The sequence below is a fragment of the Amblyraja radiata genome, chromosome 17, assembly GCF_010909765.2.
Source record: "Amblyraja radiata isolate CabotCenter1 chromosome 17, sAmbRad1.1.pri, whole genome shotgun sequence".
Taxonomy (NCBI): domain Eukaryota; kingdom Metazoa; phylum Chordata; class Chondrichthyes; order Rajiformes; family Rajidae; genus Amblyraja; species Amblyraja radiata.
In genome coordinates this window covers 25,948,909-26,020,997 of record NC_045972.1, presented here as the reverse complement: position 1 = coordinate 26,020,997, position 72,089 = coordinate 25,948,909, and the positions used below count along the sequence as shown (strand labels likewise).

Below are 72,089 nucleotides of genomic sequence, written 5' to 3'. Positions count from 1 at the left end.
AGTAGGATAACACAGGACGGATGTGAATGGGTGATTGATGGTTGTGCGAACTCGGTCGGCTGATGGGGCTTTTCCTATGCTGTAACTCTCAATTAAAAAATCATTGATATTTGACTTGAATCTGTGGCTTCCTGTCATTGAATGGATCCTTGTACTCAGTTTGAGTACATCATTGACAAAGCCAGCCTCTATTTACTAATCTCTAGGCTTCCAAAACTATTTCTGGCACCATTTTAAGAATCTTTCAAGGGCAGCACGTTGGCGCAGCGGTAGAGTTGCTGCCTTACAGCGCTTGCAGCACTGGCCACCCAGGTTCGATCCTGACTACGGGTTCTGTCTGTACGGAGTTTGTACCCCGTGACCGCGTGGGTTTTCTCCAATATCTTCAGTTTCCTCCCACACTCCAAAGACGTACAGGCATGTTGGTAAATTGGCTTGGTAAATGTAGAAGTGGCCCCTAGTTTATGTGTAGGATGATGTTAATGTGCGGGGATCGCTGTTCGGTGCAGACCCAGTGGGCTGGAGGACCTGTTTCCCCTCTGTATCTCTAAACTAAACTAAACTAAACTAAACTAAAGGTACACAAAAATGCTGGAGAAACTCAGCGGGTGCAGCAGCATCTATGGAGCGAAGGAAATAGGCAACGTTTCGGGCCGAAACCCTTCTTCAGACTGATGGGGGGGTGGCGGGGAGAAGAAAGGAAAAAGGAGGAGGAGGAGCCCGAGGGCTGAGGAAGGGGAGGAGACAGCAAGGCCTAACAAAATTGGGAGAATTCATGCCCGCAGGATGCAGACTCCCCAAACGGAATATGAGGTGCTGTTCCTCCAATTTCCGGTGTTGCTCGCTCTGGCCACGGAGGAGACCCAGGACAGAGAGGTCGGATGGGGAATGGGAGGGGGTGTTGAAGTGCTAAACCTCTTATCACCTATTCCTCAGTCAACAAAGGGCCATTATGGGCCCCACCCTTCCTTGGTTATCTATTGCTGCCCCGATTTGTTCTGGCCTTTTCCTAGATCCAGTTCCCCCCTTCCACCTGTACTTTCAGTCTGAAGAAGGGTACCCACCCGAAACATGATCCATCCTTTTCCCCCAGAGATGCAGCTTGACCCACTGAGTTACCCCAGCACTTTGCATCTACAGTATAAACCAGCATCTGCACTTCCTTCCTACTCATTTATGTGCATCCGAAGTCATGTGAAGTTTGGCGGGGTATTCCTTGCCATGGAGGTGCAGCAGATCATTACTGCTACTATTTTCTTCCCTCAAATACAAAAATTATTTAATGATTTGAATTTAAACTCCTTGTGACTGTGGGGAAGTCTCAAGCTTGTGTTGCCGGATCAATAGTGAAGGCTCTGGGTACTAGTTTGAGAAGTCAACCACCACACCACGATGGCACAGAGTGCTGAATTATTGATCTCCACTGGGCTCGGAGTAAGAAGGAGCACTTCTTAATTAGAGAAATAAAGGTGATCAGAGACTCCCGTTCCCGACTATTCTGTAGTAAGTGTTGTTGGAAGAAGGACACTAAGTAAGAATCGCACTGGAATTTGGCTATGACGACACCACAGCATCAGTGAATAAACTGACCAAATCCATTGTATTTGCTATTTTTATATTTTTGTTGTTGTTAAAATCATAGTCATACAGCACGAAAATAGGCCCCTCAGCCCAACTTGCCCATGCTGACCACCATGTTGGTTGACGCAAAATGCTGGAGTAACTCAGCGGGAGAGGCAGCATCTCTGGAGAGAAGGAATAAATGACGTTTCGGGTCGAGACATTTCTTCAGACTGGCTCGTAAGATAATCGTATGATAAATCTGTTACCTAAAACAGTTTAAATCTTAATCGTATGATAAAATTTTAATAGGGTTTTGAATAATTTTGGATGTCAGGGATGATGGTTTAGTTGCTCATCAAAGGAATTTCATGGGCAGGACATGCAGTTTATGATTCAAATCATCTTGCAGGTCCAAGTTAAGGACCAAGTTGTCATTGGAATATCTATCAGCTGGAGGACAACTGTACACTTGCAGAAAGATCAGGGCCAATTGCTCCTGGCAGCACTGGTTGAGCATGAAATATGAACTGATCATGGTATTAATCTCGACCCGAAATGTCACCCATTCCTTCTCTACAGAGATGCTGCCTGTCCCGCCGAGTTACTCCACCATTTTGTGTCTACCATGTTATTAATCTTGCGTTTTCTGGTTACAACTTTACATAATGTCTGAAGAAGGGTCTTGACCCAAAATATCACCCATTCCTTCTCTCTAGAGATGCTGCCTGTCCCGTTGACTTACTCCAGCATGTTGTGCTACCTTGGACACATTATTCCATTATGTGTCTACCTTCGATTTAACCCAGTATCTGCAGTTCTTTCCTACACATTCTGACCAACATGTCCATCTAAGCTAGTCCCATTTGTCAGCATTTGGCCCGTATCCATCTAAGCCTTTCCTATTCATGTACCTGTCCAAGTATCATTTAAAATGGTCTTGGCATCATGTTTGGCACAGACATTGTGGGTCGAAGGGCCTGCTCCTGTACTGCTCTATGTTCTACATTCGAAATGTTGTTATTGTACCTGCCTCAACTACCCCTTCTGGCAGCTCATTCCATATACTCACCAACTTCTGTGCGAATAGGTTACCCCTCAGGTTCCTATTAAATCTGTCCTCTGGTGCTTGGGTACTCTACTCTGGGTAAAAGGCTCTGTATTCACCTTATCTATTCCCCTCATTATTCGATAAATGATTTTATTTTACTTTTGTCATGTGTACTGAGATATAGTGAAAAGCTTTGTTTGCATGCTATCCATGCAGATCATACTGTACATGAGTATAATCAAGTTATACACGTACTACAGGTAGTGCAACATGAAAATGACCAGAGTGTTGTATAGTGTCACAGCTACAGCAAACGTGCAGATTTAAAATAATTGCAAAGATCCAATAAAGGATAAACTAATGTTAATGGGTAAGAAGGAACTGGAGATGCTGGTTTAAACCAAAGATAGACACAAAAAGCTGGAGTAACTCAGTGGGACAGGCAGCATCCCTGGAGAGGAGAGAAGGGAAGTGTGACGTTTCGGGTCGAACCCCTTCTTCAGACTGAAGCTCGCAGATTGAAGAAGGATCTCGAATGTTATCCTTCAAATCTATCAAATGTTAATGGGTGATTGATGGTCGGTGTGGACTCAATTGGTCGATGGGTAGAATGGCCTGTGTTCATGCTGTTCATCTGTATTAAACTAAATACTGAAAACTTTCGCTGAACACTTACACTCGGTCTGCTGGGACCTACTGGATATCCCCATTTTAAATGTCTTTTCCATTCCCAGGCTGACCTTTCTGTCCTGGGCCTCCTCCATTTCCAAAGTGGGGCCACACGCAAACTGGAGGAACAGCACCTCATATTCCACTTGGATAGTTTACAACCCAATAGTATGAACATTAAATTCTCCAGTTTTAAGTAACTGCTAGCTATCCCCCTTATTTCTTGCCCTACCTTCCCCTGTGTCCCACCTGGACTCCCACCTATTTATCCTCTCCACCTCCCATCCCCCTGCTACTTTCCTCCCTCCCCCTGGCCTCACTATCCGCAACTCTTCAAACCTGTCTCATACCTACATTTTTCACTCTGGCCTTTGGTCCAACTATCAGCCTGTTAAAATCCCCCTCGCCTGTTTCCTATCTGCCATGCCTTTTCCTGCCTCCTCACTCTGCAAGCTTCTCTCGCATTTTTCACCCCCCCCCACAATCAGTCTGAGGAAGGGTCCCGACATGAAACATCCCCTATCCATGTTCACCAGAGATGTCACCTGACCTGCAGAATAACTCCAGCACTTTGTGTCCTTTTGTGCATTAATCAGCATCCTCAGATCTTTGCGTCTAAATTCTATGCCAAGCCAGTGCTGGTGACTATGTCAAAACGTTGTCACTGACAAAGAAACACGGTGAAGCATGTTTTACTTTCTTCAAACATCTTTATCAGTCTTTACTGGACTTTATTTTGAACTATACTTTATTCCCATTATCCTGTATCTGTACACTACGGAAGGCTTGATTGTAATCATGCACAGTTTTTCCACTGACTGGATAGCACGCATCAAATAGCTTTATCTGTGTCTCGGTACACGTGACTATCATAAATTAAACTAAACTATATTAAACATTTCTAAAAACAGAATCAACATTTCATTTTTGCATTTGAATTTTTTGTTAATCAAGTTTTCCATCTCTTTTGGATCCAGTTCTAAAGAACATCCTGAAATTATGCGTTGCAGATGCCCTTTATTTAATCATCGGGCTGTGTTGACAAGCGCTATTAAAGTTTAAAATGCCATTCCAACACCAGATGTATTCTGAGAAGAAACAGGCAACTCACTGTGGAAGGTTAAAATTATTTTCATACGGCAGCCAATGAAATCAGATTACACCTGACATCTTTGGGTAAATATTAGCCAGTTTTGCAGATATTTGCAAGTAATCCTCCGGATCTGTAACTTCCACATAATGTCGATGGAAAGCCCCGTGCTTGTTGCAGTTGATGGCCATCTCTCTTCCATTCCTAAACCCTCTTCCTTCCTCACATTCACTTTAGGGGGCAGGGATAAGCTATTTAGTTACTTAGGCTGTACACTGTGGACAGCTCATGTTGAGTCGTTCCACTGACTAGATAGCGCGCATCAAAAGCTTCTCATTGTACCTCGGCATACACATAACAATAAACTAAACTAAACTTAGGCTTGGTCTGGTCTTCAGTGAGTTCATGGCTAGCCCGCAAAAATAACTCATTTTGCCATAATATTGTTTCATGCTTGCAGGTATCAAAATTGTACCAGTGGAGGATTTTAATTTTCAAAGTGCTGGAGCAACTCAATGGGTCAGTCAGCATCTGTGGGGGGAATGGACATACAAAGTTTTGGCCGAGAACTTTCGTGTGATTAAAGATTAGTCAGATTTGTGGCATAGCGGTAGAGTTGCCACCTTATGGCGCCCGAGACATAGGTTTGATCCTGACTACGGGTGCTGTCTGTATGGAGTTTGTAAGTTCTCCTTGTGACTGCGTGGGTTTTCTCCGGGTGCTCCGATTTCCTCCCACATTCCAAAGATGTGCAGGTTTGTCGGTTAATTAGGTTCGGTAAAATAGTAAAATTGTCCGTAGTGTATAAGACACTGCTGATGTATGGGTTGATCACTGCATGGCGTGGACACAGTGGGTGGAAGGGCCTATTTCCATGCTGATTCTCTGAAGATGCTACCTGACCAGCCGTTATCGGGATGCATTGCAGCATGGTTTGGGAACAGCTCTATCCACGACTGCAAGGAATTGCAGAGCATTGTGGACGTAGTCCAATCCTTCACACTAATCAACTTCCCTTCCATTGACTCCATCTACATCATGCAGCTTTGGAAAGTCCACCAGCATAGTCAAGGACCAGCGTCACCCCAATCATTCCCTATTCTCTCTGCCCCCACCAGGCAAGAGGTACACACAAAATGCTGGAGTAACTTAGTGGGTCAAGCAGCATCTCCGGAGAGAAGGGAAAGATGATGTTTAGGGTCGAGATCGTTCTTCAGACTGAAGAAGGCTCTCGACCCGAAACGTCAACCATTCTTTCTCTCCAGAGATGCTGCCTGTCCCGCTGAGTTACTCCAGTATTTTGTGTCTACCTTCGATTTAAACCAGCATCTGCAGTTCTTTCCTACACGAGGCAAGAGGTACAGATGTGTTCCTCCAGATTTTGGGACAGTTTCTTTCTAGCTGTTATCAGGCAACTGCACCATTCAATCACCAAAGGGAGAGCGGTCCTGACTTCCCATCTACTTGGTTCATTGGCCACCTTTGGACTATATTTAATCAGACTTTACTGGACTTTATCGTGCACTAAACATTATGTAGCGTTGTTACAAAACCTACCATCAGCGGCACTCCAGATCTGCCCACTGCCTGTGCGTGCGATTCCGGAGGCTGGGGGGGGGGGGGGGGGGCAGGATTAAAATGCAGGTTTGTATTGGTTGTCAGAGGTATTTGCTCAGACTACAAGTTGATGAAAAAAATTTGGTCTGCGCTTTTAAAAAAAAAATGTTGCTGGTCGATTGCCTGATGGATTGAAGTTAAACGCGACTTCTAACGCATTCAACATCACGGATCAAAATCCACATCAAGGACTTCCACATCAGGACAAAACAAAGTTATATCGTTTATTTAACATCTTACCTTGCTTTTTGGTGTGGTTTCATTTTAATCTGATTATGCGAAATACGTTATTTAGGCCCTGATATCAGCCTGCCAATATCGCGGGGCTTAAATCATGGCAGCGGCCACATTCCAATCTATCACAATCCACTATCAAGATAATCATATTCATTATTTTTTTGCACAATCATGTCATAAGAACATCTAATTCATCTATATTTTGTGTTATTGTCTATCCATGATCAATATTTTCATACTAAATATCTGATTGAAAACTTCCACAGTTAAATGTGTTTAGTTTTTAGTCAGGTTTGGTAATAAAATATTGATCATGGATAGACAATAACACAAAATATAGATAATTTAGATGTTCTTATGACATGATTATGCAAAAAAATAATGATTTTGATTATCTTAAGAGTGGATGTGTGGATTTTGAATAAATGTCTGTTTAAAATTACCCTTGCCTGCAGCAGTGTTATAAACCAACATCATGTAAAATTTATGGGAATTAAACATTCAATTCCTTCCATTGGCATAGAAATTCATGACAAAGTGAGATTTTGAAATCATGTTATATTATGAATTCTTGTGTGAATGGGGTCAGTTTGTTATTTAGATACTTTGTGTATTTAAAAAACATTTTTTAGCCTTTTCTTAAGAATGGGATAGATGTTTAGATCTAGTAATTGAATTTAGATGAATAGATTGATTTGATGACACTGATGAATATGATTTATTTTGTTGGGTATTTACTATTTGTTTTAACGTTGCAATAATATTAAAGTTCTGATCTTGAGAATATCACATTTTTGAATTTTCAAGGCAGTCTGGGTGTTTATTACTATTTCCGTCACAACGGTCAATTTGGTAATTATCTACAATTAGGTAAACTAATTATATGCTTTAATTTCAGGTCATCCAAGTAAGATGTATCATATTTGTTTCAGAATGCTATAATAAGTGAAAATTTCATTCAGTTCTCTTACTTTTTAAGAAAGTTATAGGCTTTTATGTCAATTGACTGTCCTCGATCGCAGCTTTTGTGTTAAGTTAATGGAAAATCAATAGGGAACTAGATGCTAATTTCCGAGTATGAAAATGACCATAATTTTTTTAATACTGAAGGTATGAAAGTGTATTAGGTATCAAATTAAAGTTATTTTTATGCTTTATCTGAGGGGATAAATTACAGGCTTGATTTTTAAAATCTCAAAATTTTGTAACGTTCCTACATTATGCTCTTCATCCTGTAGCTGTGCACTGTGGACATCTTGATTGTAATCATGTTTAGTCTGAATGGATAGCACACAACAAAAAAGCTTTTTGCTCTATCTCGGTACATGTGACTATAAAAACTAAACTAAAACTAAACCTTATTAGTCAGACAGACTGCCCAAACTTGCCAGGTATTATCACACTGCCAGGTAGGTGGGACTGAAGGAGCACCCCTACTGTTGGAGGGGCAATGCTGAGGAGATGCAGTAGTGCATAAGTTCATAAATTCATGTCTTAAAGGCAGAACTGGACCATTCATCCCATCGAGTCTACACCGTCTACACCATCTACATGGTTGATTTTTGTTTCCCTCTCAATCCCATTCACCTGCCTTCTCCCAGTAACCCCTGACACCCTTACTAATCACGAAAATGTCAATCTCCGCCTTAAAAATACCCAGTGCCTTGGCCGCCACAGCCCTCTGTGGCAATTAAATCCACGCTGTATTTCTAAAGTCAAAAGTAAAATCTAACTAGTGTATGCATGGCCGTCCGAAGGGTGGGCGCGTTGGGTGTGACCGCACCCCCCTTTTTTTCCCTTAAAAAGTCACCAAAAAAAAAAAAAAATCAACGTTTCCACTTTGGAAACGGCCAATTCTCTGTTCTCTCGTCCCCGGGCGGGAGTGGCTGAATCTGAACCCAACGGCTTTAACCCCAACACCAGTCCTCGCAGCGGCGGAGCCCGCTCCCCTCGCCTCCCCCCGCCGCCGGGGCCCAAGCCATCTTCCCCCCACACCACCCCCGCTGAACCCCGCTAGGCTCACGCCACCCCTGCTGGGCCCACGCCACCCCCGCTGGGCTCACGCCACCCCTGCTGGGCCCACGCCACCCCCGCTGGGCCCACGCCACCCCCGCTGGGCTCACGCCACCCCCGCTGGGCCCACACCACCCCCGCTGGGCTCATGCCTCCCCCGCCACCCCCGCTGGGCCCACGCCACCCCCGCTGGGCCCACATCACCCCCGCTGGGCTCATGCCTCCCCCGCCACCCCCGCTGGGCCCATGCCACCCCCGCTAGGCCCATGCCACCCCCGCTGGGCCCACGCCACCCTCGCTGAACCCCGCTGGGTCCACGCCACCGTCGCTGACCCCCGCTGGGCCCAAGCCACCCCCGCTGGGCCCAAGCCACCCCCACTGACACCCGCTGGGTCCCCGCCACCCCTACGGAGCCCACGCCACCTTCATCACCCCCGCCCGCTGGGCCCCCGCTGGGCCCGCGCCACCTTCATCTTCGCCCCCCCCGCAAGAAAGAGGGGGGATGTGAGTGGGGGGAGGGCGAGAGAGAGAGAGGGGAAGGGAGAGGAGAGAGAGATGGGGAGGGGAGAGGGAAAGGGGGGTTATCTTGAGTGAGATTGCAAAATTAATGTAGGTTTTGGAGCTATTAAATTTTCTCCTCCATATGAATAATATTAAACAATATCAAATAATATCAAACAATTGGAACTGCTTTCTTTTCTTCGATAACAATACTGAAAAATATGAATTCCATAGTTTGTGACATAAATACACATTTTAATGGGATCATTATATACAGATGTAACATTTCCATTTTGAGATCGGGGGGAGGGGGGGGGGGGGGGGGGCTGGGGGCAAATTTGCGTCAAGCCGATAGCCTAATCGCTAAAGTTAAAAGATAGCCTAATCGATAAAGCGCTGAGAAGAGGAATCAGAGCTGCCAAGGAAAGAGGAGCAAGTTCTCAGCTACACACAATACACAATACAATTTATTTGTCACTTGAACCTCATAGAGGCTCAAATGAAATGTTGTTTCTACAGTCATACACACAAGAAAAAAAGAACCAAGACACAACACAAATTACACAGACATCCATCACAGCGCATCTCCTCCTCGCTGTGATGGAAGGCAAAAAAACTTATCTCTCCGCTGCACTCCCCATTCCCCTTCCGATGTCAGAGTCAAAGTCCCCGGCGGGCGATGGCAATTGTCCCGCGGCCATTATCGCCGCGCCGGGTGATGCAAGGCCGCGCTCCAGGTCTTGTTGTTGGAGCCCCCGGTGGGCTCTAGCAAAGTCCCGCAGCCGTTGAAGCCGCGCCGGCGATAATAATAATAATAATGGATGGGATTTATATAGCGCCTTTCTAATACTCAAGGCGCTTTACATCGCATTATTCATTCACTCCTCAGTCACACTCGGTGGTGGTAAGCTACTTCTGTAGCCACAGCTGCCCTGGGGCAGACTGACGGAAGCGTGGCTGCCATTCTGCGCCTACGGCCCCTCCGACCACCACCAATCACTCACACACATTCACACACAGGCAAAGGTGGGTGAAGTGTCTTGCCCAAGGACACAACGACAGTATGCACTCCAAGCGGGATTCGAACCGGCCACCTTCAGGTTGCCAGCCGAACACTTAGCCCATTGTGCCATCTGTCGTCCCAATGATGTAAGGCCCCGCTCCAGGCACTCCTCGACCCCGCGGCTCGGGCAGGTGAAGTCGCCGTTGCTGAAGTCCCGAAAAGCGATCTCCCAGCAGGGACCCGCGGGCTCCAGGTGTCATTGTCCACCGGACCTGCGGTAAGCCTCCGAATCCCCGGGGTCGGGTCGCAGCCGAGCGCCACCACAGCTCCACCCGCTCCGAAGCCGGCCAGCTTCATGATGGTGAGTAGGTCCGCAGCTCCGCGACTGGAGCCCCAGGTCATTCCGGTTGAAGGCCGCTCCACGTTGCAGCCCCAATGACAATGGAGACCCGACAGGGAAAAGGTCGGATTCTCCGTGCAGGGGAAAGATTTTAAAAGTTCCCCGCCCCCCCCACCACACACACACACACACACACACACACACACACACACACACACACACACACACACACATACACACATACACACACCATCCAAAAAAAAAAAAAACTACATTAAAACGGGACAAAAAATAACAAAAAGACAGACGGACTGCAGAGGCCGCTGCGACGTGAGTCGCGCCGCCCACCATTCCTCTAGTGATTCTTCTTCAGTTTGGAAGGGCATGCAAGAAATCACCAACTATAAGAGGAAAGCCCCCCGCTCTTTGGGCAATTGTCAGCTGATGAACAACCTGAATGAGTATTACTGCAGGCTTGAAAATCAGAAACGTAACCCTGAAACCCCCTCCCCAACAAACACAGCCAGACCCCAGTCTGCAAAGAATGGACCCTACACCCTCTCCTTCCCATTCACCACTTCACACCTACTTAAGGCAAGACTCCAGTATGAAAAGAGTGGAACCTTTCCCACCCCACCCAACATTTCACACCCACTTGCAGCCTGACCTCAGTCTGCAAAGACTGGGCACTTCTACACCCACCCCACTCCAATCACCACTCCACTCAAATCACCACTTCACACCCAATGACTGCACCTCCACAGACACCTCTGTCAAGCTTCTCAAGTTTGTGGATGACAAAACCCTGATTGGACTGATCCAGGATGGGGATCTCTGTACTCTTTTCAGTTTGACATCTTTCCTATAACATGGTGCCCAGAACTGAACACAATATTCTAAATGCAGTCTCACCAACGTCTTATACAACTGCAACATGACCTCCCAACTTCTATACTCAATACTCTGACTGATGAGGGCCAAAGTGCCAAAATACTTTTTGACCATCTGATATACCTGCGACACAACCTTCAATGAACCATGCAACCATCAACCATTCCTCTGCCCACATGGCTAATTGATCCAGATCCTGCTTCAATCTTTCACAACCATCTTCACTCTCTGCAAAACCACTCACTTCTGTATCATCAGCAAACTTACTAACCTTGCCCTGTTCTGTGATGTTTCAGAGTGCTGGAGTAACCCAGCAGGTCAGGCTGAGTATAGAAGTTGGGAGGTCATGTTGCAGTTGCATAAGAAGTTGGTGAGGCCGCATTCAGAGTATTGTAGGTACACAAAAAAGCTGGAGAAACTCAGCGGGTGCAGCAGCATCTATGGAGCAAAGGAAACAGGCAACGTTTCGGGCCGAAACCCTTCTTCAGACTGATAGGGGTGGCGGGGAGAAGGAAGGAGAAAGGAGGAGGAGGAGCCCGAGGGCTGGGGGATGGGAGGAGACAGCCCGAGGGCTGAGGAAGGGGAGGAGACAGTAAGGGCTAACAAAATTGGGAGAATTCAATGTTCTAGCCCGCAGGCTGCAGACTCCCCAAGCGGAATATAAGGTGCTGTTCCTCCAATTTCCGGTGTTGCTCGCTCTGGCCATGGAGGAGACCCAGGACAGAGAGGTCGGATTCGGAGTGGGAGGGGGAGTTGAAGTGCTGAGGCACCGGGAGGTCAGGTAGGTTCTTGCGGACCGAGCGGAGGTGTTCGGCGAAATGATCGCCCAACCTCCGCTTGGTCTCACCGATGTAGATCAGCTGACATCTAGAGCAGCGGATGCAGTAGATGAGGTTGGAGGAGATACAGGTGATACAGGAGATACAGAGTATTGTGTTCAGTTCTGGGCACCATGTTATAGGAAAGATGTCATCAAACTGGAAAGGGTACAGTGAAGATTTATGAGGATGTTGCCAGGACTAGAGAGCCAGAGCTATAGGGAGAGGTTGAGTAGGCTGGGACTATTTCATGGAGCACAGGAGGATGAGGGATGATCTAATAGAGGTGTATAAAATCATGATTTGAATACATAGGGTTGAGTCTTTTGCCCAGAGTAAGTGAATCGAGGAGTAGAGGACATAAGTTTAAGGTGAAGGGCAAAAGACTTAATAGGTATCTGAGGGGTATGTTTTTCACACAAAGGGTGGTAGGTGTATGCCAGAGGAGGTAGTTGTGGCAGGGACTATCGCAACATTTAAGAAACAGTTAGACAGGTACATGGTTAGGACAGGTTAGGAGGGATATGGATCAAACGTGGGCAGGTGGGACTAGTGCAGATGGGACATGCTGGGCCGAAGGGCCTGCTTCCACACTGTATCACCCTATGACTATCTTTCCCTCTCAAACCCATTCTCCTGCCTTCTCCCCATTACCTCCGACACCCGTATCAATTAAGAATCTATCAATCTCCTCCTGAAAAATGTCCATTGACTTGATCTCCACAGCTGACTGTGGCAATTAATTCCACAGTTCACCACCCTCTGACTTAAGAAATTCCTGCTCATCTCCTTCCTAAAGGAATGTCTTTTAATTCTGAGGCTGTGGCCACTGGTCCTAGACTCTCCCACTAGTGGAAACATCCTCTCCAAATCCACTCCATCCAGGATTTTACCAGGCTGGGACAGACGGTAACAGCTTCACACCGTGTCCCAAAGCTTGTGTCCTGTCCTGTATCACCCAAGGCAGCAGAGATGTTATAGGAGAGGCCAAGCATTGTAACAAAGTAGCTCACGATGGTTTGGGTAACATTCAGGAATGACTATGCATGGTACATTATGAATATTACTGAAGAACGGTCTTGACCCGAACTATAATCTATACCTTTTCTACAGAGATGCTGCCTGATCCACTGAGTTACTCCAGCACTGTGATATGTCACCTATCCATGTTCTCAACAGATGCTGCCTGACCCGCTGAGTTACTCCAGCACTCTGTGAAATGTTGCCTATTCATATTATCCGCAGATGCTGCCGGACCGGCTGAGTTACTCCAGCACTTTGTGACTATTTTCCCTTTACCCATCTGCCCAAGCCCACTCTCCCCACTCCTTTCCTATGTTCCTTTCCACCCATAAACCTCTCTCTGCCTTTTCATTTCACTCCTCTTTCAAATCTGCTCTACTTATCTACATGCATTTTCTTCTTCACTTTTTAGTCATAGAATGATGCAGTGTGGAAACAGGCCTTTCAGCCCAACTTGCCCACACCGACCGACATGTCCCATCTACACTAGTCCCACTCACACGAGTTTGGCCCATATCCATCTAAATCTGTCCTATCCATGTACGTGCCCAAATGTCTCTTAAACATTAGGATAGTCCCAGTCTTAACTACCTCCTCTGGCAGCTTGTTACATACACCCAGTACCCTTTATGTGAAAAAGCTACCTCAGATTCCTGTTAATTTCTGAAATATTGGTCATAAATTTGGTGCACAAATGCTCCAAAACAAGGCTCAGAATGGATCAGAGAGCATCTAAAACCCCTGAGCTTCCAGGGCCCGCTTAAGGGCCCTGGACCCCGGCATCGAGGGACTTCACGCTTCGCGCTCGTGATGTGTGCAGCGCACATATTATTTCACATTAAGTTTTTTGTAATCCTGTCATGCCACCCCCCTTTATGAAAAGCTTTGTACGGGCCTGGTATGGGTGATCAATGGTCGGAGCGAACTCGGTGGGCCAAAGGGCTTATATCCACGCTGCATATTTAAACTAAACCAAACTAGACCTGAACTGTTATCCACAACCAATCCTTGTGGCATCATGATCATCTTTCCAACCATCCACTACCTAAAGAAGTTTCACTTCACTTCCTAGGTGATTAGAAAAAAAAATGTTGTCCTCATTAAATCTTATAAATGCGACTCTTGCCATGAGCTAACGGTCCAGAGACCCTGTATTGGAAAGTCTTTTCATTAACGCTATTCTCTGAGTAATATTCTCTGAATAAACCTTCAGTTTAAAGTCAGCCTTATCTCTGCAGTTTGGTGGTCAGTGTTCATAAATAATTTGTCCTTCTTCACGGAATAGCCAAAGATTTACATCCCAGCAGCACAAACATAAATCAGGGGGTGAATAATGCAAGTCTGACTGCTTAACTTATTTCCTTACAAGGACGGCTGGAGTATGTAGGAAGAGAAATAGACAGAAACCCTAATTTCTTTTGTTGCCTCCACTTACCTGCAGAGGAGGAATGATTTCAATGGTATTCAATGGTTCAAAAGTACATTCCTCACATGTACCGAGGTACAATGAAATTCATTCATGTGTGCAGTTCAGTACAAGTATCACTACACATAAGTACTTAGATGCATCCTAGGTAAGTATCTCAGATGCAGTACAAGTATATAGTAGTAGTACATTGAGATATTATACAGAGTCGCCAATTTTTGGCACCATTTTCAAGTCGCAATTTTTGTAAGTGAAGGGCTCTTGGCCTGACCATGAAACTTTCATAAGTTCATGTCATAGGACCAGAATTAGGTCATTCGGCCCATTGAGTCTAATCCACCATTCATTCATGTCTGACTATCTTTCCCCCTCAACCAAAGTCTCCCCATATTTCTTAACACCATTAATAATAAAAAAAACTGTCAATCTCCGCCTTAAAAATGTTGTTTAATAAGCTCAGAGCAGCTACCTCTGCACGGATCAGAGATCAAAACGAGGCGATCATTTAGACTTTACTTTAGACTTTAGAGATAGAGCAAGGAAACAGGCCCTTCACTGAGTCCGCACTGACCAGCGATCATCCTGTACACTAGCACTACCTTTCACACTCGGGACAATTTACAATTTTTGCCGAAGCCAATTAGCCAACAAACCTCTACATCTTTGCAGTTGGGAGGAACCGGAGCACCCGAAGAAGACCCACGCAGTCACGGGGAGAAAGTACAAACTCCGTACCAGCGGCACCTGTAGTTAGGTTCAAACCCAGGTCTCTGGTGCTATAAGGCAGTAATTCTATCGCTGTGCCACCGTGCCGCCCTGTGCTTGGAGCATTTCTGCAACAAGTTTCGATTTTCTTTGGCAGGCTAAACCCAATTGAAGTCCACCGGCTTGAATTGATGGGATTGTCATAATGTCTCATTCACTCAGGTAAAGAACTAGTGCCACTGAAGCAGGGTCATTCATTGCATTGTGTTCATGCTGGTATGAGCCTCCCGGATACATAATGAAATCCTATTACACCCAGCCTTCCCTTAATCCTTCAACATGCTTCCTTTATAATTGCTTATCCAAGGTACAAAATCACATAGCACAGAAGGGAAACATTCATTGTTAATCCTGGCCAAATTGGGGAGGCCAGGACCCTAGAAATTGAGTAAAGGCTTCAGGGCTGCTAGGCCATTTGGTCAATTTAAAAGTGCTTTCTATAGAAATAGGACAAGCTGCAGAATGGTGCCAGTTTGTCTTGAGCACAAGGCACCACTTCACATCCACTTACAGCCTGACTCCAGTCTGCAAAGTCTGGGCCCTTGTTGTCCAACATCAGCCTGGCCACTTCTCCATCACCAACAATAGCAATTGAGGAGGTGGAAAAGCTATTCAGGAGACAGGAAAGCCAGAAATCTCCAGGACAGGGCAATGTTTCCCCCTCAAGCTCTGTGCCGAACAACTGGCACCAGTCTACACAGACATTTTCAATCGGTCCCTGCAAACCTGCTTCAAAGTTTCCACTATTGTTCCCGTACCCAAAAAGCCAAGGATTACTACTGGTCTCATAATAATAATAATAATACATTTTATTTTTGGGCGCCTTTCAGAAATCTCAAGGACACCTTACAGAGATTAACAGGAATAAAAAACATATAATCAGAATAAAATAAATAATAAAGACATCACAGAAACACAAATTAAAAACAGAATTCAGTCCAAAAACAAAAAATCAAAAACACAATGTGAAGAGAGAGCAGCGGCAGCTAAAGCGCGTCAGCGTCCACTCTCCCTTCCGACAGCCATCTTGGACAAAGACTAACAGGATTACTTACAGACAAAAAAATCATCCCCCCACAATGGATACCACTGTGAGGGAAGGCACAATGTCCAGTCCCCAACCCCAAGTTCACCCAAAGTCAGGCCTATTGAGGCCACCACAATTGCCTCTACGGAGGCCCAATGTTCCTGGCCGTTCTCACCGGGTGGTCTTGCCCCAGCGTCGGGAGAGTCCTCTCAGCGGCTGGGCCACCTGGAACGGCCGCTTCCTAGCTGGAGACCGCGGCTTGAAATCGGCGCCACCCGCTCCGCTCCGCTCCGCTCCGCAGACCCGCAGCCCGGAGGTGTCTCATGACTACAGGCCTCATGAAGGCCCTTGAAAGTCTTGTGCTGGCCCACCTGAAAAATATCACAAACCCCCTGCTGGACACCCTGCAGATTGCATACTGGGCAAATAGATCAGTGGATGACACAGTCAACCAAGCCTGCACTTCATCCTCCAGCAACTATGGGACCTATGCCAGGGGACCTATGCAAAGATTTTTTGGGGGGGATTTTTACTCTGCATTCAACACCATTGTACCAGAGCTACTACAATCCAAACTCTCCCAGTTGACAGTGCCTGAACCCCTCTGTCAGTGGATCATCAACTTCCTGACAGACAGGAAGCAGCATGTGAGGCTGGGAAAGCACCTCGGACCTGCAGACCCTCAGCATAGGAGCACCGCAAGGCTGTGTACTCTTGCCTCTCCTTTATTCTCTCTACACCAACGACTGCACCTCCATAGACTCCTCTGTGAAGCTTCTCAAGTTTGCGGACAACCCTGATTGGACTGATCCAGGATGGGGAGGAATCTGCCTACAGACAGGAAGTGGCACAGCTGTTGTCCTGGTACCATTACAACAACCTGGAGCTCAATACTCTTAAGGCAGTGAAATTGATTGTAGACTTTAGGAGAGCTCCCCCTCCCCTCCCCCCACTCACCATCAACAACACCACAGTCACATCTGTGGAGTCATTTAAGTTCCTTGGATCCATCAACTCCAGGGACCTTAAATGGGAGGCCACCATTGACACTACAGTCAAAATGGCCCAACAGCAGATGTACTTCCTGCGACAGCAGAGAAAACACAATCTGCCACAGGCAATGATGGTCCAGTTTTATACTGCCATCACAGAGTCTGTCCTCACCTTCTCCATCATGGTCTGGTTTGGCTCAGCCACCAAGCATGACACCCGGAGCCTGCAGCGCATCTTTCGATCAGCCAAGAAGGTTGTTGGCTGCAATCATCCTCCCATCCAGCGGTTGAAATCGCTATCAAAATATGGGGGGGACACAATTTCTTGGTGGCCGCATGCATGTGCAAACCAACACACACACACACACACACACGCACGCACGCATGCACGCACGCACGCACGCACGCACGCACACACACACACACACACACACACACACACACACACACACACACACACACACACACACGCACACACACACACACACACACACACACACACACACGGCTTTGGAGGCTTCAGCCGTAGGCCCTGTGGACGGTAACATCGGGAGCTGACCTGGTTGGTGACCGACTCCGAACTCCAGTAATAGCAGCTTCGTCCGCCTGAAGGGCTTAAATCGGCCTTCGCAAAAAAGAATAGGGTGTCGGGTGAGATTATTTAAGGAAAAATCCAAATCAAGTGGCTGTTACTAAAGTCAAGATTTATATTTGGAAAGTCATCGGATGGTTAACATGCCCTCCTTACAGGGGCCACTACTCATGAGAGTCCCTACTTAAAATGCAGTCTAGAGTGCCAATCCTGCATGCCGTATGAAGAGGTGCAATTACCAACAACCCATTAGTTATTCTCAGTTCAATCAGCTGTTCGGATAAAATCTTGACTTTAATTTGTTTCCTGTTCAAAACCATATATTTGGATCTGAGATTTAGGAGGTCGATCGTTGAGGACGACAGCGGTCAAGGACGGGCCACGTGGGAGTCGAAGGATGTGCCGCCTGGAACAATGGAGGACCCGGCGTGGGGGGACCGACGTGAGATGGGGGTAGAATAAAGGTGGAGCCAGTGTGGGGGGACCGCCATGAGGAGGGGGGCGGAGAACAAAGGAGGACCTGGCGCGGGGATACTTTGTAGCTTTGTCAGCACCCTTTATGTGGTGACTATTGCATACCTTGGGTATGCAAGCAAATAATTTCACTGTGACTTGTCAAATGCGACAATAAAGTATTCAATTCAATTTAATTTGGGATTCTTGTTCTCCTGGTGCTGCTCACAGCTCTGCAGACAAGTCAAAGTGATCTTCTTGTGCTGCCAAAAATGAGAACAAATGCCTGAATAGATATTTCACAATTTGCTCTCTGCCTACAGATTACTTCTCTGGAGCCATCCGATGGTAATCAGAGCAAGTTCGCTTCTTCCAATCTGTTAAAAAAAACAATGGTTTGGCAATACCTACAACAGGGGCAGCACAGCGGCACAGTGGTAGAGTTGCTGCCTGCCAGTGCCAGAGACCCGACTTCCAACATGACGACGGGTGCTGAACCAGTGTACAGTTGAACCTGGGTCAGTGCAGACTCTGTGGGCTGAAGGGCCAGTTTCTGTGCCGTATCTCGAAAACTAAAATCTAAAAATAAACTAAACCTAGTGTGAAGGGGTGATCGATGGTCAGTGTGGATTCTGTAGGCCGAAGGGCCTGTTTGTATGCTATATCTTTCAATCAATCAATGACACCACATTGATCCCTTAACTGCCCTCTCTTATCAAGACGAAGTACAACATGCTCTTAACTTCCTTTCAGACTCTTTAAAGTACCTTTTGCCCTTGTAGTCATTCTTCCCCATTCAAATCAATGGGAATGCTCTACGCTAACCAGGTGTAACTTGTTGCACCTTTAATGAAGTAAATTCTGCAGTGTGAGTGCCTACAGCTCAGCTAGGAACTGTAGAAACAAGGAATTGCAAATGCTGGTTTACCAAAAAAAAGGCACATAGTACTAGAGTAAGTCACTTGTTGTAAATTGTCCCTAGTGTCTGGGAGGTAGTATAGTGTGCGGGGATCGCTGGTCGGCGTGGACGCGGTGTTCCGAAGGGCCTTTATCCGCGCTGTATCTCGAATAAACTAAACTAAAATACTGCCTGACCCAGTGAGTTACTCCAGCACTTTGTGTTTATCACTAGTGGAGAGCAGCCAGTAAGATCTGAGGAAGTCCAAAACACCCTAATGTTTGCAAGGTTAAATGTAGCCCGCCTGATGCAAAAAAACATCTGAAAAGGGGCGTCTTCCTGTCTGTTCAACCTTCCTGAGAAGAAACACTTTCAACTCTGGTTCTGCTCTCTGTGAGATCGACTGCCAACTGCGGTCAGCAGTGAGCAAGCCGCCGAGCCGGTCCCTGCTCGTCCCCTGACGACCAGAGACCGGGAGGATGAAACCATGACGACAGGCACCAGGAGCGAGGCTGGTAGGAGAAGGAACGGCGATCTGATCTACCATGCGCTCGTGGTCGGCCACGGGAAGTGACCTTGGGGGATCAAAAGCAGATGGGCGAGGAGAGGGATGTCGGTTTGCTGATCGATCTACACGTCCAAGGAAGGCGATGGCTGGAGGCCTTGCAGCAGCCTGAGACTCGCCTGGAATTGGGTACAGCTCATAAGACCAAGAGTGCGGACTGGACTTTGAAAATGGCCCCAAAACCTGGTGCTTCTTGCATCGGGCTCAGTAGACTATTTCTGTACACTTTGCTAATCGGGGATTGTGCTTAGGTATAGCAATATTTTACTGTAATGTACATAAGGGAAATAATTTCACTGTGCATTTGCACCGGTGACTATCAAAGTACCATTGAACCATCGACAGTAACAGGGCCAGGAAGTGTAGTCCGTGGCTGTGGAGAGTGACCAGCCACACATACGGCGCATCCGGCAACTCTCACATTGCCGGGAGGACCAAGCAGGTTGGTCGCCCTCCATCGTCCTCAACGCAAAGTGCCCTCCTTCACCTCAGTTATTCAGTCTCTCCAGGGTACAATTCTGCAATTCAAGCCTCCCTAACCCCCAAAGGTAATCAAGCAAAACTTCAGAAAAAGCTCTCCATTCTCATTTCTGTGCTCTTGAACTCAGACCCTCGCTTTACACGGTTGACATCCCCTTGGTCTACGCAACGCGGTCGCCATCGTGTTGTGTGTGCTACCTTCTCATCACGACCTACTTATCGCACTCACCTTTGCCTGTGTACCCAGCCAGGTGGTTATCTTATTTTAGAACAGGGTTTCTGTTAACTCATTGCGTGCGGGAAGGGAATTTCCATTCCTAGCATTGTGTGAGAAAGCTGCTCTAACATTTAGATTTAGAGTCACAGTCATACAGCATGGAAAGTGGTCCTTTGGCGCAACTCGTCCATGCCGCCAAGATGCTCCAGCTAAGCTCGTCACACTTGCTCATGTGTGGCCCATATCTCTCTAAGCCGTTCCTGTCCATGTACCTGCCCAAAGGTGTTTTAAATGCAGTTATAGTTTCTGCTTCACCTACATCCTCTGGCAGCTCACTCCATATACCCAGTGAAAGTGAAAGGTTGCCCCTTAGGTTTCTATTGGTTCTTTCACCTCTCAACTTAAACCTATGTCCTCTGGTTCTTAATTCCCCAAACCTGTTTAAAATTCTGTGTAGTTACCTTTTATATTCTCCTCATGATTTTATACACCTCTATTAGATCCCTCAGTCTCCTGCGCTCCAAGGAATAAAGTCCTAGCCTGCCCAACCTCTCCATACAGCTCAGGCCCTCGAAGTCCTGGTAACATGCATGTATATTATCTCCATTCTTTCCAGCTCAACGACTTCCTTCCTATAACAGGGTGACCAAAATCGAATGCAATGCTCTAAATGCGGCCTCACCAACATCTTACACATTAATCTTGGTAGATGGTGTGACCAATCAATCAAAACGCGAAGTGCTGGAAGTACTCAGCTGGTCAGGCAGCATCTGAGGAGGGAATGGACAGATGATGGTGGATCAGGACCTTTCTCCAGACTTTGACGTTCGGAATTTTGATTAGTACAGGTGTCAGAGGTTCTGGGGAGATAACAGGAGAATGGGGTTAGGAGGGAGAGCTAGATCAGCCATGATTGAATGGCGGCGTAGACCCGTTGGGCCGAATGGTCTAATTCTACTCCTATTCCTTATGACCTTATGAGTTACTGTCTGTCCATTCCCTCCACAGATGCTCCCTGACGTTTACTTTAGACTTTAGCGCTACAGTGTGGAACCAATGTGTCATTGTTCTGCAGTGATGCTACCTGACCCCACGAGTCACTCCAGCACCTTGTGTCCTTTTTAGCCAGATTGAAATGTTCAATCAAACCACCAATTTGCCCTCTAAATTCCAGGGGTGAATCCCTTGATTCCTTAATATCGCACTGCTATGTATTCTATGAAGTTCAGGAATCTTTCTTGATTGCCGGCTTTGTGCTTCTGATTGCTTTCTACCGAAGAGGTTGTATCGCCTTCACAGCCACTTTAATTTTTAAACATTAAATTCTTATTCTTTAATCGTTATCTCTCTGTGTTGGGATCGTGAGAGTGGGGGAGGAAATGCAGATGAAATCTTTGTACCCAGGATGAAGTCAGTAGGTTTGGTGTGAGTCCTACGGCTGTGATTTAAGAGACCGTGATCTCTTTTTCCCACCGTCAAATCCTCGGCCGATGAATATTCAGCAGCTCCGCAGTCTCCGGATGAATGAATCAATTGATTTGAGGAATTCCTGCCCGCACTTGTATCGGCCAAATGCGACGCGGATGCTGAAACTAATTGATTAAACGACCGCTTCATTTGACTGACTCCCCCGTATGCAGTTACAAATTGCAGGAATAAAAGCGTCTGTTTGAAAGCTCCCCTTATCCCGCTGTGCAGCGACAGGGTTACTGACGTCTTCCTGACATTTAAATGGCCGTAACTCACTCCAACTCCTGATAAACGTCATTCCGAGTCCTTAATTTCCTCCTTCATTTTACCTACCCCCACCACCCGCACGCATAAATGCATCGAGAGATGCCTAAAAGGATTAAATGGAGTGAGCGCGACGGTGAAACTACAATAAAAGATTAGCATTCAATTGTATCTCGGTTGCTTGGCAAAATGTGTCATTGTCTGATTTTTTTTTACTGCTCTGTTCTTTGCCAGGATAGCAATCTCAAGAAGCAAACTGCTTGTTTCACTGACAACAATATCTGCACTGACGCTTCTACAGCTCCGGAGAGCTTATTAACGGTATGACATTCAATTTGGAGTCTCAATTGATGGTGTTGACAATATCTTTGCTGGTGGCTCTAATGTTTAACTGTCTCTTTGACATTGTGTTGCTGACACTGTCACGTACGTTAAAAGGGAAAGGCACACGTCGACCTGGTTTTTAAGTGTAAAATCCCAAAGACAGGAGGTCGCCAAAGAAGGAGGAACAGGAGAGATGATAGGTGAAAGAAGAACTGCTAGTGTCCAAACGATGTCAACTGGCAAAATGTACTGGAGCTTGAAGTCTCACACCACCTGGGCTGTTGTACCTTTTCCAGGCACTCTAACAACATTTTTGGCACTATAACATTTTTAAAAAACAGTGGGACATTTGGATAGGAAAGGTGTAGGGGGATATGGGCCAAACATGGGCAGATGGGACTAGCATAGTTGGGGCATCTTATAAGTTCATAAGTTCTAGGAGCAGAGTTAGGCCATTCTGCCCATCAAGTCTACTCCACCATTGAATCATGGTGGATCTATCTTTCCCTCTCAACCCCATTCTCCTGCCTTCTCTCCACAACCGTGGTCAGTATCTCTGGAGAACATGGAAAAGTGATGTTTTGGGTCGGGACCCTGCTTCAGACTGATTGTAGTATGGGCAAGGAAGCTGGAAGAGAGGTGGGAGCAGGAGAAAGCCTGGCTAGTGTTAGGTGGATACGGGTGAGTGGGGTTTTGATTTACAGATTAGTTTAGGATAGTTTAGAGATACAGCGTGGAAACAGGCCCTTCAGCCCACCGAGGCCACGCTGACTTTGATCACCCATACACTAGTTCTATTCTACACATTAGGGACAATTTACAAAAGCCAATTAACCTACAAATCTGCACATCTTTGGGATGTGGGAGGAAAGCAAGTACCCAGAGAAAACCCATGCGGATCAAATCTGAGTCTCTGGCACCATTGTGCCACCATAGGCTTTGCCATTTCCACCCTGGGAAAAATGTTCTGAATGTCTACCCTATCTATGCCTCTCATAATTTTATATACTTCCATCAAGTCTCCCCTCAACCACCGACGTGCCAGAGAAAATAAAGCAAGTTTGTCCAACCTATCCTTCTAGCTAATACCCTCTATTCTAGGCACCATTCTATTTAGCCTCTTCTGCACTATCTCCAAAGCCTCCTTTCTGTAATGGGGCAACCAGACTGGAAGAAAGGGAAGCTCTTGGAATGATGTTCTCCAGATCGATCTGTAGGACCTTCAGGAAGTGTGGTGGAGTACATACCCCAATCAGCATCAATATGCTGAAGTAGAAATCGTTGAGAGCTACGATCCTTGACATTATTATATTACCACCGATTGGATCATGGATTGAGAGGCAAGAAGGCACACCATTGCCTCAACTTCCTCAGGAGACTGATGAAATTCATCATGCCCCCAATGCCTCTTACCAACCTATACACATGCGCCATAGAAAGCATACTATCGGGTTGAATCACAGCTTGGTTTGGGACCAGCTCTGCCCAAGACAGCTAGAAATTGCAGAGAGTTGTAGGTGTTGACCAGACCACCACGCAGACAAGACTCCCCACCATTAATTCCATCTACACATCACGCAGCCTTGGAAAAGCGACCAACATAACCAAAGACTTGTCATTCCTTCTTCTCCCTCATTGGCAGAAGATACAGAAGCTTGAAAGCGCGCACCACCTGACTCAGGAACAGTGTCTTCACCTCTAAAACAAAAACAACAACAAAAACTAAAACCTCTGTTATCAGGCTTCTGGACAGTCCTTCCATAAGCTATGGTATTGTCTGATTCACCTCTATCCTATTACAGACATTGGAATTTGTCGATGGAACTGGTGGGCTACAATGCTGAGAGCTATATTCTGCGCTCTGTTTCCCATTTGCTCTACCTATTATACTTGAGTTGGGCTTGATTGTATTTATGCATAGTATATCAGATCAAAATGGATAGCATGCAAAACAGTTTTTCTTTGTACCTTGGTACATATGACAAGAATAAACTGAAAAATCAGCCTAAACCTGACGTTAATGGGGGAAGTGCCAGGCCACAAGGGCCATGTCAAACGATTGAATATACATCTTGGCACCTGATGTTTCTCAGCTTTGAGGCTATTAACGTGAGAAACAGGGATTGTTCTCAGAGTAAAGAAGGTTTAAGGGGAGGTTTAAAAGAAGTATGTCAAAATACGAAGAGTTTTCATAGCATGAATATGGAGGAGCGAGTGTTTCACTGACAGAAGGAACGGTACCCAAATGACACAGGTTTAATGCCATTAACATAAGAAGAAGAGGGATGATAAAGAGAATTTATTTTGTGCAGCCACTTGCGATGTGGAACGCACTGCCTGAGAGTGTGGTGGAGGCAGATACAATTGTGGCTTTCAAAGGGAAAACTTGAAGAGGTAAAACCTTGCAGGCCTGTGGGGAAGAGGGCATGGGAATGGGAGGAGGACTGGCGGAAGGTGGTAGGAGATGCAGTGAAAGGTCCAGGAAGAGAGCCAGCAGGAGTTGGCAGCCCTCAATAAGAGCGGATCCTGCGATTGTGGGGAGACAAAGGGCAGTTTAATGCAGGGAGCTCACCCTTGACTTCCCCGCATTCTCCCTCGCTGGGCCAAATGCACGCAATGGGGTGAGTGGTGGAGAAGGAGGGGCAGAATTTACCCCACGGGATATTGAGATTCGTCTCCTCACTGCAAAAGAAAGCTGGAATGCACAGCGGATTACCACTTGCACAAACTTACTACGAAGCGTTGAACATTGCCAGCGCCCTATACGTGGCGACTCTTTGCATACTTTGTGTATGGTACGCAAGACAAAAAATGTCACTGTGACATGTCCCATGTGATAACGAAGTATCAATCAGTCAATAAATGAAATTTAGTTCCCATCAACTGAATGAAAATTTCTTTGTTGAAACCTCATCTCATGGAGCCTTTCTACCGCGCAAATGTTTTTGTCACGCGTGAACGATGACATGCTTTTGCCTCGCGCAATTGACTTTCAGGTGAAGAAGACCTTGATACCAGTCTCACAGTACAATACCAGTCAGAGCTATTAAAGTAATTAAGAGAAGCTAATTGTACAACAATTCAAAATCCCAGGGTGTTACTAATAGGACTGAGAGAAGCTCTGAATAAAATGTTTGTTTAGTAGCCACTCAAATTGGTTTGGCAGGAAGGAATAATGAGTTAAAGGTCAAAGTACCCTTTGAGTACCCCTATTCAAGTATACCTATGTATAGATATATATCATAAAATATATATGATAATGTCTGTGTTACAAGTTATGTCAACCTTTAATTCATAAAGGTAATTTGCTTTTGATTTTCATTTAGCTCCAATGTGTAACATAATAGAGATCACTCAACCTAGTCCATGACACTCAAAATGATCCAATGGAATTATTCTCACTCCACACCTCATGAACGGGGAATCAATTGAGGTGAAGATTGAACTTCAACAGCTGGAGGCAAGAGAACCGTGGGGAAGGGTCAAACATCCTCACACTACTTGATAGCCAAATGGAGTGGAGAGAAAATAAAAACAAGTTCAATTTGCAAGGAAAGTGTGTTTCACATCACGTCCTGAATTATTTACCGTCATTGAAGTGGCTTCATTTTCAAACTATTTTAATCATCAGCTTCATCAGTTGCGAGATTGCTTTTGGGAGCAGATATTCCGGCTATCATTCCTACTGCAGACCTGTGCACATCAGTAAAGCAACAGGTTTTTAATAACAATTACAGCAGAGACACAGTTCATTCCAGTGAACTGTCGGGGAGCTAAAATATGGTGTAGGAAGAAACTGCAGATGCTGGTTAATAAACCGAAGATAGACACAAAATGCTGAAGTAACTCAGCGGGGCAGACAGTATCTCTGGAGAAGGTACACAAAATTGCTGGAGAAACTCAGCGGGTGCAGCAGCATCTATGGAGCGAAGGAAATAGGCGACGTTTCGGGCCGAAACCCTTCTTCTTCTGGAGAGATGGAATGGGTGATGTTTCAGGTCGAGACCCTTCTTCAGATTGTGTCAGGGGAAAGGGAATATGGAACAGAAATAGGCCATTCAGCCCACAATATCTGTGCTGAACTTGATGTTTAGTTTAAGAAGATAGAAACAAAAAACTGGTGTATCTCAGCAGGTCAGGCAGCTTCTCTGGGGAAAAGGAATAGGCGACATTTCAGGTTGAGACCCTTCTTCAGACTGAGTGACAGGGGAAAGGGAAATGGGAGCTATAGAAGGTAAATATAACAAATGAATGAAAGATATGCAACCATGATCAAGGAAAGCCCACAATGGTCCACTTCAGTTTAGTTTATTATCACGTGTACTGAGGTACAGTGAAAAGCTTTAGTTTCTGTGCTATTCTAGTCTTTTATTTGCTTCCAGTCAAAGAAAAGACTCTACATAAATACAATCAAGTTGTGCTCAGTGCACAGATAAAGGAAAAAAGTATAATATTTAGTGCAAGATATAAGAATGAAGTCCAATTAAAGATACTGTACCATTCAGAAGACATTTGGAAGGTATATGCAGGTAAGGTTTAGTGGGATATGGGACAAACATGGGAAAATGGGATTAGCCTTATGGGCATTTGGACGGCATGGACTAGAGGGCCGGAGGGTCTGTTTCCATGCTGTATGACTCTATGACTCCAGGAGATTAGCAGTGATCTTGATGAATGACAGAGCGGTCACGAGAGGTGGGATGGGCTGTTCCTGCTCCTGATTGTCGGTACTTATGCTTCAGCAGTTATGATGGGTGGTGATTAAGGGCCAATAGTTACCCAGAACAACAACAACAACATGTGTATTTATATAGCACTTCTTGCATTTTCATGAGCTTTTGCTAATTGTGTTTTTGCAGTAATGTTTTGTTTTATTTTAAGCAGTCTTCTTGGTTTTCGAAGTCTTGTGTGTAATTTGTGTATAATTTGTTTTTGTGTGAGTTTGGTTGGGTCTATGTGCCTGTGATGCTGCTGCAAGCAAGATTTTGGTTGTAACTGTACCTCACCGTACTTGTGCATATGACAATAAACTTGATTTGACTGGAATATGAGTTCTCTTTCCTCCTTCACAGCTGTTGCCTGACCTTTTGAGCATCTCCAGCATGTGTTATTTTTGTATTCTAAGTCTTGAATGTTTCCCTTAACACATCAGCACTGGTGTAATACTGAGAAAAATCAACACATGTATCAATAATTGATTAAAAATTAATCGTGGTTCCGAGATACTAAATATGCTGGACAGCAGCAGCGGTGTGGGATAGCTAGGTGATGGTCCAAAGGTGCTTTGTTTGTCACAGTGAAATTATTTTGCATGTTTACACATGCAAGCACTGCCATGTTTTGGTTCCATTTCCAAAGTCCAAAGTCCGGTTCATACGCTCGATTTACTGCAGCGGCTCCCAAACCATGCAAGCCCCAGACTGCTGCAGGGGGCAATCCGTTGCCTTCAAGCAGCTTGGCCACAAACCGACGGCTCTCTCCATGCCCGGCCGTCTTTATGGAGATGAGACATCCATCCTTTTCCTCCACATACGCCGTCTGACCCGTTGAGTTACTCCAGCACTTTTTGTCTATCTTTTGTATAAACCAACATCTGCAGTTTTTTGTTCATTTAGAACTGGTGTGAATAGGTGATCGATGGTCGGCGTGGACTCGGTGAACCGTAGTGCCTGTTTCAATGCTGTATCTCTAATCTAAACAGCAAGCTCCACCAAACAGCAACATGATAGTGATCTGAGAATCTCTTTGAAATCTTCAAATTTATCATGCGTTATCTGCAGGGAAGGTGGTTCTGCTGGCTGAGGAGTTTAGAACCATGGGTCACAATCGAAGACTAATCATTAAGATTAAGATGTGGAGAAATCTCTTCCTTCAGAAGGTGATGAATCATGAATTCCTGACCCCTGTGGAGGCTTGGTGCATTGAGTTTATACAAACCAGATAGATGGATTTCTGCATATTAAAGGGGTTAAGAGGTACAGGGGTAGAGGTGGAAAATGAAGATGAGTTTGAGATGGAATAGATTAGGAATGCACCTAAGGGATCTGTTCCCCAGAGATGGGGAATCAAGAACTAGGTTTGGATTTATTATTTAGAAACAAATAACTGCAGATGCTGGTTTATACCAAAGATAAACATAATGTACTGAGTAACTCAAAGGGTCAGGCAGCCTCTCTGGAGAAAACTCATGCGGTCACGGGAAGAAAGTGAAAACTCTGTATAGACAGCACTGGTAATAGTCAAGTCAAGTCAAGTCAAGAGAGTTTAATGTCATGTATCCCAGATAAGACAATTACATTCTTGCTTGGAATGGAATTAAGAATGGAACCCGTGTGTCTGGTGCTGTAATGCAGCAACTCTACCACCACGCCTCCGAGCCACCCCAGCCCCGCCCCATGGGTAGGTAAGGTCTAGAGGGATATGGGCCAAACGCAGGCAAATGGGATTGGCATTGATGAACGCAGGCAAATGCGATTGGCATTGATGGGCACTTGAACGACATGGACTAGTTGGGCTGAAGAGCCTGTTTGCGTACTGTATGTCTCTATGACTCTAAAGATTAGCTGTGACCTCGATGAATGGCAGAGTGGTCTCGAGTAGAGGGATGGGGTGTTCCTGCTCCTGATTCGTACATTATGGTGGGTGGCGAATAAAGGACTGTAGTTACCCAGAACAATAACATGTGTATTTAAATAGCAGCCTCAGTGTAGCAGAAGTTCAAAGATCTTTACTGTCAGTGAACGCAGGACTGATAATTATCGAGTTTTAGATTTGATCGCCATGGAAACAGGGAATTCAGCCCACCAAATCCGCACCGATCATGATGGCCTTCTGTACAAATCATACTCCAATCTCTCTATATTCCAGTCAACTCCACCCATCCTCGTTCTACCACTTCCACACACTAAAAGCGGTTTACAGCGGTCCATTAAACCACCGACTAACCTTGGAAGAAACCGGTGCACCGGTGAGGAATCTCACGTGGTCACCAGCAAAGGATGAGAATCTCATACAAATAACAACCGGGTTCATGATCGAACAGGGGCCCCTGGAGCTGTGAAGTAGGGTCTCCACAAGTTATGGCACCCCCTCACTTCATGACGTCGTGAAATGGTGTAAAAACCTTTCTTTGTGTTCGCCCGAAGAAATATTTAACTTCACTGATTGCAATTCAGATAAAGAAGAAACAGTCATGCAGCTGCTAAAGCCTCTGCCTCAGAGCACCACAGACATGGGTTCGACCCTGACCTCGGGTGCGGTCTGTGTATGGAGTTTGCATGTTCTTCCCGTGACCGCGTGGGTTACCTCCGGATGCTCCGGTTTCATCCCACATCCCAAGGAAGTGCAGATTTATAGGTTAAATGGCCCTCTGTAAATTGCCTCTAGTGTTGTCGGGAATAGATGAGAAATTGGGATCGCATAGAACTAGTGTGAAAGGGTGATGGATGGTTGGTGTGGACTCGGTGGGCCGCTGGGCCTGTTTCCACGCTGTATCTCTAAAACGTCAAAAAACCCAATCAGACTCAGTATCATTCTTCTCTCTTCCCACACTAGCTGTCCCTCTGGCCTCAAGAGTAAGCACTTTCCATAGTTAATTGCACAAAGGCATAATATGTTAGCCGACAATGGAGCAAACACTAATTAGACTAATTATATAAGGGTGAATCGGAATAGAGAGAGCTAACCAGTCATACCACTGCCAGAAACTGATGCAGGCAAACATAATATATGTGCATTTCAAAGCTCAGTTGGAATTTTGCAGCCAGCCGCCAATGTAATAGGATTTTTTATCAACAGCAGCAGCCCTTTGCTCAGGATTTTTCTCGCTGTGAAGTCTGCTGCAGGTTTGATCTATGGTTGGTGCTGAAGTGACTTGTTCAGACCATTGGGACTAAGTAGTGCTCAAGTGTTGCAGTGATGGATGTTCTGTCTTGCAGCTGCAACACAGACTAAATCCTTCCCCTCCTCTCCCAGGGGTTCTGAAGCAATTATCTCCTGAGGTCCATCGGGGCGGCACCATTGGCGCAGCTGGTAGAGCCACCGATTACCTTAGGTGCTGTCTGTGTGGAGTTTGCACGTTCTCCTTATGACCGTGTCAGTTCCTTTGGGGTGATCGGGTTTCCTCCCATATCCCAAAGACATGCGGGTTTGAAAGTTAATTGGCCTCTGCAAATCACCTCGAGTGTGTAGGGAGTGGATGAGAAAGTGGGAAACATAGAACTAGTGTGAGCAAGTGATCAGTGGCCAGTGTGAACACATTGGACTGGGGGCCTGTTTCCATGCTGTATCTCTAAACTATCTCTATTCACTGTCACCTGAAGCAGATTATCCCACTCATTCACAGAATCAATGATGTACGCAACACAGATAGAGATCACTTGCCTCAATCTGCTTGAACGGACTTAAAGATCTTTCTAGTCTAATCCCTGCACCCCAGGTCTCAATAATGCATCTTCAAATACTCATCCAGATACCGGCAAAGGGCATAGATCTTGTGGGCCAAAGGGCCTGTTCCTGTGCTGGAAAAACAAGGAACTGCAGATGCTAGTTTACACAAAATTACACAAAGTGTTTGAGTAACTCAGTGGGTCAGGCAGCATCTCTGGAGAACATGGACTCCATCTACACTTCTGGCTGCTTCAGATAAGCGGTCAACAGAATCAAAGACGTGTCCCACTGCAGTCATCCCTTCTTCTTCCTGCTCCTGTCCAGCAGAAGGTACAGAAACCACCAGACACGGGAACAGCTTTTTCCCCTCTGACATCAGGCTTCTGAATCATCCATCCATTAGCTAGAGTACTCTCCGATTCACCTCTACCCTACGGTGGACATTGGACTTTGTCAATGGAAATGATGTGCTATAATGTTGAGAACTATATTCTGCACTCAGTATCTCCCACTTTGTTCTACCTTTGGTCCTTGAGTTTGAACTGACTGTATTTATGTATGGTAGACAAAAATCCTGGAGAAACTCAGCGGGTGAGGCAGCATCTATGGAGCGACGAAAATAGGCAACGTTTCGGGTCGAGACCCTTCTTCAGACTCAACTTTCGATATTCGATTTTCCAGCTTCTGCAGTTCCTTCTTAAATATTTATGTATGGTATATCTGATTTGTTTAGATAGCATGCAAAACAAAGCTTTTCACTGTACCTCAGTACATGTGAATATTAAATCTAAACCTTAGCCTAAGATCCCTTGATAGTGGGGCGGTCAGTACCCATGATACAGCGGGCAGTGTCTACTACTCTCTGTTGTACTTTACTTTACTTTAGACATACAGCGGGGAAATAGGCCCTTCAGCCCACTGAGTCCTCTCAGGCCAGCAATCACCCCATATCCATCAGGTAGCTCCATCGAGTGTGGCAGCCTTACCAGCAGCCGTTCGTCCTTTCACCCTTTTTTGTTATTTTTAGTATGTCTAAAAAGTATGTTCTAAAGGTTTCTTAGTCTTTTTTATGTGGAGGTAGTGGGGAAAGGAAAGGGGAAAACCGTGTCTCCGTCTTTTCTCCGAGTCGCATCTTTGCCCCCCCCCCCCCCCCTCGCGGCCTACCAACTGGATTGGCGCAGCCTTTCCTGCCAGAGACCGGCAGACCTTCAGGTGCGACGCAGTACTGCATTCCATCGCAGAGCGGGATGATGCCTTACCGGGGATCGCCTGTGTTGAAGCTCCGGAGTGTTGGGCCTGCTGATTAACACCATGGAGCTGTGGTTTGCGGAGCTTCCAGCCACGGGCGGCACTGACTTTAACATCGTGGAGTCCTGGGATATTTTGCCGAGGGTCGCCAGTGTTGAATCTCCATCCAGCTCGGCCTGTGGACTTCGGGAGCCGCGGTCTCCGGTAGGAAGCAGCCGATTCGGAAACTCCAAGCCGCTGAGTGTGTTCTTCCGTTCCGATGCCGGAGTTCTGATCATCCTGGCAAGAGGGCCTGAACATTGGGCCGCCATAGCGGTGACTGCGGAGGGCTCAAAGGCCCCGACCATGGGTGAACAAAGAGGAAGATGACTGAACTTTATTGCCTTCCCTCACAGTGGGAAACGTTGATTCCGCTATGTGGGGATGTTCATGTTAAATTCTATTGTGTATTGTGTTATTTTTATTCGTATGACTGTATGGTTACTCAAATCTCACTGTGCCAATTGGAGCATGTGACAATAAATGTAACTTGAACTTAAATTACACCAGCAATATCTTGCATCCGAGGGACAAGTTACAATTTTACCGAACCCAATTAACCTACAAACCTGTACATCTTTGGGATGTGGGAAGAAACCAGAGCACTCGGAGGAACGTGCAAACTCTGTACAGACAGTACCAGTGGTCAGGATCGAACCCGGGTCTCTGGTGCTGTAAGGCAGCAACTCTACCGCTGCGCCCATGTCTCTTTCATTCCTGGGAATTCAAGTTGGCCGTGATGCAGCCAGTCATTATACTCCCTGACGTACACCTGTAGAGGTTTGATAGAGTCCTGAAATTGCAAATGAACTCCTTTTGAAAAGAATAACGCCATCGGTTGTAAAATATTTTGGGCTCTACTGAGGTGGTGTCAAATGAATGCAGGATAACTCTTATGAATGATCAAGAGCTCTGGAATTTTAATGTGTTGGGAGAAAATTAGATGATGCATTTCCGCACTGACGTTTTCGGAAGCATGGGGCATGCACATTACCCTGCACGTTAGAAAAAAGATATTGCAGCTCATCTTGCAACAAGTTGGACAAATGTCGACCTGTATCTGATTAATGTGCACATTGTCCTTTTGTGGCTTATGAATAATATTGTGCAGTTTCCAAAGTGATGCATCATCGTTCTTTGCTGTTTGATCATAATTACTCAAAGTAATTGCAATGAATTGCATATCAAGTCACTGTAATGCATCACAATAACCAAACCAAATTTATTTAAAGAAAATTATAAACTCCCAATTTCTTAAATCCATTTTTCTAAAATATAGAAAATGAGGGCTTGAGCGGGTTTAGACCTATATTCCTTGTAGCGCAGGAGGATGAGGGGTGATCTTATAGATGTGTAAAAAATCAAGAGAGGAACAGATAAAGTGAATGCAGTCTTTTACCCAGAGTAGGGGAATCAAGAACCAAAGAGCATAGGTTTAATGGTGAGGGAAAATAATTAACAGGAATCTGGGGTGGCATAGTGGTGCTATGGTAGAGTTGCTGCCTTACAGCACTAGGGCCTTTGTTCGATCCTGACTACAGGTACTGTCTTTTACGAGTTTGTACGTTCTCCCTGTGACCGCGAGGGTATTCTCTAGGTGCTCCGGTTTCCTCCCACACTCCAAAGACGTACAGGTTAATTGGCTATGGTAAGTTAAAAAATTGTCCCTAGTGTGTGTAGGTTAGTGTAGGGGACGATTGCTCGCGGACTCAGTGGGCCGATGTGTCTGTTTCTGCGCTGCATCTCTAAAGATAAAGTCTAAAGGAACTTGAGGGACAATTTTTCACACAGAGGGTGAAACGAGCTGCCAGAGGAGGTGATTGAGGCAGCTGCAGTAAAACCATTAGAAGAACCTTTAGATAGAGACATGGATGGGAAAGGTTGAGAGAAATAAGGGCCAATTGGAGATAAATACAACTGGCTTAGATAAGGCATCTTGATCGACTTTGATGAGTTGGGGCAAAGGGCCTGTTTCCATGATGCTTGACTATGACTCTAAATCAAGCAACTCTTCACTAAGCAGAAAGGTACCGCACAGGTACAGACTCTTCGGATGTAATGTCTGTGCCAGGTTTCCTGGTTTCCAGGTATCCACCACCAAAGAATGGTCTAAGCACGAAACATCACCTATCCATATTCTCCAGAGATGCTGTCTGCCCGCTGAGTTACTCCAGCATTTTGTGTCCTTTCCTGCAATTTGTGTTTTGCTCAAGATTCCAGCATCTGGAATGTTTTGCCACAGAAGGCTGTAGAGGTAAAGGCAGTGAATATATTTAAGGCAGAGATAGATAGATTCTTGATTAGTGCAGCTGTCTGAGGTTATGGGGAGAAGGCAGGAGAATGGGGTGAGGAGGGAGAGATAGATCAGCCATGATTGAATGGCGGAGTAGACTTGATGGGCCGAATGGCCTAACTCTACTCCTATCACTTTTGATCTTATGATCTGCAGTTTGTTGCATCTCACTTCTAATAAATGCACATTCCTCCTTCTCACAGTTCCCTGAGTAACAGCATTTCTCGTGAACCCTGAAGAAGCACCTTACACCTTTGACTCCAGATTACAGATACAGTTTAAAATCACTACTTAAGCAAACAGAACGTGGCCACATTGATTCTTCAGCTTTGTTTTTATCCCTGAACACCAGAACAAACACTTGTATTGTGTTTTCTTTAAGAAACCGGTTCGTAAAATCGATTATAATTAATTGGGCAAAGTCTACCAGTCATCCGGTACACTTTCTCATGACATCTGATTTCTTTCAGCTTTGCACGGTCAATGTTTTGCTAATTAATTTAACCTTGGTTAAAATTTGGAGAGGAAATGATAATCAGAGAGCATAATTCTAACAAAGACAACAATTTCTGGAAGGCAGAAGAGACTGCATATGCTGGAACCTTGAACAAAAGAATAACATGCTGAAGGAACTCAGCAGGTCAGGCAGTATCTGTTGAGGGAATGGACAGATGACATTTCAGGTCGGGACCATTTTTCAGACGGATTGGAGTCAGGTGGGGGTGGGGGCAAATCCTGGCAAGTGATAGGTGGATACAGGTGAGGGAAGGGGGTTGATTTGTAGATGGGTGGAGTACGTGACAAAGGGTGGAGGTGAAAAGGAGACAAAAGGGAGTTAGATAATCATCTCTCCCATAATTGGGAGTGAGTCAAGATAAGGCACAGTGACACAGCGGTAGAGTTGCTGCCTTACAATGCCAGACACCCGGGTTCGATGCTGACTATGGGTGGTGTCTGTACATTATCCCTGTGACTTTGTGGATTTTCTCTAGGTACTCCAGTTTCCTCTCATACTCCAAAGACATAGAGGTTTGTAGGTTAATTGGCTTCTGTAAATTGTAAATTGTCCTGAGTGTGTAGGATAGTGCTGTACGGGGCGATTGCTTGTCGGCGCAGATTCGGTGGGCCGAAAGGCCTGCTTCCACACTGTATCTGGGGGTGCTATTAGTGAGGAGGCATTTGTCAGAACACTAAGTCCCATAGGAACTCAGCGGGTCAGGCAGCACCTGTGGAAGGAATAGACAGATGACATTTTAGGTCGGAACCCTTCTTCAGTTGCTAAAACATCATCTGTTCAATCCCTCCACATATTTTTACCTGAGCCGCTGAGCTCCTCCAGTACTGTGTTTTGCTCAAGATTCCAGAATCTGCAGTGGCTTGTGTCTCTGGACATTTGTCACAGCTGTGCAGAGGCTGAGAGTTAATCGGGGCAGGGATATCAAACTACGACAACAAAATAAACAGTGGGTCCCTTCCATTGTAAGGCAATTTGAAGGAGTGTTGTATCTTTTGACCAAGAGAAAAAAGGTGAGTTGGGAAAGGGTTGGATCATGGTGTTTTTATGTTTATGTCACTGAACTAGTATCCAAAGGACTAGCATTTGGGACGGCAGTGGTGCAGCGGTAGAGTTGCTGCCGTGCAGCGCCAGAGACCTGGATTTGGTCCTGACTATGGGTGCTGTCTGTACAGAGTTTGTACCTTCTCCCTGTGACGGCGTGAGTGCTGGGTGCTGTGGTTTCCTCCAACACTCCAAAGACCTGCAGATTTACAGGTTAATTGCCTTCGGCAAAATTGTAAATTGTTCCTGGTGTGTAGGATAATGGTAGTGTATGGGGTGATCGCTGATCGGCGCAGACTCTTTGGGCTAAAAGGCCTGTTTCTGCATTAAATCTCTGAAGTCTAAAGTAAAGACTTCATTTATCATTCAAGGACACAAGATTCAATGCCATCATGACAGCTTCAGAATTTAAATTTCATTTGTTAAATATATTGTTGTGTTAACCGTGAACCAAAGAGAAAGCTGGATGACTAATGTGAAGGTAAATCAGTCATTGGAACCATTCAGGCTTTTGTCCTAGAATTGTCATTGCCCCTGTCTGTTAATTGCCCTTTGAAAGTTCTGCATTAACTTCCAACATAGCAAGTGGACCATTCAGTCCAATGAGTCTATGCTAGCTCTCAAGGCAATGCAAGCCTCGCATTAATTTTACCCACAATCTACGCTCCCCGCATTCCCATTAACTACCCCAGACTCTATTACCAATATAGCTATAGTGAGAACATGCAAACTCCACAAAGTCAACACTGGAAGGGAGAGCCTGGAGCCAAATGGTTGAACAAGGACAGCGAGAATCGCCAATAATTGCCGGCCTTGTCACTTGCCGTATTCAATGAATGATTCGGGAAATCAGTCCTATTAAAATTAAATGTGTAGGAAGCAACTGCAGACGCTGGTCTACATGAAATGTTGCAGTAACTCAACGGGTCAGGCAGCATCACTGAAGAAAAGGAATAGGTGACGTTTTGGGTCGGGGCCCTTCTTCAGACTGTCCATGTTACCTATTCCTTTTTGCCAGAGATGCTGCCTGACTTGCTGAGTTACTCCAGCATTTTGTGTCTAGCCTTGGGTGATAGAATTGGTGTGCAGCATGGATAGAAGGAATGGGTGACGTTTCGGGTCGAGTCCCTTTCTTCAGACCTGTCTATCTTCTCTGTTAAAATTAAAGTCTGACGAAAGGTCCTTACCTGAAATGTCACTGATCCTTTTTCTCCAGAGATGCTGCCTGACCCGCTGAGTTACTCCAGCACTTTGTGTCTATCTTTGTCATAAACCAGCATGTGCAATTCCTTGTTTCTACCACCCTGCTTCCTCTGACTACATCGGAATATCCCTCCAATTTGTTACTTAAATCTGTAAATTATTCGAGTAGCTTTTGTCATCAAGGTATTACTCCTAAAGTGCTGCTTGACATTTCAAGCTCCTCACAAACATTTATATCCTGTTCAATCTGCTGTCGGTAGAGTTGTGAAAATGAGATCTATTAAGAATTAAAGATAAAACCCTTGCATTTTTACTGGCACCTACAAGTATCTTATTGGCAGGAATTGCTATCATTCACTCAGTCTGTGTGACCTTCTGTGACCTTGTCTTCTTCAATTTGTGTCAGCTGCAAGATACATTTACTTTCAGGCTTTCGTTTTTTGGATTTTGCCATAGAGTCTAGCAACCATGTGATAAGGTGAAGGAATCTGTCTTGGTAAAGAATAAGTGCAGGCCGACCACCAATTTTCTGGTACCCTTGGTTCCATTTCTGGTTTCATCCATTTTGCCGGGCCAACAGAAGTCACGGCCTCCGAGAGGAGTCCAACAATACTGGAACGGTCCGTCGAGGAGCCGAGATACTGGCCCGCAAAGTCAGCTATGGGAGTCAGCTATGGGAGCGGATCTGCCGGCTCCAGCTGGGAAGGAGGGAGCGAATTCGACCCGCTGATTGGCTGCAGAAGTCCCAATGACCGATGATCAGCCTGAGAAGTGCCTTCTCGACCGTCTCACCCTGACGAGGCACCACATTCTCGGGGGGACTTTGTCCGCTGTTCAAGTGATTTTGTCCGGATTAAAGGAGGTGCGGACAATCAGTTGCTGGAAAATCGGCAGTGGACCTGCATTGATAAAGATTGACGTGGATGCCAGGGAGATCGTGCTTATTTTACCTGAGAGAAGAATCGACACTTCAATAAGTAAGGCGTTGAAGAATATGGAAATTGAATTAATGTAGATGCTACCACATGGCTCCAGAGACCCAAGTTCGATCCTGACCTTGGAAGCTGTCTCTCTGGAGTTTGCACTTTCTCCCTGTGACGGTGTGGGTTTTCTCCGGGTGCTGCAGTTTCCTCCCACATTCCAAAGACACATGGGTTTGTAGATTAATTGGCATTAGTAAAAATTGTACATTGTCCCTGGTATGTAGGATAGAGCTAACGTACAGGGTGATCGCTGGTCAGCACGGACTCAGTGAGCCAAAGGGCCTGGTTACACGCTTTATCTCTGAAATCTAAACAAAACAAAAAACAAGTAAAAACTCTTTATCACTTTTGTGGTGTCACACTTGGTAGTGTTCGCACCTATCTTGACACATAACACCCTTACCACTCTTGGCCTCTATAATTTGTTCCTGGCGTGTAGATTAGAAATAGTATATGGATGATCGTTGGTTAGCGTGGACTTGATGAGCCGAAGTGTTTGTTTCCACGCTGCTAAACTAAACCTAAAACTAACCTGTTGATCTCTAAATTAGAACTTAACTTACTGCAATTTAGTTTAGTTTTATTTAGAGAAACAGTGTGGAAACAGGCCCTTCGAACCACTGAGTCCATTCCGACCTGCGATCACCTGTCCACTAGTTCTATGCCTACACATGAGGGACAATTTACAGAAGTCAATTAACCTGCAAACCTGCACATCTTTGGAGTGTGGGAGGAAACCTGAGCATCCGGAGGAAACCCACGTGGTAACAGGCAGAATGTACAATCTCTGTACAGACAACACCCAAGGTCAGGATAGAACCTGGGTCTCAGGCGCTATAAGGCTGCAACTCTACCGCTATGCCACCGTGCCACCTATTATCTGAGGCACCACATCTTGTCACAAGAATGGTTGGCCAGTGCTGAACACGACCTTTCCCACCAAGTGAAGCAACAACATACAACAATATTCGGATGTGCAATGATAATGCTTTACATCTCACACTCTGAAGATGACACTCAACATGCTCAGTATATAATAGATCAGCAGGATGTTTTTTTCTGCACGGCAAATTTTATTATTTATTTTTAGATCTTGCCATATGTACAGATGTTCAACAGCTCTTTCTATAATTATACCAATCAACACTTGCTAATTACATCCTTTTGAATTAAACTCCATTAGAACCATCGACTTACTGTACGAACTCTCAGTGGTACTGTATTAGATTCCAGTCGCCAATGAGGTGGCTTTGTGCAATGGACTGAGCCCTAATTAGAACACAGCATAAGGATATAATTCTCAGGTGGTATCTGGTACGGATCTGCTCATTACCGACATCTCAGCCACTCAAAGAATGCAAAGGCTCTGTAGCTTAAGCATTTATTTCCTCAATTGATTGCTCTTCAAAAGTGGCATTATTGCCTGCAAAACTCTCTGGCATATACTGAGATTGAAAGGTGTGTTCAAAATTAATTTATGTCTTTCATTTTCTTCCATGCGATTCTCACTGAAGTTTTGAATCAGGAGCAATCATGTCATATCTCTCTCTCTTCTCCTTTGATCATCAGAATCTGAACTGAGGGGCCGCACAGTTTTGCAGCAGTAGAGACCCAGAGACCCAGGTATGATCTTGACTACGGGTGCTGTCTGTAGATAGATTGTGTGTTCCCCCTGTAACTGCCTGGGTTTTCTCTGGGTGCTCCGGTTTCCTCCCACATTCTAAGGACGTGTGGGTTTGTAGGTTAATTGGCTTCTGTAAATTGTCCCTTGTGAGTAGGATAGAACTAGTGTATGGGTGATTACTGGTTGGCACGGAGGTGGGCCAAATGGCCTGTTCCCCACATTGTGTCTCTAAACTAAACTAAATTAAACTAAACTAAATTAAAATTAGAGTAAGAGTCTCCAACCTGGGTAAATTTCACCTACCCAGAGATATTTGTTGATTCTGGATCTGTTAATATATTTTTTGGCTGACTGACTGTGTTTGGTTCTGGTATACCTCTATCTGTTCATCATTAGTTGTTCATAAATATCTGACATAACATTGTTATGTGCCTTTAAAGTTGCCAGGGGTAAACAGGATGAAAAATGTTGGGAACACCTGAATTAGAGAATTATGGATGCAACCCAGATTATGGATAGGTGAAGTTTTAGGATGGGTCTGAAGAAGGGTCCTGACCCGAAACATTGCCTATCCACATTCTTCAGAGATGCTGCCTGACCCTTTGGGTTACTCCAGCACTGTGTGTCCATTTTTGGTATAAACCAGCATCTGCAGTTCCCTGTTTCTAGCATCACTGGAGTAAATGGATAGGTGATGCTTTGGGTGGGGACCAGACTAGTTATTAACCCTGGTCCACACCCATTTCTCCCACTATCCCACCCTTCTCACCTGCCCCAACAAACCTACAAACCTGCACATCTTTAGAGAGTGGGAGGAAACCGCAGCATGCGGTGAAAACACGCGCAGTCACAGGGAGAAGGCGCAAAGTCCATGCAGACAGCACCCGCAGTCAGGATTGAACCCGGGTCTCTGGGACTGTAAGGCAGCAACTCTACTGATATGCATTGTGCCACCCACTGTTCCCTGTGAATTCTTGCTTAGTTTTATCTCACTGGTACTTTGACAATGTCATTTTGCGCAGTAGTACAGAGACACGTAGCACATACTTACCAGGTTAACATCGTTAAAAGACTTTTAATTAATCCTCCAATTCACTGCAATCACTGCGGCTTTCAACGCCGTAAGCAGAGAGGATTAAGTAATTAATACAAATGATGTACAGAAGGCCGACAATATTGCTTGAAACTGCTGTCATGCTCACTGTGATGCTAGAGCAGCCTTTCTCAACGTTTTTTTTAAATTAAGGCAAACCAAGGCCCCCCTGCTCCTTTGTACCCCTTTGTTAGGGCATTGAATATGATAGTCAGGAAGATATGAAGCTGTTGTACAAAGTTTTGGTTTGGCCCCATTTGGAGTATAGCGTGCAGTTCTGGTCGCCCCATTCCAAGAAAGATGTGAATGCTTTGGAGAGGATGCAGCAAAGGCTTATCAGAATGATGCTGGCCCATCAAATCTGTGCCGACGAACCATCATTTTGTACGTTCTCCCCGTGACCACGTGAGTTTTCTCCGGGTGATCCGATTTTCTCCAGTATGCCAAAGACATACAGGTTTGTAGATTAATTGGCTCGGTAACTAATTGTAAACTATACCTAGTGTGTAGAATAGTGTTAATATATGGGATGAATGCTGGTTAGTGTGGACTTGGTGGGCCAAAGGGCCTGTTTCCATGCTGTATCTCTAAACTAAACTAAACATCTGTGGGATGAAATCTTAGTAGTTGGAGGAGTACATGCAAATCCACACAGATAGCACTGGAGGTCAAGATTCAACCGCACTCCCTGCTATTCTACTGTACTGCCCACTTGCACCTCCACACATTAATTACCTGTTTCCCTGTGGCCTTTTATAGATAGCAAAAGGATCTCAAAATTCCTACCACGTCTTCTACAAATTGGTAGGTTTCCAGATATAAAGGTTTGCAAAGGAGAACTGTAGGTTTCCCCTGGTGCGTTCAGAGTGTTGCCAAATCAAACATGCCAACAGGCTCATCCACAAAACTACAGAGCCCTCTTTCCTTCTCTCTCTGAAGGGTTGTTATTATTGAGCAGACTTGCAAGTCTCACTGCTGGACTTGGCTGCAGAATAAATAACTTGTGTGACATGTCTTTTAGATTGTGTTGTTCATATTCTTGGAGAAAAGGTTACCCCTCATGTAGCTTTAAATCTTTCCCCCCTCACCTTAAACCTATGTATTCTGGTTCTTGATTCCTTAAACCTATGTACTCTGGTTCTCAATTCCTTAAACCTATGTCATTTTGTTCTCGATTGTTTAAACCAATGTCCTCTGGTTCTTGATTCCTTAAAACTATGTCCCCTGGTTCCAGATTCCTCCTTCTTAAGATTTCTTTGTAATGATAAATACCATCTTAATCCAAAAATATTCATACACAATTCCCCCTCCCCCAATATTCATACCTCAACCTCATTGCATTGAACTCAAGATGAGTTATAACATGGATGATTAACTTCTGCAAAACAGGTCTCACCAGAATTCAACGATTCTGAATTATCTTTCCTGGACAATGAGAATAATTCTCCTCACTTATTCCTATTGCATCAATTCTACAGGCTGTTATCTTATGCATCAATGGTGCCCACCTTAGTATGAATTGCTTCTCCAGTGCACAACTCATTATACAATTAATCTTGAAGGTTATTTGCTTCCAAGGCGCGTAGCACTTGAAACAACATGTGCTCATCACTAATATTCCTCAATGGAAGCTGACATGGTGGAGATTGAATTCTGCTTAAAATTCAATTGCCTTTCTTTTCAACCCCAGCTACAATTTCTGCCAAATTTGTAAAGTTTAATGCGTTAGTCTTTCTTGAACAATGCCAGTTTCTATTGTTGACACCGTGAAGACAATTGTCCTGGCAGTAGAGTTGTTACCCTGTGAGGCGTTTCTATGGTGTGTCACAGACAACAGTAATCAGGCTCTGCATGTGTTTGTGCACTTGTGTGCTTGTTGCTGCCTGATTCTGTGTGTATCTCTGCCTTTCTTTCCCAGTTTGTGTGGGTGTATGTGTGTCACTGCCTGTTCCATCATATTGGCGTGTATGTGGTTGCGTTTGTGTGTATTTGTTTGTGTGTGTGTCTGTATGCGTGTGTTTATGTTTATGTGTGTGTGTGCGCCTGTGTGTACATGTGTGTATGTATGTGTGCCTGTGCATGCATGTATGTGTATGTGTGCATTTGTGTGTATATGCATTTGTGTGTGTGTGCCTAAGTGTTTGCGTGTGTGTGTGTGTGTGTGTGTGTGTGTGTGTGTGTGTGTGTGTGTGTGTGTGTGTGTGTGTGTGTGTGTTTGTGTATGTATGTGTGTGTGTGTGCCTATGTGTTTGTGTGTATGCCTATGTGTTTGTGTGTATGCACATGTGCGTGTGTGTGTTTGTGTGCCAATGTGTTCGTGTGTATGTACATGTGTGTGTGTGTGTGTGTGTGTGTGTGTGTGTGTGTGTGTGTGTGTGTGTCTGTGTGTGTGTCTGTCTGTGTGTGTGTCTGTGTGCGCGTGTGTGCCTGTGTGTTTGTGTGTATGTACATGTGTGTGTGTGTCTGTGTGTGTGTGCCTCTGTGTGTGTGCCTGTGTGTGTGTGTCTGTGTGCATGTGTGTGTGCGTGTGCGCGTGTGTGTGTGTGCGTGTGTGTGCGTGTGTGTGTGTATGTACATGTGCATGTGCGTGCATGTGTTGCTGGTTACCAACCTCCAGCGGCCCTAGAGTGGGCAGCTACAGTTTGAAACCGGGCTGTGAGGAGGTCCAACATTCTTTATTTCATGCTTTGTTTTGCTTTCAATTATTTGTTTTGTTTTGAAAACTCAAATCATTTTGATAGCCTGATAAATGAATGGATAATTCTATCTTAAAATATGGGCTGTATACGATTGATCATTTTTTGGCTATGATTGTGAGCCACTGGTGTATGTATTTGTACATGTTTGCACCTCTGTGTGAGTGCGTCTGTGTTATGTCTGTGCATGTATTTTTGCATGTGTAGCACACACATGTGTGTGTGTCTGTAAGAAGGAATTGCAGATGCTGGTTTACACCAAAGATAACTATCCTGATAACTTACACCGAATAACTATCCTGCTGTTCAAGTTGGTCATTATCTGGCACTTGTGCGACACAAATTCAGCCTGCCACACATCAGCCCAGCACGACGACCATCAGACATTCTTCGGTATCTGTCAAGTTGCTTTGGGACCTGCTGACATGCTGAAATTCGCGACACTGCAGCAGATTAGTTTAGTTTAATTTAGGGATACAGCCTGGAAACAGGCCCTTCGGCCCACCGGGTCCGTGCTGACCAGTGATCCCCATACACTAGTGCTTTTCTAGCTGCCAGTTTAGAAAGTGGTAAATTGAGCAATGGGAATGAATCAGTAATTGACCTGTCAACACATCAAAGATAGACACAAAATGCTGGAGTAACTCAGCGGGTCAGGCAGCATCTCTGTAGAAAAAGAATGGCCTGATGAAGGGCCCCAAAATGTCACCTATTTCTTTTCTCCAGAGAAGATGCCTGACCCGATGATTTACTCCTGCATTTTGTGTGTGTGTGTGTCCGTCACTCAGTGTTTTACACTCCTCAATGTGACAGTCGTACAGTGTCCTAAATGGGAAGTGGTGGATTCTGCTCCCACTGGTGGCTCAACCTGCCACTGCAGACAGGGACCTGAGCAAAACAGGTCAGGAAACCTTAGTGTTAATCCCCAGGCAATTTTAAATGGATTAACCCTGGTTGACAAATTTTAGGTATCAATCGATTCCAGGCTGCACTTGCTGGACTCCACCCCAACCAATAGTGGCCTACCAATGGGACTGGTGCGGCGTTTCCTGCTGGGACCGGCCAGGACTTCAGCTTCGGTGGCGGCACAGCGCTGAAGCACCATCGCGGAGCAGGCGATGCCTTACCCGGGTCGCCGTGCGGTGGGCCGCCGACTCCAACATCGCGGAACTGCGGTCTGTGGAGTGTCCAGCTGCAGGGCAGTGCTGAACTTTAAACAACGTGGAGCCTGGGATCTCTCTCCGAGATCGCTGAGAGTGTTCTGCCGACGCCGGAGTTCCATCATCGGCGAGAGGGCCTGAAGCATCGGGTTGCCGTAGCAGCGACTGCGGAGGCCTCAATAGGCCCGACCATGGGTGAACAGGGAATAGGACTGGACTTTGCTGCCTTCCCTCACAGTGGGAACCATTGTGGGGCAATGTTTTTATGTTTATTGTTAAATTTTGTCTGTTTTACGTTCTGACTGTTGGCTACTGAACATCTGAATTTCCCTGTAAAAGGGGATTAATAAAGTATCTAATCTATCTATCTATCTATCTATCTATCTATCTATCTATCTATCTATCTATCTATCTATCTATCTATCTATCTATCTATCTATCTATCTATCTATCTATCTATCTATCTATCTATCTATCCCACATCCCTCCATTCCCTGCTTATCCATGTGCCTATCTAAAAGCCTCTTAAATGCCACTATCATATCTGCCTCCACCGTTAACCCTGGCAGCTTGCTCCAGGCGCTCAACACTGTGCAAAAAAACCCCCCAGGGCCTCCATAACTTATATAACTGCATCATGACTTCCTAACTCTTATACTCAATGCCCTAACCAATGAAGGCAAGGATACCACATGCCTTCTTTACCACTCTATCTACTTTACAGTGGGTGGTTAACCTACCGACCTGCATGTTTAGTTTTAGTTTAGGGATACAGCATGGAAAGAGGCCCTTCAGCCCTCTGAGTCTACGCTCATTCACCCGTTCAATCACCCGTTCACATGCTATGTTATCCCACTTTCACATCCACTCCCTGCACACTAAGGGCAATTTACAGAGGGCCAATTAACCATCAAACATGCACGTCTTTGGAATGTGGGACGAAACCGGAGTACCTGGTGGAAACCCATGCGGCCAAAGGGAGCTCCATAGGACAGGCCCATCTTTGGGATGTGGGAGGAAACTGGAGTGATTTTCACCAAGGAAAACCATGTGGTCGCAGGGAAAACACCTAAACTGCATGCTCAAAGAACCTGAGGTCAGAATCCAAACCAGATCTCCAGTGCTGTGAGGCAGCAGGTCTAATGACTCTGCCACTTGTCATCATCCCTATCGCTTTATAGATATAATTTCTGATACCAGGAAGTTATCTTTATTCCCTGTTAATATAAAATGACTTCAATTAAATCTCCCATTAATCATGATGGTGTTTGAATTCACCATCACATGATTATTCCCACTTTATGGCTTTGATCGTCATAGAAAGTCAATAAATAAAGCAATCCCTGCAGAAGCTCATGCAGTGGAAACTATTCTGCAGTATAAGCAGGTCAATATCATAGAAAAACCTATTATAACACCATACCTTTAACCTCTAACATATCTGAAGCCAATCAAAAAAACCCCACAAAGTGCTGGAGTAACTCACCAGGTCATGCCACATCTCTGGAGAATATGGATAGATGACATTTCTGGTCTGGACCCTTCTTCAGACTGATTATAGGGGAGAATTCAGTGTTCATATCATTGGGTTGTAAGCTACCATCTCCAGCGCTCCAAGGAGTAGTCCTAACCTGCGCAACCTTTCCCTTTAGCTTAGCACCCTCAGGTCCTGGCGACATCCCTGCAAATCGTTTCTGCATTCTTTCCAGCTAGTTTATGCTTTCCTACTTTAGCTGCATTCATTTTAGCCAAAGTATCCCCCACTAGAAAAAAACTGAAGGTCATTCTATTCAATGTGGTACTTCCCTAATAGTGCCCAAGGGCCCAGTCTTATATTGTGGAAACAAGAAATTGCAAATGTTAGTTTACCAAAAATGACACAAAGTGCTGGAGTAACTCAGCGGGGCCGGCAGGCAGCATCTCTGGTGAATATGGATAGGTGACATTTCAGGTAGGGTCTGAAGAAGGGACTCGATCGAAACACCGCCAATCCACGTTCTCCAGAGACGCTCTGTCTGAAGAAGGGTCTCGACCTGAAACATCACCCATTCATTCTCTCTAGTGATGCTGCCTGTCCCACTGAGTTACACCAGCATTTTCTGCCATTCTCCAGAGACGTTGCCTGACCCGCTGAGTTACTCCAGTACTCTGTGTCCAGTTTTACATTGCTGTGTTTTTTCAACGATGGGGTAGTTAATGTCACAGCCTCCTAGCGTGTGGTTCAATTGTGAAAAACACTGAGCACTAGATTTCAGTCAATGCATAATACTCTGTTCAAAGGAAATTCTGATAGGAATTTCCCCCTTTGAAAAGTGTTCCTGTAATGAAGTTCTCTATTTTAATTTAAGAGATGGAGGTAGACCTATTTTAATTGAAAGAAAACTTGGAGACTGACATAAAAGTGGATAGTGAGAAATCTTGTGGATAAAGGGTGGCACAGAGGCGCAGTGGTAGAGATTATGCCTTGCAGAGCCAGAGACATGGGTTCGATCCTGACTACGGGTGCTTGGAGTTCCTATGTTCTCTCTGTGACTGCATGGGTTTTCTCCAGGTGTTCTGGTTAACTCCAACATCCCAAAGATGTACATGTTTGTAGGTTAATTGGTTTTGATTAAAAAATTGTAAATTGTCCCTGGTGTTTAGGATACTGCTAGCATATGGGGTGGGCAGGCAGGTGTGACAAATGTAAATGGGGCATGTTGGTCAGCGCGGACCTGGTGGACTGAAGGGCCTGTTTCCAACTGTATCTCTAAAGTCTAAAGGTTTGTCCACCTCGAGCTTCCTCACCCATGTTTGGTCCTTCCATCACACAGATTGGTACCCGTGGTGTGGAGTTAATTGAGTGCTGAGAGCTGGAAGTGCTGAAGTTATTAATCAGCAATCTGCTGATGAAGGACTCCTGTGGCTCGGAAGAATGACCAGGGCAAGACTCGAGAGGATTTCCACCAAACCTGACCCTCATTAGCTCAATGAGTATTTTCCACTTTGTTGAATTAAACATGAGGAGAATTCTACGATATCCGTCTCCAAACGCAGAGAGCTTTTTGCTAATCGTTTTCAGCTGTGTTCATTACTCAGTCATGCCTTCTTGTTGGGTGAGTCTTGTGGTCTTGAGGAAGACACAGATGGACACAAAAGCACCTATCCACATTTTCCAGGGATGCTGCCTGCCCTGCTGAGTTTAGTTTAGATTAGTTCAGAAATACAGCGTGGAAACAGGCCCTTTGCCCATCAATCAATGATCACCCATACACTAGTTCTGTCCTACAAATTAGAGATGATATACATAACCTCCAAAGCCACACATGTTTGGGACCTGGGCAGAAACCGGAGCACCCAAAGGAAACCCACGCAGGTCATAGGGAGAATTCACAAACTCCGCACATATTTGGGATCTGTGAGGAAAACGGGGCACCTGGAGCAGACCCACGCGGTCACAGGGAGAATGTGCCAACACCACACAGGCACCACCCATTGTCACGATCGAACCCGGGTTTCTGGCACTGTATGGCAGTAACTCTACTGCTGTGCCACCGTGTTACCCCAGGATTTTGTGTCTTTCCTTAGTAAACCAGCACCTGCACTTCATTGTTTCTAAGGAAGTCCAACCCTGTTCAGAAATAGTGGATGAACATTCAAACATGCAAGCATAGAGCACTCTACTCCCGGAGCACCATACTCATACTAATCTTTGCTCCGCATTCTCAACTCCTCATGCTAATAAGTTTATTATTGTCACGTGTACCAAGGTACAGTGAAAAGCTTTGCTTTGCGTGCATTCCAAACAGAGGCACAGTGGTAGAGCAGTAGAGCTGCTGCCTTACAGCACTAGAGATTAATCCTGACTACGGGTGCTGTTTGTACGGAGTTTGTACGTTCTCCCTGTGACCGCGTGGGATTTCACCGGTTGCTCAGGTTTCCTCCCACATTCCAAAGATTGTATTGTATTGTATTGTATTTTAATGACCACACAGCCAGGCTGGTGGAATTTGTTATGCATGTGATGTGCAGGTTGTGGATGTGCAGGTTTGTAGGTTAATTAGGTTCTTTAAAATTGTAAATTGTCCCTAGTGTGTAGGATAGTGCTAGTGTATGGGGTGATTGCTGGTTGGCACGAACTCAGTGGGCTGGAGGGCCTGCCTCTACAATATATCTCTAAAGTCTAGAGTCTATTGTAAAGAATACAATCAAACTCAAGTACAACAGGTAGTGCAAAGGGGAAGAGATAGAGAGCAGAATATACTTCTCAGCATTGTAGCGTATCAATTCCAGAGACAAAGTCCAATGTTCTCAATGGGGTAGAGGTGAATCACACAGTACCCTAACTTATGGAAGGACAGTTCAGAAGCCTGACAGAGAATAAGCTGTTCCTGAGTCGGGTGGCGCACATTTTCAAGCTTCTGTAAATTCTGCCAAGGTGACAGCAGTGGAAGATGAAGGGGAAAGTTGGCAGCTGAGAATGGTCTGCAAACTCACCTCCTGTACCCTCAATAGTACCCTAAAGTTCTGTGATCAAGGATAGGGTTGGACAAGCTTTGTTTGTTCATGGTTGGACAAACTTGGACTGTTTTCGCAGGAGTGTCAGAGGCTGAGAGGAGACTTGATAGATGTTTTTAAAATGTTGAAAACCATATGTAGGGTAGAGAGCCGGAATCTTTTTCCCAGGGTAGAAATGTCATAAACACGGGGGCACAGCTTTAAGGTGAGAGGGGCAAAGTTTAAAGGAGATATGCGGGACAAATATTTTATACAGAGGGTGGTAGGTGCCCAGGAAGAGCTGCCAGGAGTGGTGGTGGAAGCAGATGATAGTGGTGTTTAAGAGACTTTTAGATATGGACATGGATATGGAGGGAATAGAGGGATATGGATCAGGAAAAGCAGTGGCGATTAGTTTAATTTGGCATCATGTTCGGTATGCACCTTGTGGGCCAAAGGGTTTGCTCCCGTCCTGCAATGTTCTATGTTCTATTTTCAAGTATGTTGAGAGAGTTTAGAGGGACAACCATCTACAAATAGCCCAAGACACCCAGGCTCTGATAACAAATAAATAAACTTCATTAGACTGTGCAATTATCTAGGCATTCCAACATGTTCGAGTGATCAATAATAACATCATATTTCAGTATCAATGAGATTACACTTCACTGATTTTCAAGCACTGCTACCTTTAAAGTTCTGTTCTTTTTAAAAAATCGAGTACATTTTATTTCATAAATATTCAGTGTTGAACAGAAAATCCCTAATTACTGACATAGCTCTCTTCTTAGAGCACAGCCTGAGCGCACAATTTACATCAAATTTGGCAGAAAGTTTAGTTTGGCTTAGATATACAGTGCAGAAACATGCCCTTCAGCCCACCGAGTCCACGCCGACCAGCGATCACCCTGTACACCAACACTATCCTACACATTGGGGACAATTTACAATCAATTTGATATACCAAAACCAATTAACCTACAAACATATACTTCTTTGGAGTGTGGAAGGAAACCGGAGCACACACGGGGAAAATCCATGTGTTTACAGGGAGAACGTACAAACCCTGTAAAGACAGCACCCGTAGGCAGGATTGAATCCGTGCCTCAGGCGCTGTAAGACAGCAACTATGCTGCTGCTCAACCGTGCCACTCCTGGTTTTGAATGTAGCCCAGTCCATCACACAGATTAGACTCCTTCCCTCCATCGACTTCACGTGCCTTGCGAAAACAGCCAAGATAAACAAGGACCACATGCTACCACTTTCAAGGATAGTTTCTTCCCCATTGTTATCATACACTTGAACAAACCACTCATATGCTAAGAAAGAATTTCTTGATCTCTAATCTACCCCATTGCCGCTCATGTTTTTTTTATCATCACTTTCTCAGTACCTTTAATACCAAATTCTGAACTCTGTTTATTTTCGCTTTTGTACTGCCTGATGTACTCATGTATAGTATGCAAAACGAAAATGTTTCACTATATACCAGAACATGTAACTATAATAAGCCAACACTATATTAAAAAAAACACAGTGTGCTGGAGTAACTCAGCGAGTGAGGCAGTATCTCTGGAGAACACAAACCCACGCGTTCACAGGGAGAATGTGCAAGCTCCACACAGACAGCACCCATAGTCAGGATCGAACACGGGTCATTGGCGTTGTGAGGCATCATCTCCATCTGCTGCGTGGTAGAGAAAAGGGAATATAAAATAAGAAGAGAGGACAGAAAAAAAGAGAGAAAGTGAAAAAAAGAAATAGATGTTGAGATGGAAGGAAAGGAAAATCAAACGCATCAATCCTATTATCCAAGGCTCGACACAAAACGCTGGAGTAACTCAGCAGGCAGGCTGCATCGCTGGCAAAAATGGAATAGGTGACATAGACATTCTAAAAAAGGGTCCAGACCCGAAACATCACCTGTTCATTTTCTCCAGAGATGCTGCCTGACCTGCTGAGTTACTCCAGCATGTAGTGTTACTCCAGTATCTTTGGTGTAAACCAACATTTGCAGTTCCTGCCTACACATCAATCCTATTATCCGAGGTTACTAAGGTTGTTCGGCGGGTGGGATGTTTTGGGACAATTAATGACCATTGTCATCCCCATTTATCACCACAAGCAGCAGATATGGCTCGGCAAGTCTAGAACATCCACAGCTTGTGTCTATGAAGCTAGAGGTTTTAATGAATCTGAAACACGGTGACACACCTGATCTTCAGTCTGTCATTGATTCCTCCCAGCCTTTAATGTTGAGAAGTCCACCCACTGCTGTTCAACTCTCCTTGAGCTTTTCTCGCTCGGTCGCATATTCAACACCAATTTAAAAATTGCCCTGTTTTTAAATATAGCACTCTCAGCTCTCTTGCTTAGCAAAGAAACTGATTCCTCATCTAACTTGCAACTTTAATGATTATTTACAGAGAGGATCATTTGGAAAAAGGTTACCGATTTTATCGAGTGTTCTAGCGTGCAGCATTAATAGTCAGTGCTTTATTCGATCTGGTCAACCAATTAATCAATCAGCGCTACTTCTTCATGAATTGTGCAAGTTTGTTTCTGTGGTTTTATCGCCCATTGGAAAACAGCCAATTTATATGTTATTTTTAAAATAAGAAAGGTGAGTCTGTGTTATGCTGAACTAATAAGTGAAAAGAATTGTAGAGTTATGCAGCACGGAAGCAGGCCCTTTGGCCCAATTCATCTAAGGTGCACCAATGTTTAATGTTCAGATATATGTATAGGAAGGAACTGCAGATGCTGGTTTAAACTGAAGATAGACACAAAAAGCTGGAGTAACTCAGCAGGCCATGCAACATCTCTGGAGAGAAGCTGCCTGTCCCGCTGAGTTGCTCCAGCTTTTTGTGTTTAATAACAGCTACATGGATAGGATGGGTTTAAGGGATATAGGCCAATCGCAGGCAGGTGGGACCAGTGTAGATGGGGCATGTTGGTTGGTGTGGGCAAATTGGGCCGAAGGGCCTGTTTCGACACTGAATTACTATATGACTATCAGAATTAATTTCTCAGAATAAATTTACTAGCCAAGTATGTATACATACAAGGAATTTGACGGTGCATATTCCACCTCCTCTTGATTTCCCCGCTGCCTCCACTTCATGGTCTGCTTGGTGTAGTTGAAGGACATCCAGTTGCAGTGTGTTGTCTAGGGTCGACTCACACAGCCAGCTCTCAGTGAAGCACAGGGCAGCGGATCAAGGGAAGTCCTTGTTTGTTTGGCACAGGAGTTGAAGTTTGCTCACCACAGAGAGTGGCGAATCTCTGGAATTCTCTGCCACAGAAGGTAGCTGAGGCCAGTTCATTGGCTATATTTAAGAGGGAGTTAGATGTGGCCCTTGTGGCTAAAGGGATCAGGGGGTATGGAGAGAAGGCAGTTACAGGATACTGAGTTGGATGATCAGCCATGATCATATCGAATGGCGGTGCAGGCTCGAAGGGCCGAATGGCCTACTCCTGCACCTATTTTCTATGTTTCTATGTTTCACTTTGTTGTTGAAAAGATGTAGATTTGCAAGGAATATACTCGGGAGCGGTGTGCATAATCCTTGTTGCCGGAGTCGGACGAGTGCTCCAGAGTGCTTCTCCCAGGTCCTCTTAGATCTCACGGCCTTGGGCATAACTACAGCCCTGCCGACAAGTATATCCAAATAATCCAGCGAGTGAGAGAAATCCGGAACAATGTTTGGAGGAACCGCATGTCTGATGTTAATGAATTCCTCTCACATGAAAGTAATCTTTGTGGGATTTCCATAGACGACACAAATGAACAAACACAGACAAAACACCAAGGAGCAGTACACCATGGCAGCCGTCGTCAGCGCCATCTTAGTTCTTCACCATATGCCCCATCCAAGCTAGTCCTATTTTTCCACATTAGCCCGCATCTCTCCAAATCTTTCCTATTCATGCATCTGTCCAAGTGTCTTTTGAATGCTATTATGGTACCTGTCTCAACTACCTCTTCTAGCAGCTCTTATCCAGAATGGATAATATAAAAATTAATATAAAAATTAAGTGCAGGGTTGATCATTTGGCACTTTTCTACCTGAGTAAAATTTTGGTAAATCCAAACCTTATCAAATTCACTAACTTCTGGCAATTCACTTTCACTCACCGGTCTGTGATATTGGCTTAATTTTTTCTTACTATTACAAGGGAGAACATCTCATGGAGTTCTTTGATATATCAGAGGTTGAGTGGACACCTGATAGGATATAACATTATGAGAGGCAGAGAGAGGGTATATACTATGGAAATGTCAAATACTAGAGGACATAGGTTTAAGGTGAGAGGGGGAAAGTTTCAAGGAAATTTGCAAGGCAAGTCTTGTACATGGAAAGTAGTAAGTGCCAGGGAATTTGGTGAAAGCATTTAAACAGGCATATGATCCAGCAGGGAATAGAGGGATATGGGCCATGTGCAATCAGATAGGAGCTTGTTCCTGTGCTGTAGAATGTACATTTGTGGATTCACAGTGGCACAGCAGTACAGTTGCTGCCTGACAGTGCCAGAGACTTGGGTTTGATCCTAATTACGGGTGAGTATGAAGTGTGACCGCATGTGTTTTCCCCCGGTGCTCCAAAGACTTCCACGCTCCATAGACGTACAGGTGGTGTGGGACTTCAGGCTTCTGTACTTCCATGATATACATATCAATCTATACTATTCATTTTATGTTTTTTGAGAATTGCAAATTTTCAATACTCTTTGAATAAAGAGAGCTCCCATTGCTTTTGGGCATATTAGTGATTATCTTAATTTTCATAAAACTTTAATCCTTTTATCCCCAACTGTATGGCCAATTAAACCACCATATTGAGTTTGAGTTCAGTTTAATAACCATATAACCATATAACAATTACAGCACGGAAACAGGCCATCTCGACCCTTCTAGTCCGTGCCGAACACATAATCTCCCCTAGTCCCATATACCTGCGCTCAGACCATAACCCTCCATTCCTTTCCCATCCATATAACTATCCAATTTATTTTTAAATGATAAAAACGAACCTGCCTCCACCACCTTCACTGGAAGCTCATTCCACACAGCTACCACTCTCTGAGTAAAGAAGTTCCCCCTCATGTTACCCCTAAACTTCAGTCCCTTAATTCTCAAGTCATGTCCCCTTGTTTGAATCTTCCCTACTCTCAGTGGGAACAGCTTTTCCACGTCAACTCTGTCTATCCCTCTCATCATTTTAAAAACCTCTATCAAGTCCCCCCTTAACCTTCTGCGCTCCAAAGAATAAAGCCCTAACTTGTTCAGCCTTTCTCTGTAACTTAGTTGCTGAAACCCAGGCAACATTCTAGTAAATAGTAATGTCACGTGTTCTGAGGTATAGTGCTAACCAGGCAATGGAAAGACAATACATGAGTACAATCAAGCCATCCACAGTGCACAAATTGTAGTAGTAGTAGTAGTAGTAGGCCCCCTTCGGTCATGACTGACCATAGGTGATGCATCCTAGTTTGCAGGTGATGTGTGGTCGGATGCAAGCCTGGGCGATGTCATATGGAGGACAGGCTGTTGCCCATGCAGCACGTCCCTCCTCTCCACGTCGCTGATTGATCCAAAGGAACAGCAGGGCCGTTATAGTTTGGCACCAGCGCCTTTGTGGAGCTGCCAGAGCGAGGTTGTAGACAACAATGAACTGCCTTAGGGGCTCCGACTCCTGATTTTCTTGAGGTTTACTCTGGAGCTTTTTCCATGACTTGATATGGCCACAAGGCAGTGGAGGTTTTAAACCAGAGTTTTCCCTCAAATACATGATAAAGGGAATAACATGAATACCGTTTAGTGCAAGATTAATTCCAGTAAAGTCCAATCAAAGATTATCCGAGGTTCTCCAATGAGGTAAATAGTCATTCAGGACTGCTCTCTAGTTGTTGGTAGGATGGTACAGTTGCCCGATAACAGCTGGGAAGAAACTAACCCTGAATCCTGAGGTGTGCATTTTCACACTTCTGTACCTTTTGCCCGATGGGAGAGGGGAGAAGTGGGAGTGGTGGGGTGAGACTGTTCCTTGATTATGCTGGTGGCCTTGCCGAGGCATCGAGAGGTGTAATTGGAGTCAAAGGAAGGGAGGTTGGTTTGTGTGATGGTCTGGGCTGCGCATCTGTGACAAAGTTTGTCCTGTGAGGTATTTGCTGAATTGTTACCAGGCCCCAGGAGATGGGAAGTTGCAGATGGAGCAGGGTTCACTCACACTCCGTGATGTAGGTACCGCACCGAGTATAAAGTCAAATTTCATTTGCAGACCTCGATAACACAAAGTCCCAAACGTTTGGTGAATAGTTAGTATTATTGATTACAGTGCAATGTTCACTGCATCACAATTAAACTCTGAATATTAATGCTGTGATCAATAAGGGTCCTGACCCTATTTCAACAGATTTTACTTTTAAATAATTATTTGTGTTGTATGATAAATGAAGGATTAGATTTTAATTGTCTCTTGAAGGAACTTGAGCGGTTGAAACACTACTTTGTTAAATAGACCTTTTCATTCATTAAAACTTCTAAGTCATTCTGACCCAGAAACTGGGAAGTCTAAAGTCTAAGGTCCAAAGTCTGGGGATTGATAGGTTCTTGATTAGTAAGAGCGCCAAAGGTTATGGGGAGAAGGCAGGAGATTATGGTTGAGAAGGAAACTTATATCAGCCTATATATCCACCATATATCAGTATGGTGGAGCAGACTCGATGGACAGATAGGCCTATTTCTGTTCCAATGTTTAGTTTAGTTTAGTTTAGAGATAGAGTGCGGAAACAGGCTCTTTGGCACACCGAGACCGCACCGACAAGCAATCCACACACACGAGCACTACCCGACACACACTGGGGACAATTTACAATTTTACCAAGTCAATTAGCCTACAAGTCTGTCATTCTTTGGAGTGGTGGGAGGAAACCGGAGCGCCCAGAGAAACCCCACGCAGGTCACAGGGAGAACGTACCAACTCAGTATAGGCATCACCCGTAGTCAGAATCGAACCCAGGTCTCCGATGCTGTAAGGCAGCATCTCTACCGCTGCCCCACTGTGCTGCCCAAAATATCATATGACCTTATGACCTTTTGACCTTTTGACCTAATGTCCCATAAAACGGAAAGTCTAAAGTTCCAGAAAATGGGGAGTCTAAAATCTAAGTCTGAAGAAGGGACTCTGAAATTCTATTTTTTGTATACAGTTCTGTGAATTACATATCCCTGTCCAAGTGCCTTTCAACTGGTGTTATAATATGATGTCCTGATCATAATCATTCTCTTTGTAAAGAGGAATGTTTTCTCTCATGCCCAGTTTGTGGAGTCCCTATTGTAATGTTACATGACAGGCAATTTGAACTCTGTCAGCAATAAGATAAATGACCAGATAATCTATTTCAGAATTATTGATTGGATAAGTGGCTGGTCAAACTCCCTTGAAATAATGCCATGAGCCAGTAGCATCGACCTCAACGAACAGAGGGCCTTGGTTCAAAATGTCCTCCAACAGTGTGGTTCAGTTTAGTTTAGTTTAGTTTAATTTAGAGATACAGTGTGGAAATAGGCAGATAGACAGCACCCATAGTCTGGACTGAACCCAGGTCTCCGGTGCTGCAAGCGCTGTAAGGCAGCCACTCTACCACTGCGCCACCATGCCATTTTAAAGACACAGTGTGGAAATAGGCCCTTTGGCCCACTGCCGATCAGCGATTCCCCCACACACTAACACTACCCTACACACACGAGCGACAATTTACAAGTTTACCAAACTAATTAGCCTACAAACGCTTTGGAGTATGGAAGGAAATCGGAGCACCCGGTGAAAACCTACGCTCTTCACGGGGAGAATGTACAAACTCCATTGTTCCCCACCTCACTCTCTCCCTTCTGTACCAACCATATGGTTGCCATGGATCTTTGACTTGTGTTTCTGGAGCAGGAACCTGTTGCATGGATTCAGAAGCAAGAATTTCAACAACAAAATGTAATCCTGACTGGAAGCAACATAGAACCTACATTCACTCCCTCAAGATTTGTGGAGTCATGGAGCACGGAAACAGGCCCTTTGGCCCAATTCATCCACTCCGACCAAGATACCCCATCCACACTAGTCCCAACTGTCTGCATTTGGCCCATATCCCTCCAAACCTATCCTATCCATGCACCTGTCTAAATGTTTCTTGAACGTTGCAATAGTATCTGCCTCAACCTACCTAAACCTTTTCTGTCCATGAACCTTTTCGTAATGTCTTTTAAATGTTGTTATAGTACCGGCCTCAACTACCTCCTCTGGCAGCTCATTCTAATTACCCACCATGCCTTATGCATGGCAGGATTCAGATTCATACTGTTCCTGCCTCAATCAGAATTTATTAAGCATTGAACCTTCCTTAGTTATTATTTATCTTTCGTTAGAACATAGAACATTGAATATATAACAGAACAGCACAAGAACAGACTCTTCATAATCATACAGTGCAGAAACAGGCCCTTCAGCCCAACTTGCCCACGCCGACCAACCTCTAAATCTATCCTATCCATATACCTGTCTAAATGTTTCTTAAACGTTGCAATTGAATCTGCCTCAACTACCTCCCCCGTTAACTCATTCCATATACCCACCACCTTTGTGTAAAAAAGTTACCCCACAGATTCATATTAAATCTTTCCCCCCTCACAGTAAACCTATGTTCTCCTCCTTCAGCCCACCATGTCTGTGCCGAACATGATGCCAAGATCAACTCTTTTTCTGCCTGCATATAATCCATATCCCTGCATATCGATGCCATCATCGTTGAAAACATTAGCGACGCAGTGGTGCTGGTTTCCGATGGAAAACGTGATGGATACACCACACATCTCTGTCCCCCAGTTCCTGTGGACTTCCGCCACTGGAAGTATAGTATTTTGGTCTGCGTGCTTTATCATCATTCCTTACAATGCTATGTACGACAGTGATCGCAACTTCTACTGAAGTGTGGATGGACGTTGGCTTGCTAGAACCTCATCCGCCCTATGACAGGTCTGGTTTTTGGTCCTGCTGGGGGTCCACAGCCTCCTCCTCACCTGGCAAACCAGGTGGGGGAGACGGTTTAGTCGCCGACTATCTGACCATGGAGCAGGCAGCACGAGATTACATGGTACCCCTGGCGAGGGGAACTCCCCCCGGCCTGACCTGAATATCAATGTGCCTGTCAAAAATATCTTACATGCCACTATCATATCTGCCTAAACCACCAACCTTGGTTGTGCGTTCCAGGCACTCACCGCCCTCTATGTAAAAACAATCTCCGCACATGTCATTTAAACTTTGCCTATCTCATCTTAAAACTATGCCCTCCCATACCGATTTTTCCATCCTGGGAAAAATCTCAATTCAAAGAACATTGAACCATTGGAAGACTTACGACCCGAATCCAGAAGTTCTGAAAATGTAACATTGTTTGTTTGTTTGGTCATTTGTTCCGGTGAAGGCACTGTGCACATGGCATCCAGCCAACAGTCGCTTGTCTTTTTCTTTTTGTTCTCACTTTTAATTTCACGTTTTTGTGTACCTTGTGTGTTGTGACTGTCGGGAGACCAATTTCCTTCCGGGGATGAATAAAGTTTTATCGCATCGTATCGTATCCTATTGTTATTAATGCATCCAAAAAATAACTAACCCAAATGGGCCCTGTTACTTTTTATCCTCCTCACAAGCATTCTTCCAGTCTGCCCACTCTAAAAGCCCATTGTGCCAGAGGAGAAGAAGGCAGTAAACTAAGAATAGTAGACACAAGGAACTGCAGATGCTGGAATCTTGGAAAAAAACTACTGTGCTGGAGTAACTCAGCGGGTCAAGAAGCATCTCTGGAGATCACGGATAGGTGACGTTTCGGGTCGGGACCCTTCTTCAGCTCGATTGTACTTGGGAGAGGGTGGAAAGTAAGTTCAGAATTTATTTTCCGAATGAGCAAAGCTAATAGGCATTAGTAGCTGTCAAACGGTCTCCATTTAGAACAACTGACGTGTAATAATATGCGTAGATGTGAATTTTTAACCACAGCTGAGACTTCATAAAACACATAATTAGTTTGTCAAGAGATGTTCTGTTGGATTCAGAATTCCGACAAAATGAAGAGCAAAAATAGCTAATTTGAAAATCATTGTCTCATGGTTGATTTAATCATTCAGTAGCATTTCAAATCAGCAAACCATTTGCATTTAGGATGACTGGAAGATTTTTGACAACGTCAGTAGAGAGGGTTATTTCCTCTGTTGGGTGGAGTCTACGAAAAGGAAGCACTGGGTTAAAACTACACCTCAATGTCCAGGGTTGATGTTACATGGAGTGGAAATGTTGAACTCACGACCAGGAAATGATTTTCAGGCTGTGGAGGTTGTAGTGAAGATGGATAATGTTAGATGTTTTTTGTATTCATTGAACAGGACAGCACAGGAACAGGCCCTTCGGCCCACAATGTTCGTCCTGAACATGATGTCAGGTTAAACTAATCTCCTTTGCCTGCACATGATTCATATCCCGACATTCTCTGCATATCCATGTGCCAATATCCCTCCATTCCCTGTACATCCATGTGTCCATATCCTTCCATTCGCTACTTATCCATGTGCCCATATCCCTCCATTCCCTGCATATCCAAGTGCTGACCTAAAAGCCTCTTAAACATCACTATTGTATCTGCCTCCACCACCACCCTTGAACTCTAAGTCAAGACAAATACATGTTCTGATTCATTAACTTGCATTATCCATGAGCTAAGCACGATTAATAAAGATACGTGCCACATCTGGGGTGCCGAAAAGCTGTTCCTTCACAAAGAAAAAAGCCACTGGCATATTATATATATAGAGCAGTCTGGCAGATACGGCACAAGCGAGTGTTGAAAATGGAATTGAATAGCAGGTTGGGATGGTTAGGACAGCAGGGGCATGAAAGGATTGATGGCTTTGAACGACCTTGTCATCCCCTCAAGCTAGCAATTTTCCACAGCATCATGGACCCCCAGGAGATGGGGAGAGTAAATTAGAAGTCGAGGAACAGAAACCAAGACCTAATGTCAATGGAGAAGAGGATTCCATCTCCACATCTCCTTGATGTCATGCAATGGGATTGCACTGTGGCCCTCAGGCCCCTTGAACAGAGATTCAGCTGTCAAAATCACTGTGCATTGCGAAGGAGAGGCAATCTCACTGTTGGCAGGTTATGTGGGCTGTGTGTCCACAGGAACCAGCGAGGATATAAATGTTTTTGGGCTAGACCGCAGTAACAGGAGACAGTTGGCAAATTTAATTAACCATGTCATTTTTTTTTTCGTACGTGAAGTCTGACATTATGATACATTATTTGTGCTGCAGAATTCAATTAGTGCTTTCCACTGAAAATTACCAGGGGTTTGATCTGATTAACACTTCAGTGAAACATTGCTTTTCTTCTTGCTTAAAGGGCATCTATCAGTGTGAGGAGTGTTCAGTAACACTGAAAAAATGGAGGAAAAGGAAAAAATGTAAGATTTGCCTATTTTTAATCAGTTGAACCCAAGCATGTAAGAATAGCTTCAAGTTTGTGTCTATCAAGTCACCAGCTGGTGTGCTTCCTGTAAGATGCCACGTCTTTTATTTTTACAATGGCACCAAGGAACGAGAGGTGAAGTGATTCAGATGTTATAGTCATAAAGCTGTACAGCACGGAGACGGGCTCTTTGTCTCACCTCGTCCATGCCGACCAAATGGCATTCAGGGCTAGTCCCATTTGCCTGCATTTGACCTTTTACACAGAGGGTGGTGGGAACTTGCTGCCAGGAGTGGTGGTGGAGGCAGATATGGTAGTGGTGTTTAAGAGGCTTTTAGATAGGGACATGGATGTGTAGGGAATGGAAGGGCATGGATCACGTGCAGACAGAAGAGATTAGTTTTACTTGGCATCATGTGTATTATGGGCCAAAGGGCTTATTCCTGGGCTATTCAATGCTCTAAGTATGGCCTTTTGGATGGGAAGATTGAGCAGATATTTGAGCAGTGCTGAAGACATTATTTTGTCTGAACTGTGGTGTAGCACAATGGTGCAGCAGTAGGGTTGCTTCCTTGCAGCAGCAGAGACCCAGGTTCGATCCTGACTACGGATGCTTTCTGTATGGCGTTTGAACGTTCTCCCTGTGACCGCATGGGTTTTATCCGTGTTCTAGTTTCCTCCCAAAGACGTACAGATTTAGAGGTTAATTGCTTTCGGTAAAAATTGTAAATTGTCCCTTGTGTGTAGGGTAGTGCTTGTTTACGGGGTGACCGCTAGTTGGCGTGGACTCGGTGAGCTGAAGGGCGTGTTTCCGTGCTGTATATCTAAACTCAACTAAACTAAACTAAAACAAAGTTAGTTACCAGCAGGTGATAACTACCAGCGGAAAGTATAGGCCAGCAAGCCTGACCGGTGGTTCGTAAGATTTTAGAGTCAATTATAAAGGATGAGGTTACGCAGTACTTTGAAGTTCCCGATAAAATAGGCTGAAGTCAGCATGGTTTTGTGAAAGGAAGATTGTGTCTGACGAATCTGCACAGTTCTTTAAGGAAGTTAATAGCAGGATAGACAGAGGGGAGGCTGTAGATTTTGTTTACCTAGATTTTCAGAAGGCCTTCGATAAGGTGCTGCATGTCAGGCTGTTAGGGAACATGATATTAAAGGGAAGATACTAGCATGGATAGCGGGTTGGCTGGATGGCAGAAGACAAAGAGTTGCAATGAAAGGTGCTTTCTCAGGTTGGCTGCCAGTGACTAGTGGAGTTCTGCAAAGGTCGGTGCTGGGCCCACTTCTCTTCACGTTGTATCTTAATGAATTGGATAAGGGGATAGAAGGCTTTGTGGCCAAGTTTGCAGATGATGCTAAGATAGGTGGAGGGGCAGGCAGTGGTGAGGAACCAAGGACTCTGCAGAAGGACTTGGTCAGGTTAGGAGAGTGGGCAGAGAAGTGGCAGATGAAATTCAGTATAGTAAAGTGCGGAGTCAAGCATTTTGGTGATAAGAATAAAGGCATAGATTATTTTCTAAATGGAGAGAGAATACAGAAATCGGAGGTGCAAAGGGACTTGGATTTGTAAGTTGAATCTGTAGTATGGAAGGCAAATTCAGTGCTGGCATTTATATCAAGAGGACTGGAATACAAATACAGAGATGTATTGCTGAGGTTCTCTAAGCCGCCGGTCAGGCCGCATGTGGTGTACTGTGAGAAAATTGGGCCCATATCTGAGGATGGAAATGCTGGCTCTGGGGAGATCCAGAGGGCGTTTACAAGAATGATTCCTGGAACTAGTGAGTTAGCATATGATGAGCATTTGACAGCACTGGGCCTCTATTCGCTGGAGTTTAGAAGGTTGAGAGGGGACCTCATTTAAACTTACAGAATAATGAAAGGCATAGATAGGGTGGATGTAGAAAGGATGTTTCCACTGGTGGGAGAGTCTAGGACCAGAGGTCATAGCCTCAGAATTAAAGGGAGCTCTTTTAGAAAGGAGGTGAGGAGGAACTTCTTTAGTCAGAGGGTAGTTAATCTGTGGGACTCATTGCCCCAGAGGGCTGTGGAGGCCGTCAGTGGATATTTCTAAGGCTGAGATAGACAAATTGTTGATTAGAATCAGTGTCAAGGTTTATGGGGAGAAAGCAGGAAAATGGGATTAGAAGGCAGGGATCAACCATGATTGAATGGCGGTGTAGACTCGATGGTCCGAATGGCCTAATTCTACTCCTACAACTTGTGAATTTGTGGACTAACATCACTCACAGATAAGATAACTTCACAGATGCTGAGCAGCTTCAGACAGTGGGGACTAAAATGAAGAACCAAAAGCTAGAGGCACTGTTACAGTGTAAAGTGGAGATCATTTAGGACTGAGGATCAGAGGAATTTTTGCCACTGTGATCCTTTGAAATTGTTTACACTGGAGGTCTGTGGATACTCAATCATAAAGTATTCAAGGGTGAGATGAATACATTATTGTGATGCCGGGTGCAGGGATTAAGTGGCAAGGTGCCCTGAAGTCAGAGAGGCACCCATGAGATCAAACGATACAGCAGATTCAAAGTATAGCCTTGCTAACTTATCATCCTATCTATTATGATCTAATCTTTAACACGTTGCTGTTTATGGCAACTTGCTGAGGGCTAATTAACTGCTGTGTTTCCTACATTACAACAACAGCTACATCTCAGAAAAAAAACCTCACGCTGTGGAGTGGTTTAGAGCATCCTCTGAATTTTGAGCGTATTTTTTCCTGTGGTGCCTGATTACTTTTACTGTGAGAGTGCCCTCATGATCTGCTGTGTTAAAGCTAGACGGACAATTGTCAAGAACCATTAACGTGTCCATCCAAACTTCTTGCTGAGGGATAAATGAAAGGCGAACTTGAAGCTGCTGTTTCTGTCTCGGGTATATCGGGACTTTAGTCTCTGATCACTGGTTTGGGAACACCACCATCTAAAACCGCAAGAAATTGCAGAGAATTGTGGATGCAGCCCAGACCATCACGCAAACCAACCTCCCTTCCTTTGACTCCATCTACACTTCATGCTGCCTCGGCAAGGCCACCAGCATATTCAAGGACCAGTCTCACCCTGGTCACACCCATTTCTCCACACTCCCATCAGGCAAGAGGTACAGAAGTGTGAAAATGCACACCTCCAGATTCAGGGGCAGTTTACTGGACTTTATCTTCCACTAAACATTATTCACAATATTCCCTTTATCATGTATCTGTACACTGCGGATGGCTCAATTGTAATCATGTATTGTATTTCCGCTGACTGGTTATCGTGCAACAAAAGCTTTTCACTGTACCTTGGTACACGTGACAATAAACATAACTATACTAAATTAAATTCAAATTATACAATCAACTCCCATCACCCACTCCCCACTGCAACATCATCCCCCATGCACCTAAGTAGAAATGATGGTGCTCATTTATAGATAGTGGCCATAGATAAACATCAGACCAAGAAGGTTTTTTTCACTCATAGATTTATTGGTGATAGCAAATATTAGAGGACATAGCTTTAAGGTGAGAGGGGCAAAGTTTAAAGGTGATGTGTGCGACATGCTTTTTACCCACAGGGTGGTGGGTGCCTACAGGGGACAATGGTGGAAGCAGATGTGTTAGAGGTATTTACGAGACTTTTGGATTGGCACATGAATATGGAGGGAATGGAGGGATATGGATTATGGATTAAGAGGAAGATGACTGAACTTTATTGCCTTCCCGCACAGTGAGAAACATTGATTCCGCTGTGGTGGATGTTTATATTAAATCCTATTGTGTATTGTGTTCTTTTATTTGTATGGCTGTAAGGTGACTCAAATCTCATGGTACCAATTGGTGCATGTGACAATAAATGTAACTTGGACTTGTTCAGGTAAATGAGAGTTGGTCTTGGCATCATGTTCGGTATAGACATTGTGCGCTGTAGGGCCTGTTCTTGTGTTGACCACCAACATCTGTAAAAAAATTGGCCCTCAGGTTCCCATTAAATCTTACCACTCTCATCTTAAACATATGTCCTCTTGTTTTTGATTTCCCTATCCTGGGTAAAAGTGTGCATTCACCTTATCTATTCTCCTCATGATTTTATTTACCTTTATGACACCAACCTCTCCCTATTGCACAGCCTCTCAAGTCCTGGCAACATCCTCGTAAATCTTCTCTGCACTCTTTCCAGCTTAAATTGCAGTGAACTAATCTTTCCGACTCCGGATTGGAATAATTTTCATAATGCTGGAAGGCTTCAGAAAAAAACAACTTGAAGTGGGTTCTGAAGAAGGGTATAGACCTGAAAACATCACATATCCACATTCTCCAGAGATGCTGCCTGACCTGCTGAGTTACTCCAGCACCTTGTGTCCTTTTGCCACTTGAGACCGATTGTTCCAATATGAGGTTCATCAATTCTGACATGATGGCAATGATCTCAGCAGTTATGAACAACGTCAGATCATTCCAGGGTCACAAAGGACACCATATAATTTCTTCCTCTTTTGGGATAATTAGCTAAAAGCTAGGTTGCAGAGATACAGCTGTAACTGATTTGCTGATTATCAATTTGCAAGAGATTGGTGTCTGAGAAGGATATAAATTGACGAGATTGAATTAGAATTACAGTGCACAGATAGATTACACCATAACCTTCCACCACCAATTCATTGCTCAGGCTATTTTCCGTATGTTCACAGTCAGTAACCTTTCCAGAATTGGTACACAGGGCATTCAATGGTACAATCGTGCTTCATTGTCACGTGCAAAACTCAGTTAAATTATTTTTTGAGTCAACAGATTTGGCACCATTTCTAAAGCCCAGACCATCACCTTTATTTGATTATCCTGTTCCTCACCCGGCCACCTTCATGACCCGGGGTGCCTCCTGCAGCCGCCTTTGAGGGAGCAGAAGGTAAGACCACAGTTTACATTCCTACCAGCCCTGCTCCTCATGACCATTGTCACTGGCTCCCTCCTCTTTGGTTCTCTGGTCATTGGGGGATGAGCAAGGGCTGTGCTTGGTGGCTTCCTCTCTACAGTCTGCCGGGTCTTTCTGCATCCAGCCGTGTGGCCCACTGAGTCTTTCCCATTCCGTGGGTTCACAGTTCCACAGCGAGTGAGCAAGACCTGGCCGCAGCTCACCAGTATAGCACAGGAACAGTCCCTTTGGCCCACAAAGTCTGTGATGCCAAGATAAACTAAATTCCTCTGTCTGCACCCGATCCATATTCCTCCATTACTTACATACAGTATCTATGTGCTTATCCAAAAGTCTCTTAAATGAAGCCTTCGCTATTGTACCTGCCTCTACCATAAGCCATGGCAGCTATTTCCTGGCACCCACCACTCTCTGGGTAAAAAACTTGACTCGCACATCTCCTTTAAACCCGTGCCCTCTGGTCTTAGACATTTCCACCCTGGGGAAAGGTCTCCACATCCTTCACATAATGAAGCGACCAAAACTCCACACAATATTCCAACTACAGCCTAACCAAAGTCCTCTAAAGCTGCATCAAAAAACTGATATGCAGGAAACGGTGGGAAGAACATGATTGAAATTGTTAAAACTGGGTAGGGAGTGGACCGGAACTAAAAATACAGAAAATACTGGAAAAAGTCAACAGGTTGGTCAGCATATGGGGAGGGAGAAAGAGGCATAATGGTTCAGGTCAACAAATTTTCATCGGACCACTTGGTATTGAATCAAACCCAAAGTGCTGGAGGTGGAGACAAATGAACAGATGACATTTCGGGTCAGGAACATTCTTCCAAAAATGGTCATCTTCCCAGTGTGAAGAAGGGTTCCAACACTGAACATCGCCTGCCAATTCCCTCCAGAGATGCGTTCCAGGAGAGATTTGCAGTAAGCAAGATGGAAAAAGATGAGCTAACAAGGAACTGGAAATGATGACTTATACCATAGGAAGATACCAAATGCTCGAGTAACTCAGGCAACATCAGAGGCAACATCTCTGAAGAACATGGAAAGGTGACTTTTCAGGTCGGGACTCAGAAGCTTTCTTTCCCACGCCCCCCCCCCCTCCCATTAGAATTTGTCTAAATAAGGGTCCCGACCTGAAACGTCACATATCCATGCTCTCCAGAGAAGATTCCTGACTCACTGAGTTACTCCAGCACTCTGTGTCTATCTTTGTAGAAAGATGAGACTTTTTCAGTAGTTACTGATTTGATGGGAATGGTAGAATGGGAAGATGATTCCGATAGCTATAAATGTATAAACCTCTATGGTTTCAGTTTCATTAATGACTCTCCACAGCATCCTGTCTGGGTGCAGCATCCATTCAGATTGCATAGAGTCCATATTTAGACCAACTCATGGGACGTTTCTCCTGTAATAATATTCCAAACCTCCTCTTTATTCATTATGCATTCAAAAAGACCTGTAGCATTAATTATAATCCATAAATAAAGGAAAAAAAACACAAGCAAAATGACTCTCTGCTATAAATTATAATGTAATCATATGGCATAATTGTCCAAGCATATGAGGGGAAAGCCAATATATTAATATATTTAAATGCATAGCTGCATGAATAGATTAATTTTTAATTCTAGATAATTTATGCAATGCTCTTTACTCTGGGACTTGCTTTATATTTTCCCTGGTCTGTTTGCTCACTTGTGAATTCTGGATAGCGTCACTGATCATAATAATTAAAAGTGGCTCTGTTTCTAAAGAGCAAAACTGACAACAATATGTCAGTATTGCAATAAATGACACAAATGGGGTGAGCTACATTTTCTTCAATTAACTTTGCTTATACAAAATAAAGCAGGCAATCTTTCCCGACCTGGTTTAATGATGGCTCAGTAATACATTCTGAGACATATACAATTAAGTTTTAGTCCCTTTATTTAAGGAGGTATACCCTTACACTGGAGAGAGCTCTAAGGTTTGATTTATGAACATAGGGACTGTTGAAGTAATCAGACTTTACTGGAGTTTATCTTACACTTAATGTTATTCCATTCATCCTATATCTGTACACTGGGATGGCTTGATTGTAATCACATAACGTCTTTCCACTGACTGTATAGCATACAACAAAAAAACCTTTCACTGTACACTATACAGAGTGGCACAGCGGTAGAGTTGCAGCCTTACAGCACCAGAGACCTCGGATCGATTCTGACTACGGGTGCTTCTCTGTAAGGAATTTGTGCATCTCCCCGTGACCGGCGTGGGTTTTCTCCGGGATCTTCGGTTTCCTCCAACACACCAAAGACGTACATGTTTGTAGGTTAATTGGCTTGGTATAATTGTAAATTGTCCCCAGTCTGTGTGTAGGATAGTGTTAGTGTTATGGGGATCGGTGGCCAGAGTGGATTCTGTGTATTTCTAAACTAAACTAAACTACCTGGGTTCTCATGACAACAAACTAAACTAAACTAAGCTAAATTAAACTAAGTAATTGAGATGTTGGATGTAGTTATTTTTCACTCAGCGAGTGGTTACGATCTGAGATGTATAAGTGGTGGAAACTGACTCATTCTAAGCTTTTAAGAGAAATGAACAAAATAAAAATAATTTGAAATTTACAAGGACGTTGGGAACAGGCTTAGACGTAATGGGCTGAATGGCCCCCTACAGTGGCATATCAAGGTGTGTAAACAATCATGAGAGGAACAGATCGGGTAAATGCGCAGTCTTTTGCTCAGTGTAGGGGAATGGAGAACTAGAGAACATACTGTTGGTTTAAGGTGAGGAGGGAATGCTGTCATAGGAACCTGAAGGGTAACATTTTTACATAAAGGGTGGTGGGTGTATGTAACGAGCTGCCAGAGTAGGTAGCTGAGGCAGGTACTATTGCAACATTTAATAAACATTTAGACATGTACATGGATAGGATAGGCATAGAGGGATATGGGCCAAACGCAGGCAGGTGGGACTAGTGTAGATGGGACATGTTGGCCGGTGGGGGAAAGTTGGGCCGAAGGGCCTGTTTCCTCGCTGTATGATTCTATGACTATGATTCAATAAATTGTGGGCCCAAGGGTCTGTTCCTGTGCTGCACTGTTCTATGTTCTAATTTAATACCAATGTGAATGCCCCAACTGATGAAGTTATTGGTATTTGTTGTCACGTGTACTAAGATACAGTAAAAATATATTTGGCAACTCATACTACAGACTTCCCGTGGAATCACTGAGAAATTACAGCACTGTGTTGAGTTTATGCAATTCTCCCTGTGACCGCGTGGGTGTTCTCCGGGTGCTCTGGTTTTCTCACCCCCTCCTGAAGACGTACGTTTGTCGGTTAATTGGCCCTAGTGTGCAGGAAGTAGATGTGAAAGTGGGATAACATCGAATTAGTACGAATGGGTGATTGATGGTTAGCATGGACCCATAGGGCCGAAGGGCCTGTTTTTCATACTGCGACTTTCAATCAATCAAAAGACTGAATCACAGATGGACACAAAATGCTGGATTAACTCAGTGGAAGAGGCAGCATGCAGAGAAGGAATTGGTGATGTTTTGGGTCGAGACTCTCGTCCCGAAACGTCACTCATTCCTTCCCTCCAGAGATGCTGCCTGTCCCGCTGAGTTACTCCAGCATTTTGTGACTATCTTTGGTAGAATACATTTCCTTCCTACGTAAAAGAGTGAATCATATGGGTATGTCACTGCAAAAAGATCCGACTGCTTTTGTGAAGCGTTGCTTCATTTAGAGTCATTCATAATGGAAAAAGACCCTTTGGCCCAATTTGTCTATGGAGATTAAGATGGCCCATCAACACTAGTCCCATTTGCCTGCATTTGCCTCATAACAAAGTCAAAGTCAAAGTCAAAGTATCTTTGAATGAAATGTTGTTGCCTTGCAGTCATACATATAATAAAATACCAAAACCCACAATAAACACAAATTTAACATCCACCACAGTGAATTCACCAGACACCTCCTCACTGTGATGGAAGGCAAAAGTCTTAAAGTCTTTGTCTCTTCCCTCCTTGCTCTCCCTCTGCGCCGAGGCGATCCAAGCCTCCGATATTGTGACCCCACCGGGTGATGGTAAATAAGTCCCACGCCTTAACCGTGCTCTGCGAACGGGCCGGTTCAAACTCCGCGGCCCGGGGTGGACGAAGCTGCCAAAGCTGCCGCCCTCCAGTCCAGCGGACGAAGCTGTTGTTGTGGGAGCACCGGAAAAACAGGTCACCAACCTGGGACCTGCGAGCTCCCGTCGATGTCGTCCACTGGCCCGCGGCCGAACCTCCGAGGTCGGGTCGCCGCCCGCCTCAGCCCCGAGTCGGGCGGCTGCTGCTAACCCTCTAAACCTTTCATATCCATGTACCTGTGTAAATGTCAATTAAATGTTATTATAGTAGCTGCCTTAATTACAATCTGGAGGCTCGTTCCATATACTCACCATCCTCTGTGTGAAACAGTTGCCCCTCAGGGGTGGCACAGTAATGGAGTGGGAGAGCTGCTGCCTCGCAGCGCCAGAGACCCGGGCTCGATCCTGTCTGTTCAGATATTGTACGTTCTCCCTGTGACCACGTGGGTTATCCCTGGGTGCTCCAATTTCCTCCCACACTCCAAAGACATGCCTTGAAATCTGCTCTAGCAAGGCAGAAGCAATGACAGACACCTTTTTCAATACTACCAACATTGCCTGCCACTGACAGACATTTTAAACATACAGTAGTGGTAGGAAATATTGATCCACTGGGCAGCAATTTCAGCTGTAAAATTAGACTGGAATGGCTGGATTCGAGTTTCGCTTAGAGTTACAAAATGGAAACAGGCTCTTCAGCCTACTGTGTCTATTCTACCACACACAGACTAGATGGGCTGATTGGCCTCCTCAATTCCTGAGTTCTTGATTTAGTTTAGTGTAGTTTATTGTCACGGTACAGTGGAAAGCTTTTGTTGTGCGCTCTCCGGTCAGGTGAAAATGTATTCATGATTACAATTGAGCCATCTACAGTGTACAGATATACAGATAAAGTCCAGTAAAGTCCAACTAAAAATAGTCCGAGGCTCCCCCCCTCCCCCCCACTTACTCCACTGAAAGTCCGTTAACCAGTTCCACAATCTCTTGTCAACAATTACAGTAGACTATCAGGAAACTCCTTGCCCAAAGTCATCTGTTGCCAGCCCTGATTTGTCCTGTGTTTTTTCTCGCTACCAATTTCTCCTCACTATAATCGGTCTGAAGAAGGGTACTGACCCCAAACATCACCTATCCATTTTCTCCAGAGATGTTGACTGACCCGCTGAGTTAGTCCAACATTTTGTGCCTAACTTTGTGCGGTGACAGGGAGAAAGTGCAAACTCGACCCAGACGGCACCCGAGGTCAGGATCGAACATAGGTCTCTGATGGTGCGAAGCAACAGCTCTACCATCTGCGCCTCTGTGCCGCCCTTAGATTTTTGGCTCCTGATCTATTTAATTAACTGCATTTAAATTCCCCAAGTATCTCCATTGGGTTTGAACTTGTATCTCCGAGTCATTAGAGCAAAAGCTTCTGTAATCCTTGCTTTTAACTTCAATATTATGCCACTACTCCCCCCTACCATCGCAGGCATCATTAAATATCATTCAGATACGTGTCATTGTTGCTCAGAAAGCAGCAATATGCCTCATAACTGCCTTAACACAGCAGCCACAGTGAAAATCCTGGTAAATGAAAAATATTCATTTTAATCAGAAAGCTGGCCTACTAATTAAATCCCTCACAGGTTTGATGGAACCAAAAATGGAGTGGGTGTAAACCTTGCCACAGGTCTGAATATAATCTGCTCTTGTTGAAGGCTTTGTTAATGTTTTGAACTCTCTGCCTCACAGAACTGAATGGTTTAGTTCTCAAGTTTGGTTCAAAAAGAGATTCTCACCCTTTCATCTCAAAGTTGTGGTGGCACTGTGGCACGGTGGCACTTACAGCACTAGAGGACCGGGTTAGATCCTGACTACTGCACGGACGAGGTGTTCCATACTAAGACATCCAAGATGTCTCCATTCTTCAGGGAATGTGGTTTTCCTCCTTCTGTCATAGATGAGTCCCTCACACATATCTCCTCTGTGTCTTGTAGTTCTGCTATCGCTCCCCCTCCCGCCAGATACAACAAGGACAGAGTTCTCCTCCCCAGGGACCTTCCCCTGCAACCATAGGACATGCAACACCTGTCCTTGTACCTTCTCCCTCAACTTCACCCTGACAGTCCTTTCAGGTTAGACAGAGGTTCACATGTACCTCCATGTGCCTCCTCTAACCTCATCTACTGCATCGGTGAGACCAAAGGTAGACTCGGCGACTGTTTCGCTGAACACCTACGGTCGGCCTAGATGGGATTCCTATGGGACCTCCCGGTTGCCAACTATTTCAGCTCCCCTTCCCATTCCCATACTGACCTTTTTGTCCTTGTCCTCCTTCACTGCCGGAGTGAGGCACACACAAATTGGAGGAACTGCACCTCATAATTTGCTTGGGTAGCTTACAACCCAGCGATATGAACATTGAATTCGCTAAATTATAAGTAACTTCATTTCATACTCCCTTT

The 72,089-nt window shown here is 44.8% G+C and overlaps 1 long non-coding RNA gene across 1 annotated transcript; it reads left to right on the top strand.

The window, feature by feature from the left end:
• The first annotated feature begins 37,545 nt into the window (after positions 1-37,545).
• LOC116982941 lies at positions 37,546-57,005 on the top strand. The gene is made up of 3 exons (XR_004414566.1): positions 37,546-37,681; positions 46,687-46,688; positions 56,995-57,005. It is a non-coding gene; the product is annotated as an uncharacterized LOC116982941 (long non-coding RNA).
• Positions 57,006-72,089: the final 15,084 nt, after the last annotated feature.